Below are 71,751 nucleotides of genomic sequence, written 5' to 3'. Positions count from 1 at the left end.
CATATGGCTGTAGTTTGAGAAGCACAGAGTCGCCCACCTCGAATTCGCGCTCCGTGCGATGGCGGCCGGCTTGCTTCTTGAACCGGTGCTGCGCACGAAGGATCTGTGCTTGTAGACGAGCCGTGTGTGCACCCCAGTCCCAGTGCTCGGCATCGAGGACCGGGGTTGTCTTGTCGTCCCAGAGGGCCATGGCGCCGAGGTTGGGTTCCACACCGTAGAGCGCCTTGAAGGGGGAAGAATTGATTGACGAATGAAAGGTAGAGTTGTACCAGAACTCCGCCGTTGGAAGCCAGCGACGCCAACGGTGCGGCGCGTCATGGATCGTGCAACGGAGGTACATCTCCATGCATTGGTTGACGCGCTCACTTTGGCCATCGGTTTGGGGATGGTACGCCATGGAGTACAACAGTTTGGTGCCCGCCGTGGTGAAGAGCTCTCGCCAGAGCGCGCTGGTGAAGACGCGGTCGCGGTCGGAGACGATAGAGTTCGGGAGGCCGTGGAGCTTGACGACATTGTCCCAAAAGACGCGCGCCACCTGCGCCGCGTTGAATGGATGATGAAGAGGGATGAAGTGTGCGAATTTTGTCAGTCGGTCAACGACCACCATGATCGAGTCGTGCCCTTCAGACTTTGGCAACCCCTCGACAAAGTCCATGGTGAGGTCCTGCCATGGCGCCGTGGGAATGGGGAGAGGAGCCAACAGTCCGGCCGGTCGGCGATGCTCATGTTTAGCCTGCTGACAGATTAAGCATTGTTTCACATAGTCCTCCACCTCCCGTTTCATGCCAGTCCAGAGAAACCCCTTCTTCAAGCGCTGGTAAGTTGCTGTGTTGCCTGAATGCCCACCGATCGCGCTGTCGTGCAGCGCACTGATCAGTTTGGTGCGCAGAGTTGTGTTGCTTCCAATCCAAAGGCGATCTTGGCGTCGAATCAGCCCCTTGTGCAGCTCGAACCCTTCCTCGTCGGGACTGTGGATGGCGAGCCGCGTTAGTTTCTCCTGAGCATCAGAGTCTGTGGCATATGAATTGGCCACTTCCTGTACCCAGGTAGGCTGACACAGCGAGAGCGCGGCCACATCCAGTGCTGCGCCCACCCGTGACAAGGCATCTGCCGCTCCTTTGTCCACTCCGCGCCGGTACTGAAACTTAAACTGCAGGCCAACCAACTTGGACATTGCTTTGCGTTGCAAATCTGTCTCGAGTTGTTGATCACCCAGGTGGCACAGACTTTTGTGATCAGTGACAATGGTGAACTGGCCGCGTTGCAAATAAGCTCGCCACTTGTCCACCGCCATCATGACGGCTAAAAATTCCTTCTCGTAAGCTGAAAGCTTCTGGTTGCGCACACCCAAGGCCTTGCTGAAGTACGCCACCGGGTGTCCTTCTTGCACGAGCACGGCACCGATCCCCGTGTCACAGGCGTCAGTCTCTATGCTGAACGGTTTGGTGAAGTCTGGCAATGTGAGCACTGGGGCACTGGCCATGGCGCGTTTGAGGAGGTCGAAGGCGGCCTGCGCTTGTTCAGTCCACTGGAATCCTTTCTTCGTCAGCAAATTCGTCAATGGCTTGGCGATGATGCCATACCGGGCTACAAATTTTCTGTAGTAGCCGGTGAGGCCAAGGAACCCACGCAACTCAGTTGGTGTGGAGGGTGTCGGCCAGTTGAGCATGGCCTGAGTTTTCTCCGCATCTGTTGCCACTCCGGTGCTTGAGATGACGTGACCAAGGTAGTCGATGCTCTCCTGAGCAAACGAGCACTTGGACAATTTGGCGAAAAGTTGGTGCTCTCGAAGAAGATCAAACACCAACCGAAGATGCTCCTCGTGCTCCTGTAGTGATTCACTAAACACCAAGATGTCATCGAGAAAAATGATCACAAACTTGCGTACATACTTGGAGAAGATCTGGTTCATGAGGCACTGAAAGGTGGCTGGTGCGTTTGTCAAGCCGAACGGCATGACTTGAAAATGGAAGTGTCCATGGTGAGTCTTGAATGCCGTCTTTTCTTCGTCGCCTTCTCTCATCCGTATTTGGTGGTAGCCCGCCCGTAAATCAAGTTTGGAAAAATAACGGGCACCAGCAAGTTCATCCAGCAACTCATCTACGATGGGAAGGGGAAAACGATTCTTCACAGTGGTGTCGTTTAGGCGATGATAGTCGACGCAGAAGCGCCATGAGCCATCCTTCTTTTTTACCAAGAGAACCAGGGCTGCGTAAGGGCTCATGCTATGCGTGATCACCCCGGAGTTAAGCATTTCTCTGACTTGCCGCTCGATCTCATCTTTCTGCAATGGCGAGTATCGGTAGGGTCGTGAGTTTGCTGGTTGTGCTCCTTCCACCAATGTAATGGCATGATCATATTGACGGTGTGGTGGCAGTTTCTTTGGTTCTGCAAACACGTCGCTGTACTCATTGAGGACCGTCTGAATACCCACTGGCAACGTGCTAACGGTGTCACTAGAGGGTGGATGGCGATCAATGAGTGCCATGTACCATATGTCATTTCCTGCTTGCCATTTGTTGAACTTTTCTGGTTCAATTGGCTCCAAGGACTGAACTGCGCTCTGTCGGACACCTTGCAGAGTGATCGTGGCGCCTTCATGCTCGAATGTGAGCGTCTTGTTGAGCCAATGGCAGCTCATTGGGCTGAATTGTTCCAACCAGTCCATGCCTAACACGCCGTCGTACGCCCCGAGCGTGAGCTGGCGCATATCCGTAGTGAAGGTGTGCCCCTGCAGCCACCATTTAACTCCGGGCACCAGCTTGTCGCAGACCAGACGCTCACCGTTGGCCACGCGAACGTCCACCGGCGGCAGGGGTGTTGTTGTCGTTGCAATCCTCTCGGCGAAAGATGCCGAGATGAAACTGTGTGTACTGCCGGAGTCGACAAGGAGGAGCATCACTTGATTTCCCACTAGTGCGCGAAGACGGATTGTGCGCGGCGTCTCCGTGCCTGAGACCGCTTGCGTTGACAGGACACAACACTCCTGGTCTGCTGGGGCTGCGCCTTGGTCATCCAAGAGCTCCATGGCCTGAATTGCATCTTCAGTGAGGATCTCGCCGTGCTCACCCATGTGTATTGTCAGCAACTGCGTGGCTTGTTTGCAGCGGTGCTCTCTGGAGTAACGATCGCCGCAACGGAAGCAGAGGCCATGCGCACGACGATGATCGCGTAGTTACCGCTCTCGCGCGAAGTCATCCCCTCCAGCAGCGGCGGGGGCAGCGGCAGGTCGCGGTGCAGCCTGTGGTCGAGGAGGCAGAGCGATGGGGTGTGTTGGTGGGCGCCCCACCGGAAACACGCGTGGTCGCGGACGATGTGCATCTGCTTCTTTTTCCTGAATTCTTGCGAGCACGGAGGCGCGAGTGATGCTCGTGGGTGCTTGGAGTCGTACTGCTGCCCGTAAATCGTCGCGCAGTCCGAGCAGAAACTGGGTGATGAAGAACTTGTTACTGAGCGTGCCGTCGAGTGCAAGCAGGTGGTACATGTGACCCTCGAACGCAAGCCTGTAGTCTGCCACAGAGCCAGTCTGACGGAGTTGCAGTAATTTGTGCATCTCCATCTCGAACTCATCAGGGCCGAATTCTTCCTTGAGGGCGATGCAGAATGCCTCCCATGAGAGCGCCCGATGTGCTTGACGGTATGCTTGGAGCCAATGCGCCGTGTGGCCTTCGATGTAGAGGGAGGCCGTGATCACCCAATTATGCGGCGGCACCCTGTACAACTCGAAGTACGACTCGCAGCGATCGATCCAGAGATAAGGTGCGTTGCCGTCGAACTTGGGGAAGTCATGCTTTGGGGGCTTGACGTAGTAGTCGTCCGCGTGCAGCGCCTGAGGAAGCCCGCAAGGAGAAGCTGGTGGCGGCATCTGGCCTGCCCCGGTGATGGTGACCATGGGGCGTTGCGGGATGAGGGGCGGGCCGTCATTGACGAGACGTGCGACCGGCCCCTGAACTCCGGAGCCCCTTTGTTGTTCTTGTAGGGGCGTGGCCGAGGACACGTGTGGAGCGCCTCCCCTGGGCATGAACTGGTGCTGGTGGGAGGAGGCAGCCTCCTGCTGCTTGTCGGGGTCGGGGCGCTGCTGGCGCACCTAATCGACGTCCGCCTGCGTCAGGTCCATCTCGCGGCGGAGGTGCGTGAGGTCGCTCGAGACCTGCATCTCAAGAGCGATTCCAACAACGATTTGATCTCTCCCGAGGTTTCCGACATGGCTACGAGGATGTGGCGGGTTTGAGCAGAAGGTTTGGATGGCGGCGCCGTCGCCCTCGCTCCAAATCGGTCCAACCCCGCTGGGGATTTTGGGCAAACTCGCCGGAGTGAATTGGCACCCACAGCGGTGGATATTACGGTCCGATCGAGAGGATGTGAGCACGAACTGGCGGGAAAAAAATTGGGGGAAAAAGGGAAGTGGCTCTGATTACCAGTTTGTAACAAACCCAGGGTTGCTAGGATCGAAACAAGGGTGCATCGGGAAAATAGATCGAGTTCAGCTTGTTGCTTGAGAAAGAAGAAGGTGAGGTACAGGAGAAGGTGAGATACAGAGAAGGTTAGGTGAGATACAGAGTTCACTCAATACACACATGCCCTCTCTCTGCCTACCACGCACACTTAAGTAACCACACACACACAGCTCTGCCCGTGGGCCTACATGTCTGGCGAGTGGGTCCACTCTTTCCTTGTCCACTGCATCATCAGTGGGATGCAGGTGTGACAACCACGCACGAAAAGAAAGCAAACATTTCGCGTCAATGGCGCGCCGGCGATGGATGATCTCTTCGGGACCAGTCTCTCCCGCCGGCCGTATACTCTCTCCCAACTATCACCTGCAAATAGCAAAGAGCACAGCAAAAATAATTTGACCTCCCTCTCACGGCCCGACGATCTTCACTCGCACTTTCTTGGCGTGCATCTCGGCGAACTCGGTCTCCGATACCTCCGAGTTGGACGACGACGTGAGGTGCCGCACCGAGTGGCGGTCGTCGCCAGCGTGGCGCGACCCCCCAACGCCGCCGCACGCCGCCGAGGCGAGCACGAGCAGTGCCATGGCCGTCGACAGGGCGGCGAGCGCGGCCCACGTCGCCCGGGCGCCGCGCCGCAGCGGCGCGCACTGGTTGCCCACGATGTCCGCGAAGCCGGCCTTCACCAGCTCGCAGCTCACCAGCCGCTCCGTGCCCGGGAAGATGTCCAGCACGTTCTGGATGGAGCTCGTGTACGTCTGCACCTTGTCGTAGTCGATCGCCGACGAGAGGTCGGCCGGCGCACAGTTGGCGCCACCGCCCAACTCCGAGCACGTCAGCCTCCGCAGGATCTTCACAACAACAGCGCGAGAACAATCAGTGCCATGTCGTCAAGATCAGATTTCCGCTTCAGACGCTTTGGTTCCTGGAAGCATTTGCTGCGGCTGAGCTGCTTGTTTGTTTACCTGAGTTTACATGGCAAAAACTGCAAGAAGAATGATAAGCATGACAGACACAAGATGGCATCTGTCAAGAAAATCATCGATGGCACCGTCTCCTTTTCTTTCGTTACTTTTGGAGTACCTGGTCTATGATGTCGTGTATGCCTGCACCAACATCGTGCAGGATGACGCTGCCGGACATCTTCTCGCTGCAGGGTATGATGGCGCCCAGCATGCTGTTCTTGGGGTTCAGCTGGTACTCCTCGAGGGCCGCGCACGTGTCGCCGGCGAACTTGTCGAGGAAGTAGTACAGTCCGAAGTACATCCAGAAGAGGACTGTCAGTACCCAGCACAAGGCTATGCACCTGTTGCAAACAGATAACTGTCATCAGAATATGAACTAAAATTATTCAGCTTATTGTGGTGGATGTCTGAAGTAAATGATATTTACTCACATATAGTACAACTTCTGTAGCCTCAAAGGTCTTCCCACTACAATAAAGAAGCAACGTGTTAATTTTATTTTGAAGTAAGAGAATTTATGCCCACTGAGAAACATTTCACAATGATCACTTACCTAGCAAGACAAGGACCACGACAAGATTCAGCGTCACGGTTAAAATGATGACAAGTTCTCTGAAAATTATCAGCTGTATTAGTTCCCATGATGATTTTGAGGTTTCATAAGATTCAAGAACTACTAATGTAGTATAGTATCTACCATGCTTATCATGTAAAAAGTTCTTACAATGTGTTGATGCCTTTGCTGACCAAGCGCATGTTCTTTTCGGCCTTCGCCTGAATTTCCACAGCTTCAGAGTTCAGTGCCTTTACTGTGGAGTTCAGATGATCAAAGGATTGGCTACTAATGTTGTATAGCTTCGATATGTTCTGCATCCTCTCAATGGCTCCTGTAATGTTGTAAATCGTCGCCGTCGCTTCAAGCGCTGTTCTCCCGACGATATCTTTGATGGACTCTGCTCTAGAATGAAATCGCACAGCACCCTGAAGCGCAATTGCCGATGCAACTCTGCAAATAAAGCGTGGCAGTAGATGAGTCACAACGTTTCGACGAAGATTTTTGGTTTTGCAATGGTTGCATATCATGTGAGAATTTGATAGAACTACCGCCGAGCTGAAACTTACATGGCAAAAACTGCAAGAAGAATGATAAGCATGACAGACACAAGATGGCATCTGTCAAGAAAATCATCGATGGCACCGTCTCCTTTTCTTTCGTTACTTTTGGAGTACCTGGTCTATGATGTCGTGTATGCCTGCACCAACATCGTGCAGGATGACGCTGCCGGACATCTTCTCGCTGCAGGGTATGATGGCGCCCAGCATGCTGTTCTTGGGGTTCAGCTGGTACTCCTCGAGGGCCGTGCACGTGTCGCCGGCGAACTTGTCGAGGAAGTAGTACAGCCCGAAGTACATCCAGAAGAGGACTGTCAGTACCTAGCACAAGGCTATGCACCTGTTTGCAAACAGATAACTGTCATCAGAATATGAACTAAAATTACTGAGCTTATTGTGGTGGATGTCCGAAGTAAATTAATTTGCTCACATACCCTCCTTCCGGAAATACTTGTCATCAAAATGGATGTATCTAAAACTAAAATACATCTAGATACATCAATTTCAATGACAAGTATTTTCGGACGGAGGGAGTAGATGACATGTATGGGGCCGGCCCTAATTAGTTAGATTAGGTTAGCTTATTTGTTTACTAGTCAAATGTGTAGATGACATGTGCCCCCCTTTTAACTAAGTTAGATTTTATTTATTTGTTTAGGTTTAGTCAATGCCATGTGGGCCACACCTTCCCATTTGACCAGTCAAATTGACTTGGTCAATTCGGATTAAAAATAAATACAAAATTCCGAAATATTGTTTAAATCTTTGAAAAATCATATAAAATAATCCGTAACTCAAATGAAAATGTTTTATACATGAAAGTTGCTCCGAAAAATATGACGATCCCGAATACGCATTATGTTCATCTGTCACGTGCCCCTAGCATAGCGAACATGGAACCGTCCCCATCCGTTTCATCTGTCGGACAATGCCTAACACCGGGAATGCTTTCTCGGATGTTTTCCCCCTTCGCCAGTAGCACCTAGTACTGCGTTAGGTCACCCCTAGCACCGGGTTTTGCCATGTTATGCTTTGTGATGCTTTGTTTGCATTATATTTATTGTTTCTTCCCCCTCTTCTCTCCGGTAGACCTCGAGATAGCTGCCGGTGCCACTGTGATTAACTACGTCGACGACGACCCTTCCTTCTCAACGGAGCTTCCAGGCAAGCAAACCCCCTATTGATCATTCAATATCGCCCATTCCCTTATCTCTTATGCTTGCATTAAAACTGCTACTACTTTCTGTATGATCCTACTCTGATGCATAGCCTGTTTTTGTTACCTGTTTTCATACCTTACCTGCTTATTCTAAACTGCTTAGTATAGGCTGGTTAGAGATCCATCAGTGACCCCCACCTTGTCCCAGTTGCCCCGCTTTATGTTTGATGACTCGATCAACGTGATCGACGTCCAGGCCCCGACACGCACATCACCCCCCCCCCCCCCCGTTGTACGACTCTGCAGAGTTACTATCGAGTGCCAAGGGTGATACCTCGCCAACACTTCTGATGTTAACCCTGTAGTGTAGTTATTCGGTCGTGGTAATCGAAGGTGGTTCCTCCTTCACCACTCCCGATAACGACTCTGTCATGCAACCCCTCAAGTGTGGACCAACGAGGGTGATTCCTCCAAGTCCACCTTGATGGTTACATCGAGTGGGAATCCATCGAGGGTGATTCCTCAGGTTTCCCCCTTGCTGTTTCAGACACACGGTTACTTTGACTTACCACAGAACCATGATGACATCGGGTCGGCCCCGAGGGGTACCCGCGAGTGATGTGAAGTCGGGTTGATCTGGAGGATACCCGCAGGTTTTCCACGCGGCGCGGCCGGGCATTCTTAGCCCTTGCCGCAAGTCCGTGAGACGGGGTGACGGGGTCACATGATCGTGTCTCTGCTTGTTACCGCACAGTAACAAGACACTAACGGTTTGGATATTTGATCCGAGTAGGCCTATGGCCTTTTCACACTAACCACCACGCGGGAATAAGTATGGGCACTCTGCGCCGTATGTATCAGCCGAAAGCTCAACGGACGTCAGCGATGAAGCGGCGCGCGCCGGGTTGGACTAGAACGCCTTCTCTTGTATAACGGAGGCTAGGTCTGCTCATCGGGCCCACGCAACATGCAGGAGTGCAAAGGGCGATGGGCCCAAGACCCCTGTACGCTTAGGATGTAGATCGGCGTGCTGGCCTCTCTATTGAGCCTAGGTAGGACTGCGGCGTGTTGATCGGCCGAGGCCGGTCATGACTTGATGGTGTCCGGCCGGAGTTGATCGAGCGTGTTGGGTAAGTTGGTGCACCCCTGCATGGAAGTATTCTATCTATTTGAATAGCCGTCTACACGGTAATGGAAGCTCGGAGTTGTATCCCGATCGATACAACTAGAACTGGATGTTGAGGCATGTAATGAAAATGATGGCTCCGGAATTGTTTCCTCGCAGGGAGTCGAGGAAGTGATCTCTGGGCGCTAATGTTACAACATGTTTACTAAATATAAACTGCTATTCTATACTCTTCTGAATGCTGCAAGATGCTTGGAGCTGCTTGAAGATGCTAGTCTTCGATAGGCTAGGCTTTCCCTTTCTCTTCTGGCATTCTACAGTTCAGTCCATAGATACTACCATTTCATTGATACCGATGCATATGTAGTGTAGATCCTTGCTTGCGAGTACTTTGGATGAGTACTCACGGTTGCTTTGCTTCCCATTTTCCACCTCTTTCCATTCTTCTCGGATGCTGCAACCAGATGGTGGAGCCCAGGAGCCAGGCGCCACCTTCGACGACGACGACTACTACTACACCAAGGGTGCCTACTACTGCGTGGAGGCCGTCGACGACCAGGAGTAGTTAGGAGGCTCCCAGGCAGGAGGCCTTGCCTTTTCGATCGTTGATGTTTGTGCTAGCCTTCTTAAGGCAGAACTTGTTTAACTTATGTTTGTACTCAGATATTATTGCTTCCGCTGACTCTTGTGTATTCGAGCCCTCGAGGCCCCTGGCTTGTAATATAAAGCTCGTATTATTTTAATTTGTGTCTAGAGTTGTGTTGTGATATCTTCCCGTGAGTCATTGATCTTGATCGTACACATTTACGTGTATGATTAGTGTATGATTGAATCGAGGGCGTCACATTGGGCCTTCATCCTTTGATAGTCTTGGGGGTAGAAAGTATTGCTTGGTGATTGTGGATGATTATTCAAGATACAATTGGGTATATTTCTTCAAGAGGAAGAGTGAGACCCAACAAACCGTCATCGACTTTGCAAATGAAGCTCAACGTCAACACAATGCAAAGATCTTGACAATAAGAAGTGACAACGGCTCCGAGTTCAAGAACTATACCTTGGATGAGTTTCTTAGTGATGAGGGGATCAAGCATCAATATTCCGCACCTTACACCCCTCAACAAAATGGTGTTGCAGAGAGGAAGATCCGGACATTCATGGACGCGGCAAGGACCATGATGGCGGAGTTCAAGTCTCCGTACAACTTTTGGGTCGAAGCCATCAACGCCGCTTGTCATGCATCCAATCGGCTCTATCTCCGCAAAGACTTGAACAAGACTCCATATGAGATACTTACCGGCAACAAGCACAACCTCAAGTACTTTCGGGTGTTCGGTTGTAAGTGTTTCATTCTCAAGAAAGGTGTTCGTTTGTATAAATTTGAGGCTAGAGCTCATGAGGGCATATTTGTTGGTTATGCTACAAACTATCATGCTTAGCGTGTCCTCAACAAGTCCACCAGACTCATTGAGGAGACGTGTAACGTGGAGTTTGATGAGAATAATGGCTTCCAAGTGGAGCAAAGTGGTACTTGTGATGTAGGTGATGAAATTCCTCCCCAAGCCATAAGAAGAATGGGTGTTGGCTATATCCTACCCATTGAGGAACCCCTTGTGGCCGAAGGAGAAGGACAATGTTCCACTCAAGTGGAACCATCACCAACCCAAGACCTACACGCTTCCGAAGAACAAAGTGAAGGCCATCAACCAAATGAACAAGATCAAGGGCAAGATCAACCTCAACATGGTGGTGAACCACCAAGTGATACCCAAGGTCAAGTTCTTACCACCGAGCAAGTTCAAGATCAAGAGCAAGCTCAAGATCAAGAACAAGCTCAAGACGACGCTCAAGATGATCAAGTTACCGCTCCTCAACTCTCTCTTTAGGAGGAATTGGAGCGTCGTGCCGCCAAGATTGCATCCAAGCTCACTACCAAAGATCATCTCATGAAAAATGTGCTTGAAAGCTTAAGAAAGGGGGTAAGCACTCATAGACAATTAGCAAACTATTGTGAACATCACGCATTTATCTCTTGTGTTGAACCCCAAAAGGTCTATGAGGCGCTCGAGGATCCGGGTTGGCTTAATGCCATGCATGAAGAACTCAACAACTTTGAGCACAACAAGGTGTGGAGATTGGTGCCAAGGCCAAAGGAGAACCATAATGTCATTGGAACCAAGTGGATATTCAAGAACAAGTAAGATGCTCATGTGATTATCGTTCGCAACAAGGCTCGTTTGGTAGCACAAGGCTACTCCCAAGTCGAGGGTATCGACTACGATGAAACCTTTGCTCCTGTTGCTCGCCTTGAATCCATTCGTTTGTTGATTGCTTATGCTTCTCATCATAACTTCAAGTTGCAACAAATGGATGTGAAGAGTGTTTTTCTTAATGGTCCTATTAATGAGTTGGTGTATGTCAAACAACCCCCGGGGTTTGAGGATCCCGAGTTTCCCAATCATGTGTACCGACTCGATAAGGCACTCTATGGCCTTAAACAAGCCCCACGTGCGTGGTATGAGCACCTTACAGAGTTGTTGCAAGATCGTGGGTTTGAAATTGGGAAAATCGACCCCACTCTTTTTACTAAGAAGGTCAAAAGGGAGTTGTTTGTATGCCAACTATATGTTGATGATATTATTTTTGGTTCTCCTAACAAAGCTTTCAATGAGGAGTTTGCTGCTCTCATGGCCTCGAAGTTTAAGATGTCCATGATGGGAGAGTTGAAGCTCTTTCTCGGGTTCGAAATCAAACAAAAAAGAGAAGGAACCTTCATCAACCAAGCCAAATACACTCAAGACATGCTCAAGAGATTCAAGCTAAGTGATGTCAAGCCGGCTTCCACTCCTATGCCCGTCAAATGCCAACTTGACATAGATTCCAATGGTAAAGCGGTGGATCAAAAGGTATATCGTTCCATGATTGGCTCCTTGCTTTACCTTTGTGCATCTAGATCGGATATCATGTTGAGCGTGGGAATTTGTGCACGGTTTCAAACCGCACCTAAGTAAAGCCACTATGTGGTGGTCAAGTGAATCTTTCAATATTTAGCTCATACCCCAAACTTTGGCTTATGGTACCCAAGAGGAGCTAACTTCAATCTTGTGGGCTTTTCGGACTCGGATTGGGCGGGAGACAAAGTGGATAGGAAGTCAACTTCCGGAGGGTGCCAATTTCTCGGTTGCTCTTTGGTGAGTTGGACTTCTAAGAAGCAAAGTTGCGTGTCTCTCTCTCCACCGAAGCGGAGTATGTGGCCACCGGTAGTTGTTGTGCTCAACTTCTATGGACGAGGCAAACTTTAAAGGATTACGATGTCATTTGTGACAAAGTGCCTCTTTGGTGTGACAATGAAAGTTCCATCAAGATTTCTCTCAACCCGGTGCAACACTTCAAGACGAAGCATATTGAGATTCGGCATCACTTCATCCGGGATCACATTAGGCGAGGGGAGATCGAGCTCAACTATGTCAACACTCATGATAACCTTGCAGATATTTTCACGAAGCCCTTGGATGAAGCAAGATTTCGTGAGTTAAGGCATGAGCTAAATATCATTGATTTGAGCAATGTGGCTTGAACCTTTGCACACCCCACCATACTCATCTTGATGTCTTGTTTAGGTGTAGGCATGGACATAGGGGGAGTATTGTTCTCTCAATGAACTCTTCCTCCCCCCATTATGCATAAATTGATCACGTCTTTCACATTAGCCATTTTTATGGTACTTGTGCTTCAAAATGAGTTTTGGTCATGGGCCCAAGGTTAAAATCTTCGCGGTGCCATATCACTTGACTCAAACATAGGTGGCCTCGGCCACCGCCCTCTCTTTGAGAGTTGTGTGGTGTTTGGTTCTTGTCCTCTCATGGGCGTTTTTCTGCCTTTGTGTTTGCTCCCTCGCCTCTTCGTGTATTCTTGTTGCTTGAGCTAAGCCTTTTTCTATTGTGTCTTCGAGTTTTTGGCTGGACGGTACTACCGCTCGAGGCGCACGGTACTACTGCTGATATACATCAAGCGGTACTACCGCCCGCCCGAGCGGTACTACCGCTGCGAGGCGGGACTAGGGGGTTATGTTGGGGCGCAGGGAGTTTATTTCTCCCCCACGCCCATTCACTCGACCCTCTGGTCCTCTTCGTGCACCAGCAACGAACTCGCCGCGGGTGGGCCGCCTCCTTCGAGCCATCTTTCACCTTTTCCTCCGGTGGGATCAATCCCCACACCTTCCTCTAGACATGAATGCTGGTATTGCCCCCGATCTCTTTCTCTTTGCTTCTAGGTTTCAGATCTAGTCTTTAGGGGCAATAGGCTTTGCATTCTTCGACTTTTGGCCAAATCGAGGCTTGAGTAGGATGGTGAAGGATTCTAGACCATTTGGATTGATGTTTGGTAGGTCTATTTTTGAACTTGGCATCCCGACAATACCGGATTTGGCAGCGGCAGTAGAGGAACCGCCGTTCCCCGCCTAGAGCGGTACTACCGCTTGAGCGGCACTACCGCTGCCTGAGCATGGTACTACCGCTGGAGGCCAACTTCCATCATACCCGTACCAACTATTGATCCTTGTTGCTTTCTCTAGTGGCTTATGCTCGTTCTTTCGTGTTGTTTCTTGCGTTCGTGTGTTTGGTTCCAGGTGATGGCCCTTCAGAGCAACCTGTCCGCCGTGTCAACCCCGGGCGTTGTACTTCAAAGCGCTATCGCACTTCCGAGTCAGGGGCTGCTTCCTCAAGTGTGCCTCCTCCTTCTCAGCCCAAGAAGACTGTTGCGAACAAGCCCAAGCCTAGGGCCAAGTCTGTGACAAAGATGACTGCAAAGGAGTTCTGGGAAAGGCGCCGGCGCAACCCATATGCGGAAGATGAAGAACCCACTTTGGTCAACTGCCCGTTTCAGTGGGCAATCTATTTTGATGTGATCAAAGCGAAGAAGAATCTTTATGTTGATGTCCGCTCCATCGACATTGCCTATATGGAGAAGGATCCTGCCTACTTTGGCGAAGCGCTGCAGATGTGTACTAAGCTGAATATTCTCAGGATCATGGAGTTCAACAAGGACTTTGATGCGGATTTGGTGGCTCAATTTTATGCCACGGTTCATCTGGGCACTGATGCGGAAAGGACCTTGACTTGGATGACTAATGGCAAACTTTTGTCTGTCAAATGAAAGGCGTTCATGGAATTGTTTGGGATTGAAGATCAAGGGCTTGAGAACCCGGTTGGCTTTCGTCCTCACCAGAAGACAACTTCTATTCACAAGCAAGCTCTCTGGCCGTTCTGCACTATGAAGATTAACCCCGAGACGCAGAAGGAGACGTATGAGCTGCATGTCTACCTGGACATCATTCATCGCATCTTCAGGGAGACTCTTTTCCCACGCATTGGGAACTTGGATATGGTTACTCGTTTCTCGTGGACATGTTACTTTTCTGTCAGCATGAGAAGGAAGAAAAAAATGGCGAGTCCTTGGATATCTCTCATGTCATGTGGTCTGAGCTTCTCTCCGCTATCTCCGAGCGCAAGTGCCCCATCTATGGGCCTTTTCTCATGTTGCTTACTGAGAAGGCTTGGGAGCACACTTTTCCTGCTGTCGTGCTGGAGACTGGCGAGTTGATCCCTCATGAGATCAAGCGTCTGAGGAAGAAGGAGAACTGGGGCACTTCGGTTCCGAAGTCTGGGATTCCGTCTGGAGTTGACGAGGTCGAGGCAGAGGCCGATGCTGATGATGATGAGGATTATGAGCCCTCTGGAGCGGCGCCCTCATGGGCAAAGAAGCTCAAGCGCAAGATGAAGAAACTTTTCTGCATGGAGTCTGATGGACAGTATATGGCTCATGTGTCTGAGAAGAAGGCCAGGAGCCGTCACAAGGAGCTCATGCGTCAGTTAGGTACAACAGTTGCCAGCGAAACTGAGGGCAAGATCACCGATGAGGAGTGGGTTCAACAGCACTGCCCATGGACAGACTCAGACACCGAGCAGCCCCTTGCCGATGACGGAGGAGCGGCCGATCACGCGGGGATGTGATGACGGAGATCATCAGTTATGTTATCACCTGTGATCGTAGCAGCACTCTTTGCCTTTTTGGTGTCTCGCTGCCAAAGGGGGAGAGAGTTTAGGGATTTGTCGTTGTCATTGTCGAGTTGCGAGTGTGTCTCATTTGCCTTGTCTTTCTCTCGCGCAAACTCTTTTCTCGTCATTTGCTTTTGGTTTGGTTTGTGCTCATGAGACCTGGTACCCTATCATATGGTGTGAGACATATGCTACCCTATCCTATTATTATCTCTGTATGTCGAGTACTTTAGTAGTTTGTGAGTTCATGCTTATCTCATATGTCTACTTTGCTCACTTGCTACTCTATTGCATCCTAGCTCATATATGTCTCATCTTTGATGCAAATGTTGTTAGACTATAAAATATAGGGGGAGTGTTGATCCTAATGTGTGTACTTTGCATCCAAAGGCACTTCTATTTAAGTGCACACATTTAGGGGGAGCCCGTCTATATTTTGTAGTCTCTGGGATTCACTTATTCTCTTGTCATTCCTTTGTGCAAATCCCGTGTTGTCATCAATCCACCAAAAAAATGGGAGATTGTTAGGGCATGTCTCTCTCTAAGTAATTTTGGTGATTAATGACAATGTTTTTGCAGACTAATCGTGTGCGTTGAGTATTTCAAAGATTCATTCCTTGGCACGAGACGATTCTTTCCCCTCGGAGCTTTAAGTGAAGACGGTGTAGTCTCTTTCGTTGTTTTGGTGGACTTGAGTCGTAGGAGACACCGTACTATCAAGAGGGGGTCCGCAATGGAAAGGCTAGGGTGGAATCAACACGTACACGTCATTTTTGCACGTCCAGCTCCTTTCCTCTCCTTGGAGTTTGTTGTTTCAACGGAAGTGGAGATTGTGAGGAGATAGCGGTAGTGCCGCCGCCAGCGCGGTAGTACCGCTGTCCTACAGCGGTAGTACCGCTTGGGTGCATCGGCGGCAGTACCGTCCTGGTTCGGCACCGCTACCGCCTCGATTCGAGGAGGTCTTTTCTCGTGTCGGGTTGTGCGGCAGTAGTAGTGGCAGTAGCAGCGGTAGTACCGCCCGTGAGCGGTAGTACCGCGGCTACCACTGCTACTAGTGTCGCACATACCCTCTTTTTCTCTCCCGTTCTCCCCCTGTGTCTTCTGCTCTCAATCTCTGCGGTAGTACCGCTCTGTGCGGGCTGAAGGGGGGGTAACGGTTGGATTAGTTCCCCCACTATAAAAGAAGGTCTTCTCCAAGTTGACCTACCTCTTTTCCCCCAAGCTCCATTGTTGCTCCAAAGCTCATTTTCGCCCGATCTCTCTCCCTAGCCAATCAAACTTGTTGATTTTCTAGGGATTGGTTGAGAAGGCCCTGATCCACACTTCCACCAAGAGAAATTTGATTCCCCCCACTAATCCCTTGTGAATCTTGTTACTCTTGGGTGTTTGAGCACCCTAGACGGTTGAGGTCACCTCAGAGCCACATTCCATTGTGGCGAAGCTCCGCAGTATCGTTGGGAGCCTCCAATTAGGTTGTGAAGATAGCCCCAACCTTGTTTGTAAAGGTTCGGTCGTTGCCTTCAAGGGCACAAATAGTGGAATCACGGGATCTCGCATTGTGTGAGGGCGTGAGGAGAATACGATGGCCCTAGTGGCTTCTTGGGGAGCATTGTGCCTCCACACCACTCCAACGGAGACGTACTTCCTCTCAAAGGGAAGGAACTTCGGTAACACATCCTCGTCTCCATCGGCTCCACTCTTGGTTATCTCTTACCTTTACTTGTGCAAGGTTATATTGTGTTGTATCCCTTGCTTGCTTGTGTGCTAGTTGTTGTTGCATCATATAGGTTGCTCACCTAATTGCATATCTAGGCAACCTATTTTGATGCTAAGTTTAATTTGGTAAAGAAAAGCTAAAATTGTTAGTTGCCTATTCACCCCCCCCCCTCTAGTCAACCATATCGATCCTTTCAGCTGAGCAAAAGGCATCAACCTTTTGGCTTCGTGTTCATCGTGAGTACCATGAACGCAAGAAGTTTGCGCTGTACAAAATGGAGAGCCAGCGTGGGTGGGTGTCTCTCTTGAAGCGATGGAGGGTGATACAACAAGAGTGTAACAAGTTTTGCGCCACCCTTGAGAGCATCCGGGCACGCCCCGTGAGCGGCATCGGCATCAAAGATATGGTATACATGCGCCCCTCTTCGTATCCGTTTTCGTTATGCTTGCATGTCCATTTGCCCATATGCTTGCATGCTATTCATTTGTATTACAAGCTGTGGAGGCAACATGACGACAAGTCCTTCAACGTCTCCCATTGCTGGATGGTCATCAATGGGGAGGAGAAGTTTAAGGCTCAATATACCGCCGCCAAGGCGCGTGTGGGGGGGGGGGGAGAAGCCGTCGAGGAGCTTGGGGAGGGCGAGAAGCCACGGCCGTGGGGGAAGACCAACTCCAAGAAGGAGGACAAGCGCGATGTGGCGTCGATTGCCTTGCATGCCACTTTGGAGGGCATGATGAGCAAGAAGGACACAAGCGAGGAGAAGCACCGGCAAGACAAGGAAGAGCAAATGAACGCCTTCATGGAGATCAAAAGGAGGATGCTTGAGCTTGATGCGGAGAAGCAAGCCAAGATGCTTGAGATGGAGGCAGAGAAGCAAGCCAAGATGTTCAAGATCGTGGCCGCCAATGCCAAGACCAAGGCAAAAGAAGTGGCACTCGCTAGCATGATGACGAGGGTGGAAATCATGAAGGTGGACTTGAACACCGTGTCGCCGAGGAAGAGGCCATGGTTCGAGAAGATGCAGGCCGACATGCTCAAGTTCGACAACGGGTGATCTATGGCGGAGAACGCCATCCTTTTTTTATATGCCGGCAAGTGTGCTGGCATGACCACGACCAAGATGGCGTGGTCGAACTCCCGCCCTTTTTTGTGCTCGCATGTGTGTCGGCCGCTGGCAAGTGCGCCAACATGAACTGCGTGGTGGCTTTTTTGGAGGCTGGCATTGTATGCCGGCCGTTGGCATGGCGCTGGCATTGTATGCCGGCCGCTGGCATGGCGCCGGCATGAACTCCGGGCGATGGGATGGCCGCTGGCATAATCTACAGCCGCAGGCCTTTTAAAATTTATGGGCGGACATGAAAAGGGTCGCGCACGTAAAACGGGGCGGACGCCGAGCGGGCGGCTGACCCAAACGGACGAAAAGCGGACAAAGCGCGCGTCTGTTTGGGTCGGCGCGTTGGAGTTGCTCTTAGAAGTGCTCCTTAAGAAAGGATAAGAGAATAAGAGTCGGCATGCACCAAACTATTATCTATACATTGACTAACCAATCAGAATAGTATACTTATGAACATTTAATCTGTATGTTAAAACAAAGGCAAGTGTCCTCTTATTTGGATCATAGAAAACTCGGCATGACTACCTGAATGCTATTTACAAAATGATATCAGAACTACTCTGCAAGCACATGGTAAGAAAAAAGGGAAGTAACTGGATGCTATTTCCAAAATGATGTCAGAACTACTACCCCTGTAACCAAAATATAAAGAATCAATTACTTTATTAAACTGCAAAAACGTCTTTTATCTATTCTGTTTTATTTCTACGAATGTACATAAAGAATCAATTACTTTGGTTCTGTTAGGTACCATCTTCCTTCTTCTGTTCACACAGAAGAAAAGCCTACTGGTCAGCCTAATCATGACCACCTTCAGATTTTTATAAAAGCACACAAGATCACTAAAAATATATTTAAATTATTCGTAACAGATAAAAGTACCCAGTTCTGATTCATACTGCAAGCCAAAAAACTAACCAGTGCTTCAGATTTGTAACTATGTGAGTATGTTGTGGACCCCATGCTCATCGTATGATTAAAATAGAACCTTAGCAAACCCTGGAGTAATAATGTAGTAATAAGGAAGTCCATAGCAATCAAACGAGGAGGTGCTGACTTGCAATTTAAAAATATAGATGTTCAGTTATATTCGGAAAAGCATGATGCGTGTTCAAATGAAATGGTTACTGAAAAGGATCTCACCTTGTTCCACCAGAACATGTAGTGATCCATAAACATAGTACATGTTCTCTGAAATAATTGGATCAGGCCTCGTGGTTCCACAGGATGGTGATGCGAAAGCACGATTTTTTTGAGAATTAAGTAGCAAACCTGCAATGCACAAAAGGGATCAAATGATTAGCAAACCTGCTGTTTGTCCTGAAGCTAGTTTAGTAAGAGAGAACATTTAGCAACAAAAATAAGAAGTTTTTTTAGAAGTTTGCAGCGAATATACAATGTGTGGCACGGAATATTTCAGAAAAGCATGAAACCTGTGTTCAGATGATTACTAAAAAAGGAATCTCACATTGTTCCACTTCCAATGGAACATGTAGTGATCCATAAACATGGTATATGTTATCTGAATTCATTGGTTCAAATCTCATGGCTCAACAGGATGGTGCTGCAAAAAGCACGATTTTTTCAAGAAATTAGTACCAAACCTGCAATGCACAAAAAAGATCAAATTGTTAGCAAACCTGCCATCCGTCCTGAAGCTAGTTCAGTAAGAAAGAACATTTAGCAAAATCAGATGAAGCTTTTTTTTTTTGCGGCGTGCATGCAACGTGCAGCATTGGATAAATCATTAATTCCAAACAAAAAGAACAAAACAAGAACACAGAAAATGTCTGACACTCAAGTAACAACTGCCTGAAAATATCATGCTGAAATTTTACATTGCCCATGAATTCTCAGTTATTACCTTTTGTGCATGGTGTCCTGCTCAAAGATGTCCTACCTGGAGCAGAAGTGATACCAAACCTGAAAAATATCACTTAGATAATGCTTCCACTAATACAAATCCACTATTACTGCAGACCATGGAATCCTGGATAAGTGGACAGCGTACCAAACAGTATGCAGTACACATGACAGATGTCAGGTATAAGTACTATTAGGAATAGATATTTGATGGGCAGCTTCAGGTAAAAGTTTATGCCAATAAATTGTTGAAGAGGCGATAGAAGCTCTAGATCAAGACAACCTAGAAAATACTCCATTATAATTCTTGAAGAGTTAAAGTTATTGATATATTAACTATCAACGGAATCCGGCCAAGCATTTTAAGAGAATAGCCGAAGAGCAAGAAACCAATCCAAAAAAATACCTTCAACAAACTTAAACTGCCATCCTGTGAACCTTATGAAAGGATTTGTCAGTGCTGCTTCCCATCCTTGTCAGCGCTGGACAGGAATTCCTCCAAGATGGTGGTGGCGGTGTCGATGAAATGCTACAGCTGGAGGAAGAGCTCGCCATAATCAGATGAATGTAGATGAATTGCTAAAAGAGGAAGATGACTCGTGATATCATGTGAGAATTGTGGAAGCGTCTCTACCTCCATTGGAGGCCGCGTGATGTTTATTTATAGGTGCCGAACGTGGCAAGCGATGTACAGATTGGTATCTAGATTGATCTTGGGAGGCAAGGAGACAGGTTTAAACTAGATTACAGTTCCATCTCTAATACCTCTGGATCCTTCTAGACAGTCGCAGGTTACAGATACTGCCAAGCCTAAGTATCCTGAGATCCCGGACTTCCCAATCCATTACCGAACCATCTTGAGCTCAATTTCTGAAGCAGGTTATCCTTGATGTCGCAATACCTTTGCGCCCAATCAACCGGTTCGACTCCATCAACGCCTAAGCCGGGGGCCCGGTCAGCGGACTCAAGGTTGATTGGATCTCTCCAGTCAGCCACGTAGGCGGACACTCGTCGTTTGAACTTATGCTTGAACTCGGTCCATGCCTGGTACTTATAATGGTTCACACGTGCCTGCATGCTCCGTATACTTTTGAAACCAGCCTTCAGTGTGAAGTGGTGAATTGCATTCTCCAAAGAATGGTCCACTGCAGCAAGCAGAACCAGCGATTTGTGCCTCAGAAACCTCTTCAGACGGCATGTGTATCCTTGGATGACGCCCTCCTGTGGGTGTGATGTTTGGCCAGAGGGGCCAAAATCAAAGCACCACAGATGTACCTGCCCGACATCTGGATCAACCTGAACAATCGCCTCAAGCATTGATTTTGACGGCTTCTCAGATCGTTCCCAGTTGGGCGAAAAAACGAACTCGTCGACGTCAATAAAGGCCATCCACTTGCAAGAGCTCTGGTGCGTTGCGGCACAATGGGAGAAGCCGGCTTCCTGCATTTTGATCCACGGCCAAGGCACGGTGGAGATGCTGATTCCGGCTGACCTCAACTGGGCAACTTGATCTGCCAAGTCATCCTTACTTCCATTGTCGTACAGGATGAAGTGGTCCACCCCGACAGCGGCATGATACAGCACCCATTCGCGAAGAAACTTTGAGACGTTGTGAATCATAGTGCATGCACAAATCAAGTTCTTTTCCGGTGCCACCGGCAAGCCACTTTCACTCTGCCATGGACGATAAGTCACGAGTGTGGGGATTGGATGCTCGCCTGTGGCTGCCACGGTGACACGGAACTCTGTGTTCCTAGAGTTCAGATGGATCGGTGGAGCGGGGCACCGGGTAACCTGCTGTACGGACGTGATGGCAGGGAAGGAGGCCACCACGGCATGGGTCTCGCCACAGTAGCGATACAGGCATTGGACACCGCCAGCAACATGGTTGACGCCCTTTGCAAAGACAAGAACATCGCCACTGTCGAGAGTTGCAGAGCTGAACGCGATCCGGCCGGTCCAATTCAGCAATGCGCGGCCAGGGCAATCGGCAGAGGAAGCCGAAGTGGGGAGCAGCACGGGCGCTTGGAGCGGCTGGAGGCTCCGGGCAGGCTCGGGCATTGGGCAGATGTAGGCGTGGCGGCCCGACCCCGGCAGCCTCCCAAGCGCGCTCGCCGGGGACGACGCTCCACCCTGGAAGGCGCACGTCGCCTTGGCGCCAGGCTCAGCGTCAGTCAGGACAAGAACCTCCCAGTCCGGGAGCAAGACAGCATCCGCGTCGTCGTGCTGCGGCGGCGAGCGGTCGGCCCCCGATTCCGAGTTCGAGGGGAGGCAGGGCGGCGAGCGGTGGATGGGCAGAAGGCGCCGCGGGAGGTTGGCTTCCGGCTGCGGCGGTGAGGCGTCGGCCTCCAAGTCTGACAGGAGGTAGGGCGGCAGCGGCGAGAGGGCGAAGGGCGGCGGGGCGAAGGGGGGCGGGGCGAAGGACGGCGAGCAGTCGGCGCCGAGGCCGAGGGGCAGCAAGCCCGGCGAGAAGAGCTGGCCGTGGGCGTAGGTATGGCCGCCGGCGAGCAGGAGGAGGCCGGCCGACACACCGCCGGCGATGGTGAGGACACGGCGCAGGCAGCTGCGGCGCCGGTGATGCGCCATGGCGGCGGGGCGATTCGAGCGGAGCGGGGAGCTGGAGGTTTCTTGTTCGCGCGAAAACTCTGCGATCGATTGCGCGGAAAAGCTTTTGCCAAATTAGGGCGTCGACGACCTGTATTATACGGTGTATCGGGTCCGACTACGGTACGTATATGGTAGCGTGTTCGCTACGCATACGGTAGCGTATTTTCTACGTATAGGGTGTACAGGCTACCGACCGACCGAGGCAGCGAGGTTTGGGTTCGACGCCAGCTGTTCCTTCGGGTCTGCCCGTGGGCCGTGGTCGAGCGTCGATCTCTTTTTTTTTCTCGCACGCTATCAAGATCAGGCTGGTTCTATGTCACGTTGCTGGATTTTTTTTTCTTTCTCGATAATAAAGTCAACATTTTATTTAGTCTGGGCCCGAATACGTATACGGTAGAGTTCAGTACGTATACGGCGTTCAGCATGTTTCGACCCAATTTTCGATTAAAAACTTTTTTTTCAGGGACAAAACCGAAGAGATAGGTACAGGGATACACTCCCTCCCTCAAAAAATCCAAAGTGATTCATGCCGATATAACCAAATCCGTCCAATTGGTGATGAAATCTGATGAAGGAATTGACTGAATCACGCAGCGACTTCAATCAATACCAAAAAATCAGCAACACAAGCAGCAGGGACAGGGGCGTGACAGTACCGGCGTGACTCGATCGTTGGAGCAGGACCAGCCGGTGTGGTCGCCGGAGAAGGGCGGTGCCGTCGAGGTCGCCGGGGCCGAGTCAGGCAAGGGAGCCCGCCGGCCGGAGCAGGCGAGGACGGCCGATCAGGTACCTTCAGGTCGCCGGAGCCGATCCAGGGGAGTGGGGTGAGCAGCGGCCGTGGGGGGCAAGCAAGGGAGGTCGTGGCGCAGTGGCGGGCGAGCGGGGGAGGACGGTGGAGGTTGCGGGGGTGGGTGTAGGAGGTCCGCGGAGCCAGGGGAGGGTGGCGGAGGCAGGAGCAGCCGGCCAGCGCTGGCGACGAGGTTCCGCGCGCCGCTGTGGTTGGCTGGGGGCGACTGGAAGGACATGGTCTGGTCGGACTGGAACAGAGGTAGGGATGATGTTGACAGGGGTAGTTCCGGAATACCAAAACAACGACAAGCTATTCACATTTTGTCCAACAGAAAACGTGTAACATTTAACGGGAGTACTATTTTCAGACGGAAACGCTACGGCTCACCCGGCTGATCTGTGTCGGCCCGGCAATGCTACACGTACAAACGATTTACAGGCTTTTACGGGATGGTTAATCTTGATTGGTCAATAGGTGAGCGGGGCGGCCCACCCTCCTGAAAATCAGGGAGGAAGAGAGGTTTGTGATTGGTTGTTAGATGAAAGGAGCGTGTAAAAGCGTGTAAGTCTTTGTATGTCTAGCATTTTTGGTGCCGGCCACCTCTTTGGCCGTCGGATCTGATTTCGATCGAACGGCTCGAGAGCAACCTCTTCCGTCGTCTAAGTTTGCAACTGGGTCATTGTCGCAATCCTTTCCACCGCAATAGCTAGTCTGTTCCAAATCGACGAAGGGGAGGCAGCGGCCACCGACCTGGGCGAGGGTAGGGTGTCGAGATGGGCGGGCTGGAGTGGGTGTTCGGCGGCTACTTCAACATCTAGCCGGAGGGCAGGAAGGAGCAGAGTGAGGCGACCTCAGGGAGCGTGCCGCACGCCGTCGATTGCCGCCAGTACTCATCGGAATCGACCAACATAGCTGGCGGTGGCGAGAGCAGGGATGATTTTTTTTTGCAACAAGGGTCATGTGCGATTGCAACAAAACTTTTGTTGCGGAGCCGCAAATGCTTTTTTGCAACAAGGCTCTTGTTGCAAGATGCTTTTGTAAGGATCAAGTTGCAATTGCAACAATGATCTTGTTTGCGGTGATGAGACCACACTATGAGCAGATCGGATGGCTCACGACGCGTAGCACAACCCATTTGGGAATCCTTTTGGGACTAGAGACTTGCCTTGGGTGACTGGTGCTTTGTTGTTGTTGTTCTTCTGAGCTTGCCCCGCTCTCTTTCCTTTCGTCCTCCCTCCATCGATAGCTTCGGCGGCTCGAGATGTGGGGAGAGGGCCCGGATCTTGATAGTATGGGTATTAGATTAGGTAGCTTCTCAAATAAAGCCACTTTTGGTTAAGATCTTCCTCTTCTTATTGTGGTCATATATAGTGGCAAGAGTATTGGTAGCCAGAGTTGGCTTTCTTGTAGGATATGAACCCTTGCTTGATACCATCCCAGATCTAGAGTTCCCCTCTTTGGCCAATTTGATTCTCTCTAGCTGCAGTAGAAGCAAAGGAGAGATGGAAGAAGATGGAGGGCCCAACAAGCTGCAAAATATGTTTCCCTCCTAGAGCTCATCAACTTCATCGCGCTTGTTGAAGCCTTGGCGCTCGCCTGAGTGCCACTTCCTTCGGGGAGGATCTTGTTTGGGTAGTTGGCAGTCGGCCCCCGACGCGCAACAGTTGTATTCTCTAGTCGAATGGTGACATTATGGAGTTGCCAACTCCGGTTATTCCCTCTGGCACTGGTGAAGAAAAGCTTATAGAGGAACAATATTAGTGGTGCACCCGAAAAAGAGCCACAACACTGGTATGTGCCCAAAATACCAGTGGCGTGCGTCGAACGACCCACATCACTAATAACGTGCTACTAGTGGCATGCCACAGAACACGCGACCACTAGTATGTTGTAGGGGGACATGTTGCGTAAAACAAAACAAAAAACGCACAAGATCCAACCAAGATCATTATCGAGGTGTGGGTAACGAAGTCATACTAATGATCAACTCAACACAGCAGGAAGAAGAGGAGATGTTATTGAGGACTACTAACTCCCGCGGCTAGGTTATACCTCTCGACCACAAGAGTTTCTCCTCCAAGAAGATCTGCCCGATCTAGCGTCGAAGTGGACGATGCCTTCAAGGTATCGAGGTTGGAGTCAAAATTTGACAAGCAGTTCGTGGCTATGGGGAAGAAGAAGAGGAAGAAGAAGCGATTCAACGTGCTCTACATGGGAGAGAGGGGATTGGTCTAGGGCTTCTTGTGCCTTTGAAGTGTCCCTGCATCTATTTGTATAAAGGTGCGGGAGGAGGCTGGTCGACCAGGGGTGCCATGCCTTGGCCCCTAAGAAAGGGAAGTCACCAAGACCTGTAGGTTGGCTTGTCCCCCAAGCAAGGGGAGGGGGTGGGGATCAGCCAAGACCTGCCATGCGGGCTGGCTGGGCCCCCAAGAAAAGGGGGACAACCTTCCAGGGTCCCCTTCTAGATGGTTCTGGAATATTTTAAGAGCCTTTATAAGAAGTCTTCCTCTTAGGGTGTGTGCGTGAGCATAGATCTTCACTTTTCAAAGATGATTGGGAGGTCGATTCCCCTTCATGATTCAACTTGCATGTAGTAGTCGGTTATAAAGTAAAAGGTTGTAATGGAAAATGTAAAAGGTTGCAACGGAAAATTAGATTCATTATCTCTGTAACGATGGGTTCTGGTTGTTTCTCAAAAAGAAAAGAAAACAATGGGTTTTGGTTTGACCATGTTGTGTAGCAAACTTAGGGTGAAAATGCATTGCTTCGATTCTTTCTTTTTTGCACGACCGCCTCGGATCTCCAAGCATTGCACACCCGAGCATCTTGGATGCCATTTTTGATATATTTCTACTTTTTTGAATTAGTGATCATCGGGAGCAGATGAGCATGAACTCATATATAGATTACCGCCTTACAAAATGGATTACCATCTTACAAGTTACAAGTATAGTGCACATGTTGAACCAATCAAGGGTGAGGACAAACGTTTTAGAAGAACCGCATAAAAACGACAAGAAAAAGCGACGGAGCAACAAGGCACACATTCGCTTCTACTCCCTCCATTCCTAGATATAATCCCTTTTAGAGATTTCAATACGAACTACATACGGAGCAAAATGAGTTCTACACTCTAAAATATGTCTATATATATGTGTATGTAATATGTATTGGAATATCTAAAAAGGCTTATATTTAGCAACGGAGGGAGAAGTACATTCCATTTTTCCTGGAGTATTTGGGTGTGGTTAGATTCATTATTGAGATAATACACATTATTGGCATAATATTTGTTTAGTTGTCATTTGTTACTCACTCTCTTCGATAACTTCATTCATAAAAACAGTGGTTCCTCTTTGCAGCAGTAAGTTGAAGCTTAGGTATATTGTACCATGTGAAGTCTATTATATTTAAAATGGCGACTTCTGCGGGTGTTTGGTCACGGTTGTTTCTCTTGGCAGCAGTAAGTTGAAGCTTAGCGGTGGATTCTTGCCGACACCACTCCGATCCCGTCAATCATGGACCTGTGTTCTCCAGCTTTCATGGCTTGACGGAGTCGCCTGCCGATGCAGTTTTTGCCCCCGGCGCTCCGGTTGCTGCGCTTCCTCTAGCTACTTCGCCTCGCCGGTGTTCCGGCGGCTCCGTCTCTGACGGCTCAGAACCGCATTCCCTTCCGATTATTGACTTGTCGGCGGTATAAGTCGCTACCCATCCCTCCGTGTCGGCTCTCTACCTTGCTGCCTTCCCGACCCCGTCACCTACACGCCAAGTCGGTTCTAGAGCTCGTGTTTTCCGGTGACTGCAGCCCCACCTCCCACCTTCTGAGGGCCGGCCGATCGACACCCTGACTTCCTCATATTTTGACCCCTGATATGGTGGTTATGGGATTGCTCAGACTCAGGCTAGGAGATAATCCATGCTCACTTTGCCGATGATGGTGGCGGCGGCACTCGTGGGTGTCGTTTCCCTTCCTGGAGGCGCTGCCATGGCCTCTATCCATGCCCCTCTCCGAGCATCGGGGGAAACCCTAGGTTTGCTTCTCCGGATCGGATGGCAGTGGCATCACAACATCGTCCCCTTCTTGAAAGTGCTATCTTGCTCGCTCAGGGCGTCCCCGGTGTTGGCTTTGAAGATGTTCATCGTTGTGTTGGTTCGGCCTACCTCTCTAGTTCTAGGCTTAGTGGGTTAGTTGCATCTGAAGGAAATATGCCCTAGAGGCAATAGTAAAGTTATTATTTATTTCCTTATAATCATGATAAATGTTTATTATTCATGCTAGAATTGTATTAACCGGAAACATAATACATGTGTGAATACATAGACAAACAAAGTGTCACTAGTATGCCTCTACTTGACTAGCTCGTTAATCAAAGATGGTTATGTTTCCTAACCATGAACAATGAGTTGTTATTTGATTAACAGGATCACGTCATTAAAAGAATGATCTGATTGACATGACCCATCCCATTAGCTTAGCACCCGATCGTTTAGTATCTTGCTATTGCTTTCTTCATGACTTATACATGTTCCTATAACTATGAGATTATGCAACTCCCGTTTACCGTAGGAACACTTTGGGTACTACCAAACGTCACAACGTAACTGGGTGATTATAAAGGAGTACTACAGGTGTCTCCAAAGGTACATGTTGGGTTGGCGTATTTCGAGATTAGGTTTTGTCACTCCGATTGTCGGAGAGGTATCTCTGGGCCCTCTCGATAATGCACATCACTTAAGCCTTGCAAGCATTGCAACTAAATGAGTTAGTTGCGGGATGATGTATTACAGAACAAGTAAAGAGACTTGCCGGCAACGAGATTGAACTAAGTATTGGAATACCGCCGATCGAATCTCGGGCAAGTAACATACCGATGACAAAGGGAACGACGTATGTTGTTATGCGGTCTGACCGATAAAGATCTTCGTAGAATATGTAGGAGCCAATATGGGCATCCAGGTCCCGCTATTGGTTATTGACAGGAGACGTGTCTCGGTCATGTCTACATTGTTCTCGAACCCGTAGGGTCCGCACGCTTAAGGTTACGATGACTGTTATATTATGAGTTTATGCATTTTGATGTACCGAAGGTTGTTCGGAGTCCCGGATGTGATCACGGACATGACGAGGAGTCTCGAAATGGTCGAGACATAAAGATTGATATATTGGAAGCCTATGTTTGGATATCGGAAGTGTTCCGGGTAAAATCGGGATTTTACCGGAGTACCGGGAGGTTACCGGAACCCCCCGGAGAGCTAAATGGGCCATGATGGGCCTTAGTGGAAAAGAGAAGAGGCAGCCCTACATGGGCCACGCGCCCCTCCCCTCCCTTGGTCCTAATAGGACAAGGAGAGGGGGCCGGCCCCTCTCTCTCTTTTCCCCCCTCCGCGAATCCTATTCCAACTAGGATTGGGGGGGGGGAATCCTACTCCCAGAGGGAGTAGGACTCTCCTGGCGCGCCCTCCTTGGCCGGCCAGCCTCCCCCCTCTAGTCCTTTATATACGGAGGCAGGAGCACCCCAGAGACACACAAGTTGATCCACGTGATCTTTTCCTTAGCCGTGTGCGGCGCCCCCAGCCACCATAGTCCTCGATAATACTGTAGCGGAGTTTAGGCGAAGCCCTGCTGCTATGGTGCATCAAGATCGTCACCACGCCGTCGTGCTGATGGAACTCTTCCCCGACACTTTGCTGGATCGGAGTCCGGGGATCGTCATCGAGTTGAACGTGTGCTAGAACTCGGAGGTGCCGTAGTTTCGGTGCTTGATCGGTCGGATCGTGAAGACGTACGACTACATCAACCAAACGCTTCCGTTGTCGATCTACAAGGTATGTAGATCATACTCCCCCTCTCGTTGCTATGCATCACATGATCTTGCGTGTGCATAGGAATTTTTTTGAAATTACTACGAAACCCAACAGTGGCATCCGAGCCTAGGTTTTATATGTTGATGTTATATGCACGAGTAGAACACAAGTGAGTTGTGGGCGATATAAGTCATACTGCCTACCAGCATGTCATACTTTGGTTCGGCGGTATTGTTGGATGAAGCGGCCCAGACTGACATTACGCGTACGCTTACGCGAGACCGGTTCTCCCGACGTGCTTTGCACAGAGGTGGCTTGTGGGTGACAGTTTATCCAATTTTAGTTGAACCAAGTGTGGCTACGCCCGGTCCTTGCGAAGGTTAAAACGGAGTCAAATTGACAAACTATCGTTGTGGTTTTGATGCGTAGGTGAGATTGGTTCTTACTTAAGCCCGTAGCAGCCACGTAAAACTTGCAACAACAAAGTAGAGGATGTCTAACTTGTTTTTGCAGGGCATGTTGTGATGTGATATGGTCAAGACATGATGCTGAATTTTATTGTATGAGATGATCATGTTTTGTAACCGAGTTATCGGCAACCGGCAGGAGCCATATGGTTGTCGCTTTATTGTATGCAATGCAATCGTGATGTAATGCTTTACTTTATCATTAAACGGTAGCGATAGTCGTGGAAGCACAAGCTTGGCGAGACGACAACGATGCTACGATGGAGATCAAGGTGTCACGCCGGTGACGATGGTGATCATGACGGTGCTTCGAAGATGGAGATCACAAGCACAAGATGATGATGGCCATATCATATCACTTATATTGATTGCATGTGATGTTTATCTTTTATGCATCTTATCTTGCTTTGATTGACGGTAGCATTATAAGATGATCTCTCACTAATTATCAAGAAGTGTTCTCCCTGAGTATGCACCGTTGCGAAAGTTCTTCGTGCTGAGACACCACGTGATGATCGGGTGTGATAGGTTCTACGTTCAAATACAACGGGTGCAAAACAGTTGCACACGCGGAATACTCAGGTTATACTTGACGAGCCAAGCATATACAGATATGGCCTCGGAACACGGAGACCGAAAGGTCGAGCGTGAATCATATAGTAGATATGATCAACATAATGATGTTCACCAATGAAACTACTCCATCTCACGTGATGATCGGACATGGTTTAGTTGATTTGGATCACGTAATCACTTAGAGGATTAGAGGGATGTCTATCTAAGTGGGAGTTCTTTAAGTAAATTAACTGAACTTAAATTTATCATGAAACTTAGTACCTGATTAGTATCTTGCTTGTTTATGTTTGATTGTAGATAGATGGCTCGTGCTGTTGTTCCGTTGAATTTTAATGCGTTCCTTGAGAAAGCAAAGTTGAAAGATGATGGTAGCAATTACACGGACTGGGTCCATAACTTGAGGATTATCCTCATTGCTGCACAGAAGAATTACGTCCTGGAAGCACCGCTGGGTGCCAGGCCTGCTGCAGGAGCAACGCCGGATGTTATGAACGTCTGGCAGAGCAAAGCTGATGACTACTCGATAGTTCAGTGTGCCATGCTTTACGGCTTAGAATCGGGACTTCAACGACATTTTGAACGTCATGGAGCATATGAGATGTTCCAGGAGTTGAAGTTAATATTTGAAGCAAATGCCCGGATTGAGAGATATGAAGTCTCCAATAAGTTCTATAGCTGCAAGATGGAGGAGAACAGTTCTGTTAGTGAGCATATACTCAAAATGTCTGGGTATAATAATCACTTGATTCAATTGGGAGTTAATCTTCCAGATGATTGCGTCATTGACAGAATTCTCCAATCACTGCCACCAAGCTACAAGAGCTTCGTGATGAGCTATAATATGCAAGGGATGAATAAGACTATTCCCGAGCTCTTCGCAATGCTGAAAGCTGCGGAGGTAGAAATCAAGAAGGAGCATCAAGTGTTGATGGTCAACAAGACCACTAGTTTCAAGAAAAAGGGCAAAGGGAAGAAGAAGGGGAACTTCAAGAAGAACGACAAGCAAGTTGCTGCTCAAGAGAAGAAACCCAAGTCTGGACCTAAGCCTGAAACTGAGTGCTTCTACTGCAAGCAGACTGGTCACTGGAAGCGGAACTGCCCCAAATATTTGGCGGATAAGAAGGATGGCAAGGTGAACAAAGGTATATGTGATATACATGTTATTGATGTGTACCTTACCAATGCTCGCAGTAGCACCTGGGTATTTGATACTGGTTCTGTTGCTAATATTTGCAACTCAAAACAGGGACTACGGATTAAGCGAAGATTGGCTAAGGACGAGGTGACAATGCGCGTGGGAAACGGTTCCAAAGTCGATGTGATCGCGGTCGGCACGCTACCTCTACATCTACCTTCGGGATTAGTATTAGACCTAAATAATTGTTATTTGGTGCCAGCGTTGAGCATGAACATTATATCTGGATCTTGTTTAATGCGAGACGGTTATTCATTTAAATCAGAGAATAATGGTTGTTCTATTTATATGAGTAATATCTTTTATGGTCATGCACCCTTGAAGAGTGGTCTATTCTTGTTGAATCTCGATAGTAGTAACACACATATTCATAATGTTGAAGCCAAAAGATGCAGAGTTGATAATGAGAGTGCAACTTATTTGTGGCACTGCCGTTTAGGTCATATCGGTGTAAAGCGCATGAAGAAACTCCATACTGATGGGCTTTTGGAACCACTTGATTATGAATCGCTTGGTACTTGCGAACCGTGCCTCATGGGCAAAATGACTAAAACACCGTTCTCCGGTACTATGGAGAGAGTAATAGATTTGTTGGAAATCATACATACAGATGTATGTGGTCCGATGAATATTGAAGCTCGTGGTGGATATCGTTATTTTCTCACCTCCACAGATGATTTAAGCAGATACGGGTATATCTACTTAATGAAACATAAGTCTAAAACATTTGAAAAGTTCAAAGTATTTCAGAGTGAAGTGGAAAATCATCGTAACAAGAAAATAAAGTTTCTACGATCTGATCGTGGAGGAGAATATTTGAGTTACAAGTTTGGTGTACATTTGAAACAATGCGGAATAGTTTCGCAGCTCACGCCACCCGGAACACCACAACGTAATGGTGTGTCCGAACGTCGTAATCGTACTTTACTAGATATGGTGCGATCTATGATGTCTCTTACTGATTTACCGCTATCGTTTTGGGGATACGCTCTAGAGACGGCCGCATTCACGTTAAATAGGGCACCATCAAAATCCGTTGAGACAACGCCTTATGAACTGTGGTTTGGCAAGAAACCAAAGTTGTCGTTTCTAAAAGTTTGGGGCTGCGATGCTTATGTGAAAAAGCTTCAACCTGATAAGCTCGAACCCAAATCGGAGAAATGTGTCTTCATAGGATATCCAAAGGAAACTATTGGATACACCTTCTATCACAGATCCGAAGGCAAGACTTTTGTTGCTAAATTCGGAAACTTTCTAGAGAAGGAGTTTCTCTCGAAAGAAGTGAGTGGGAGGAAAGTAGAACTTGACGAGGTAACTGTACCTACTCCCTTATTGGAAAGTAGTACATCACAGAAAACTGTTTCTGCGACACCTACACCAGTTAGCGAGGAAACTAATGATGATGATCATGAAACTTCAGAACAAGATACTACTGAACCTCGTAGATCAACCAGAGTAAGATCCGTGCCAGAGTGGTACGGTAATCCTGTTCTGGAAGTCATGCTACTAGATCATGATGAACCTACGAACTATGAAGAAGCGATGGTGAGCCCAGATTCCGCAAAGTGGCTTGAAGCCATGAAATCTGAGATGGGATCCATGTATGAGAACAAAGTGTGGACTTTGGTTGACTTGCCCGATGATCGGCAAGCAATTGAGAATAAATGGATCTTCAAGAAGAAGACTGACGCTGACGGTAATATTACTGTCTACAAAGCTCGACTTGTCGCAAAAGGTTTTCGGCAAGTTCAAGGGATTGACTACGATGAGACCTTCTCACCCGTAGCGATGCTTAAGTCTGTCCGAATCATGTTAGCAATTGCCGCATTTTATGATTATGAAATTTGGCAGATGGATGTCAAAACTGCATTCCTGAATGGATTTCTGGAAGAAGAGTTGTATATGATGCAACCAGAAGGTTTTGTCGATCCAAAGGGAGCTAACAAAGTGTGCAAGCTCCAGCGATCCATTTATGGACTGGTGCAAGCCTCTCGGAGTTGGAATAAACGTTTTGATAGTGTGATCAAAGAATTTGGTTTTATGCAGACTTTTGGAGAAGCCTGTATTTACAAGAAAGTGAGTGGGAGCTCTGTAGCATTTCTGATATTATATGTGGATGACATATTACTAATTGGAAATGATGTAGAATTTCTGGATAGCATAAAGGGATACTTGAATAAAAGTTTTTCTATGAAAGACCTCGGTGAAGCTGCTTACATATTAGGCATTAAGATCTATAGAGATAGATCAAGATGCTTAATTGGACTTTCACAAACCACATACCTTGACAAAATTTTGAAGAAGTTCAAAATGGATCAAGCAAAGAAAGGGTTCTTGCCTGTGTGAAGTTGAGTAAGACTCAATGCCCGACCACTGCAGAAGATAGAGAGAATATGAAAGATGTTCCCTATGCATCAGCCATAGGATCTATCATGTATGCAATGCTGTGTACCAGACCTGATGTGTGCCTTGCTATAAGTCTAGCAGGGAGGTACCAAAGTAATCCAGGAGTGGATCACTGGACAGCGGTCAAGAACATCCTGAAATACCTGAAAAGGACTAAGGATATGTTTCTCATATATGGAGGTGACAAAGAACTCATCGTAAAAGGTTACGTTGATGCAAGCTTTGACACTGATCCGGACGATTCTAAATCGCAAACCGGATACGTGTTTACATTAAATGGTGGGGCTGTAAGTTGGTGAAGTTCTAAACAAAGCGTTGTAGAGGGATCTACATGTGAAGCGGAGTACATAGCTGCTTCGGAAGCAGCAAATGAAGGAGTCTGGATGAAGGAGTTCATATCCGATCTGGGTGTCATACCTAGTGCATCGGGTCCAATGAAAATCTTTTGTGACAATACTGGTGCAATTGCCTTGGCAAAGGAATCCAGATTTCACAAGAGAACCAAGCACATCAAGAGACGCTTCAATTCCATCCGGGATCTAGTCCAGGTGGGAGACATAGAGATTTGCAAGATACATACGGATCTGAATATTGCAGACCTGTTGACTAAGCCTCTTCCACGAGCAAAACATGATCAACACCAAGGCTCCATGGGTGTTAGAATCATTACTGTGTAATCTAGATTATTGACTCTAGTGCAAGTGCGAGACTGAAGGAAATATGCCCTAGAGGCAATAATAAAGTTATTATTTATTTCCTTATAATCATGATAAATGTTTATTATTCATGCTAGAATTGTATTAACCGGAAACATAATACATGTGTGAATACATAGACAAACAAAGTGTCACTAGTATGCCTCTACTTGACTAGCTCGTTAATCAAAGATGGTTATGTTTCCTAACCATGAACAATGAGTTGTTATTTGATTAACGGGATCACATCATTAAAAGAATGATCTGATTGACATTACCCATTCCATTAGCTTAGCACCCGATCGTTTAGTATGTTGCTATTGCTTTCTTCATGACTTATACATGTTCCTATAACTATGAGATTATGCAACTCCCGTTTACCGGAGGAACACTTTGGGTACTACCAAACGTCACAACGTAACTGGGTGATTATAAAGGAGTACTACAACTGTCTCCAAAGGTACATGTTGGGTTGGCGTATTTCGAGATTAGGTTTTGTCACTCCGATTGTCGGAGAGGTATCTCTGGGCCCTCTCGGTAATGCACATCACTTAAGCCTTGCAAGCATTGTAACTAAATGAGTTAGTTGTGGGATGATGTATTACAGAACGAGTAAAGAGACTTGCCGGCAACGAGATTGAACTAGGTATTGGAATACCGACGATCGAATCTCGGGCAAGTAACATACCGATGACAAAGGGAACGACGTATGTTGTTATGCGGTCTGACCGATAAAGATCTTCGTAGAATATGTAGGAGCCAATATGGGCATCCAGGTCCCGCTATTGGTTATTGACAGGAGACGTGTCTCGGTCATGTCTACATTGTTCTCGAACCCCTAGGGTCCACACGCTTAAGGTTACGATGACTGTTATATTATGAGTTTATGCATTTTGATGTACCGAAGGTTGTTCGGAGTCCCGGATGTGATCACGGACATGACGAGGAGTCTCGAAATGGTCGAGACATAAAGATTGATATATTGGAAGCCTATGTTTGGATATCGGAAGTGTTCCGGGTGAAATCGGGATTTTACCGGAGTACCGGGAGGTTACCGGACCCCCCCCCGGAGAGCTAAATGGGCCATGATGGGCCTTAGTGGAAAGAGAAGAGGCAGCCCTACATGGGTCGCGCGCCCCTCCCCTCCCTTGGTCCAAATAGGACAAGGAGAGGGGGCCGCCCCCTCTCTCTCTTTCCCCCCCTCCGCGAATCCTATTCCAACTAGGATTGGGGGGGGGGGATCCTACTCCCAGAGGGAGTAGGACTCTCCTGGCACGCCCTCCTTGGCCGGCCAGCCTCCCCCCTCTAGTCCTTTATATACGGAGGCAGGAGCACCCCAGAGACACACAAGTTGATCCACGTGATCTTTTCCTTAGCCGTGTGCGGCGCCCCCAGCCACCATAGTCCTCGATAATACTGTAGCGGAGTTTAGGCGAAGCCCTGCTGCTGTAGTGCATCAAGATCGTCACCACGCCATCGTGCTGACGGAACTCTTCCCCGACACTTTGCTGGATCGGAGTCCGGGGATCGTCATCGAGCTGAACGTGTGCTAGAACTCGGAGGTGCCGTAGTTTCGGTGCTTGATCGGTCGGATCGTGAAGACGTACGACTACATCAACCAAACGCTTCCGTTGTCGATCTACTAGGTATGTAGATCATACTCCCCCTCTCGTTGCTATGCATCACATGATCTTGCGTGTGCGTAGGAATTTTTTTGAAATTACTACGAAACCCAACAGCATCTTCCCTTACTCGGGTTGAGCATCCCTTTCTCCCTGCTCCGGGTTCCATGATTTTGTCCTTTGGCGTTCATGTCATGTATTGTACCCTCTGTTGCACTTTTTTACGCTGCAATGGCGGGCTTACGCCGGCATGAATGAATATATTAAATGAACGTGAAACTTACAACCAAGTGAAGAGGATGGTGAAAAAATAGAAAAGCTACATTCTCCTAGCTAAGAGCAACATCATTGATCTCCACTCTAGGAGAAGAGACCTCTTTAGCTCGGAGGAGCATCTATTAGACCATAACATGAGATCGTCTGCACAGGCGCGGAGCAGCTTGTACGCATCCTGTATTTCAGCTCTGAACACTTTAGCATTTCTTCGCTTCCAGATATTCCACAGGATAGCGATGATCACCGTAGATCGGACTTCGTCATTCATCAGTGAGCCCCCAGCAGGTTGTGATGGAGTTGGGCGTAGTATGGCAGAGAGAGTTGAGCTCAGCCCAAATCTGACGAGTTTGGGCGCACGTGAAAAGCAGGTGTTGATAGATTCGGAGTTGTTGCGGAAGGGGCAAGAGGCCGTAGTCGCACTGCCCCTCCTGAATCTTCAGATTTTTTCAAAACTATGACATATTTTATAGCATTTTCGGAAACTATAGCATGATTTGGATAAAAATCAAAAGTAGCACCCCGTCGGGCACGCGCTGGCCGAAATAGGAGTTTTCGGCCACCTCTAGGCTGAAGTAGGCTTTTCGGCCTTCCCTTGGCCGAAATGGTGGGGACCTTGCCGAAAAGGCTGTTTTCGGCCACCTCTTGACCGAAATACACTTTTTGGTCAACTGTAGGCCGAAATACACTTTTTGGTCAAGTGTAGGCTGAAAAGTCCTTTTTGTTCTAGTGTAGGCCGAAGTTGCATGGCTCATACATGTAACGCCCCGAGACCGATGTGCCAGGTGTCGTTCAGTTATTCGTTGTCGTTGCCGTGTCATTTGCTTGCGTGCTGCATCTTATCATGTCATCATGCGCATTTCATTTGCATACGTGTTCGTCTCACGCATCCGAGCATTTGCCCCGTTGTCCGTTTTGCAATCCGGCGCTTCGTTCTCCTCCGGTGGTCATTCTACCTTTCTTTCTTGGGTGGGGGTTAAACATTTCCGGATTGGACCGAGACTTGCCAAGCGGCCTTGGTTTATCACCGGTAGACCGCCTGTCAAGTTTCGTATCATTTGGACTTTGTTTGATACTCCAACGGTTAACCGAGGGACCGAAAAGGCCTCGTGTGTGTTGCAGCCCAACACCCCTCCAATTTGGCCCAAAACCCATCTAACTCTGCTCCATCATCTCGGTCGTTCGATCACGATCGCGTGGCCGAAAACCGCACCTCGTTTGGACTCTCCTAGCTCCTTATGCCTATAAATACGTGATCCCTTCCAAAATTTCACGGTGCAACCCTAATCCTCTCCCCTCTGCCTCGTTTTCCGCGCCCGACCACATCGCCTCCGCCACTTGGCGCCACCTGTGCGGCCAGCGCCGCCGCAGCCGCCGCCCTCCACCACCAGGAAGCCGCCACGTCGCCCCTGTCCTCCCCCAACCTCCCGCGGCCCTGCCAGGCCCGAGAGGGGCCCGCGGAGCCCATCTGCAGCGCCGTCGCAGCCCACGCGCACCCGCCTCCCCTTCGCCTTGCCGGATCTGCGCAGCGCCGCCGCCCCTTTGCCGGTCATCACCGGAGTTCCCCGCCGCCACCTCGTTCGTCGCCGGATCTTCACCACCGCGGCCAGATCCGGGCTACCCGTGCCCGGATCCGTCCATTCCCGCAGGCCCCGCCGTGCCCGCCTGCCGGATCTGCCTCGCCCGCCGCCTCAGGCCATCACCGGACTCTGCCGCCGCCACCATGGGTCGCCTCGGCCTCGGCGGGAGGTCGGGGAAGAGATCCCCCTCGCACAGCCCGCCTCCCCTTCGCCAGATCCAGCTCCCCTTCGTCCAGGCCCAACTCCCCTTCGTCCAGGCCCAGCTCCCCTACGTCCGACCCAGTGCGCCGCCCGCGCCTGGCCTGCCTCCTACGCGTCCCGGTTCGCGCCTCAAGGCCCAGCGCCTCCCAAGGCCATCTCCAGCTCCTGCCTCCTCCTCTCTGCTAACGGGCCGAGGCCCAGGGTGAGCCGCCCCAGCGCCCCCTCCTCTTGCTATTTTTTTCCCTGCTGCTGGGCTAAGCCAGATTTGGCCCGTGATGTTTTTTTCAGTGTGTGGACGATTTGTCTATTATTCCGGAGGTTGCAGTTTTACAGTTTAGACCCTCATGTTCATGCATTTAATAACTCATGAACCGTGCATCGGATTAAAATGTTTTATATATGAAACTTGCTCAGAATTTTGCGTAGATTAATAATATGTCATTTTCATCCATGTTTAAATATTTAAAATGTTGTTTGCATTAATTTGCTCCTATGCCATGCTAAAATGATTTAATTCATAACTAAATAACCGTAGCTCCGTTTTTAATAATCTTTATATGTAAATGGGGTAGAATTTTGCCTAGTATAACGTGGTGGCATCTTCTTGCATGTTTAACAACTCTAAAATTTGGTTTAGGGCCGAACAGTACCAAACCTTAAAATATGCATATGAGGATTTACCGGAATTGTTGTTCGTTGCTTCCGGCCTCATTTAAACTTGCCTAGATAGGTAGTTTTGTTGTGCTTCACCTCTTGCCATGTTAATCAACATTTAATATTGTTGGGGTACATAAACGAGAGAGAACTAAATAATTGATGTGGTGCTCCGTCAATATGCAACTCGTTGCATATTGAGCTTCCACTTAATTTGTAGTTTTGCTTGTGCACTTTGCCATGCCATGCATATTTAAATCGGACATGCATCATACTTGATTGTGCATCATGCCATGATTATGTGATGGTTGTTTACCATGATTGTTTGCTTCTTTCCGGTGTGCTTCTTCGGGTTGGTTCCGATAACGTCGTGTTGTGAGGATCCGTTCGACTTCGTCCGTTTGTCTTCTTCATGGACTCGTTCTTCTTCCTTGCGGGATTTCAGGCAAGATGATCATACCCTTGAAATCACTACTATCTTTGCTATGCTAGTTTGCTCGCTCTTTGCCATGCCAATGCTACGATGCCTACCATTTGCTTGTCAGCCTCCCAAATTGCCATGTCAAACCTCTAACCCACCATGTCCTAGCAAACCGTTGATTGGCCATGTTACCGCTTTGCTCAGCCCCTCTTATAGCGTTGCTAGTTGCAGGTGAAGATTGGAGGCCGTTCCTTGTTGGAATATTTATTTACTTGTTGGGATATCACTATATATCTGATTTAATTAATGCATCTATATACTTGGTAAAGGGTGGAAGGCTCGGCCTTATGCCTAGTGTTTTGTTCCACTCTTGCCGCCCTAGTTTCCATCATATCGGTGTTATGTTCCCGGATTTTGCGTCCCTTACGCGGTTGGGCTATAATGGGAACCCCTTGACAGTTCGCCTTAAGTAAAGCTTTGCCAGCAATGCCCAACCTTGGTTTTACCATTTGCCACCCAGCCTTTTTTTCCCTTGGGAGTCGCGCATCCCGAGGGTCATCTTATTTTTAACCCCCCTGGGCCAGTGCTTGTCTAAGTGTTGGTCCAAACTGTCAGCCGCCGGTGGCTACCAGGGGCAACTCTGGGATGGCCTACCGGAAGTTTAGACAATCCGGTGTGCCCTGAGAACGAGATATGTGCAGCTCCCATCAGGATGTCGGCACATCGGGCGGTGTTGCTAGTTTAGTTTTACCCTGTCGAAATGTCTTGTTGTACCAGGATACCGAGTCTGATCGGAACGTCTCGGGTGGAGGTCTATTCCTTCGTTGACCGTGAGAGCTTGTGATGGGCTAAGTTGGGACACCCTGCAAGGATTTGAACTTTCGAAAGCCGTGCCCGCGGTTATGGGCAGATGGGAATTTGTTAACGTCCGGTTGTAGAAAACCTGAACTTGACCTTAATTAAAATATATCAACAGCGTGTGTAACCGTGATGGTCTCTTTTCGGCGGAGTCCGGGAAGTGAACACGGTTGTTGGAGTTATGCTTGACGTAGGTAGTCCAGGATCACTTCTTGATCATACTTTTATCGACCGTGCTTTGCCTTCTCTTCTCGCTCTCATTTGCGTATGTTAGCCACCATATATGCTAGTCGCTTGCTGCAGCTCCACCTCATACCTTTACCTTACCCATAAGCTTAAATAGTCTTGATCGCGAGGGTGCGAGATTGCTGAGTCCCCGTGGCTCACAGATACTTCCAAAACCAGCTTGCAGGTGCCGATGAGTCCGTGCAGATGACGCAGCCAAGCTCAGGAGGAGCTCGATGAAGATCTTGTCATTGTGTTGTTTCGTTCTAGTTGATCAGTAGTGGAGCCCAGTTGGGGTCGATCGGGGACCTTTGTCGCATTTGGGGTTCTTCTTTTATTTTGGTTCCGTAGTCGGACCCTGTTTGTATTTGGTTGATGTAATGCTTTATTCATGTATTTGTGTGAAGTGACGATTGTAAGCCAACTATGTATCTCTTTCCCTTATATATTACATGGGCTGTGTGAAGATTACCTCACTTGCGACATATGCCTTCAATGCGATTATGCCTCTAAGTCGTGCCTCGACACGTGGGAGATATAGTCGCATCGAGGGTGTTACAATACATTAGGCCCAAATCTATTTTCCGCCACCCGTTTCCCGCCATACATTCCCGCCATACCGCAGTCATTCTTTCTCGCCATTTTCTCCTCTCTATCTATAAAACCCCCTTCAGGCGGAGGTGGATAAGCATTCCAGTGTAGTGTAGTCGAGATGTCCCATTATCCATTCGATCATAGTTTTCACCCTGAGATGAAAAAGATCTTCCGAGTCTAGCTACCGATTTCAGGATGGACAATAGGATAGTTCCATGGGACGAACTCACCGGTAGTGACACCATAATGAATAAGCTGGCTCACGAATTACGTACGTCTGGGTGGCCTGAAAGGACCTATGAGGAGGTACGTAAAGAACTTCTGAGGTTGCATGAAAGGTGGAAGAAGGTGGTGGAGCCGAAGAGTGAAACTCTCGGAAGGACTACAACAAAGAATACATTTTTATGGACTGAGGAGAGCGAGGACGAAGATGATATCTTCATGCCGCCGCTTCTGGGTTCTGCATCGTTGAAGGGCAAGAGTTCTGCATCGACCAAGGGCAAGAGTTCTGCATCGATGGAGGGCAAGAGGACCACATCGTCGAAGGGCAAGAGGGATGCATCAATGGAGGATGACGATGATGACTTCATGTAGTATGTAAGATGTATTCCAGTTGTACCGTTTCATTCAGATGTACTTGCATTATTAGTTTGTACTGTATTATTGTAGGGCATTATGTTCTATTTGAATTTCATTTGAATTTCGGTTGTAGTCTCTTTGGAAATGTAACTGGAATAAGAATGCGAATTAATAGTAATATGTCTCTCGCATACATAAAACAATATATGTCTCCTGATAAGATAAAAGCAAGTGCGATAGTAACACATACATGAAGCATGTCTCATACATAAATACTAACTCACAACTGCGAATAGTCTGAAACTAACATAGATAATGAGTCATACATAGATAGATAAGCATATCACTGCGGGGGATGACGACGAGTCTGGGTCTTCCTCGGGCGAGGACCGGAAGGCGATAAACGCTGAGGCGGTGGACGAGGATCGCGATAACCACGACCATAGTTAACCTCGTCTATCACGGTCTGTGTCTCCTGCGTCGGTGGTGGTGGTGGTGGGGTGTGAAACATTGTCTGCGAGAAACCATAAATGTTTGTAGCTTGGTCATCATCCTCGCCCTCGCCCTCAAAGTACGAAGCACCACCACTAAGCATCGGTGACTGCATTGAATGCATGAACGGTTGCGACTGGTTGCCGCCTGCGGTAAAGTAAAACATGTAAACTTGATACAAATGCATGAACGAAGCACCACCAGTAAGCATCAGGGATTGCTGAGAATGCAGGAACGATTACTACACTATTGAAAAAGAATGTAGTGAGTAATGTTACCTAGTTCCATCTGCTGATGCCAGTAAGCGCTCCTTGGCTGTGAAGGAGGTGGCTGATGCCAGGAAGAGCTCCCTGGCTGTGAAGGATGAGGTTCTGCACGGTGCACAGAGGGTCGTGGTTCTGAATGGTGCATAGAGGGTCGTGGTTCCGAATGCTGTACAGAGGGACGTGGCGGACGATGTGCTGGAGGAGGAAGTGCAACATCCGAAGACCGTCTACACGTCACAGCTGCGTAAATCCCGCATAGCTTGTCATCAAGACACCTCAACCATGAGACGCCCTCTCACGGTGGGATAGTTTCTCCCCTCTGAAAGCACTGCATTAAGGCGGAAACCTCCTCTCGCGCCTGTACTGTCAAGTCACCCTGTACACGAAGAGTTAACCAATTATATCCTTGTTGTATGATAGACACCACGAATAGATAACTAAGCGAATATGTCCAGGTTAACAAAAGAATTAACATATGAGAACCAAGGCACGTACCGCATGGTGTCTGGTTCCCACAACAGAGGCAGTTGGGTACATATCGCTGGTGAGAGGGGCTTCGATCTGATCAGGAGCAGCCGATGGAACCAAGTAGATCCTCGTTGTATGTCGGTAACGCTGCAGATACAACCCGAACATTTCCCAGTTAAAGGGTCGAACCTCACCCCAGATATTTGTCGGCGCGGTAGTCCATTCGTCAACGTAAGGGGTAATGCTGTTAAGCCAATAAGCCATGGACTTGTTTCCTCCTAGGTGACTGTCCCTGAGATTGACATACACGATACATGATTAGGTATATTATGAATGCAGAGCTCACAACTAAAATAGTATTAGTACTTACTTGTGCACGTGTTCTGGCAAATGTGGAATATCTGGAGTCTCGGGCTCTTGATATAGACCGAACTGTCTCATCACCCTATGAAGAGCCATCTCCTCAACCGTCACATCGAACACCAACTTGGCCTTGGTCATCCAATAGTGTCGATCTCTAGTGCACAATCCAGAAATCCCAACTGGGCACCTTGATGATATAGCCTGAGGCGAGTATGGCTCCTAGATAACTTGATCCTCGTGCAAACTATCAAACTGCGCCATGAAGGACGGGTAGCATCCCCTAACCTGGCTATGCGCATACTGTCTCTATGCATGACAACAATTAAGCATTAGTAATACTATTGAATGGCAAGAAATAATTGAATTAGCTGTTACTTAATATAAAAGTACCCCTCGTCGTGCCCAAACAAATCCCGTAGTAGGCAAGTCGCCGATAGCAGGCACATATGCCCTAGCTAAGTCCTCCAAACCAAAAGGTTTATCAATGTAGACATAGGGGCGTTCAATAGGGAATCTCTCTCGTATGACCAGAGCTGCAACAATAATGGACGTCCAACAAGACTAGATTTTCTAGACTTCAACAAGCAAGCTTTGCACAGGCCTCTGTACGTAGCCGCTAACACAGCAGAACCAAAACTCCTCTGCAGAATATCCCCAGGGCAATGTGCATCAGCTATCTCTCGTGCAATACCGATGAGTCGTGCATCGACAGTGGTCACGTGGTTCTCTGTAAACACCGTCTTGCCGAACAGCCAAAGAATATATGCCTCTAGGGACCTGTCAATCTGTGCCTCCGACAACTGAACATTGGGATATCCTAACGAGACAATCTACATAGAAACGTAATGATTGTCTGAACATCGGGGAACTAAAAAACATTTGTTTAAGTGGCCATGAAGGTTACCTGAAACTGGCTCAACCATCTAAAAAGAGGCCCATGAGGATCATTGTCTATGGCCCTAGCAGCCGGCACCGCAGCCAAAAAACGGGTCTGCATCGCTGCTTGCCTACCAGATTCTGCCTCTAAGGGACCTATGGCAGCACCGGCCAGAGGTAATCCCAAGAAGTAAGACACATCCTGTAAAGTAGGTGCCATCTCTCCCAGGGAAAGTGAAACGTATGTGTCTCTGGTATCCATCTATCTACTAAGCAGGTAAGGAGTGACTTGTCGTAAGAGAAACGTTTCACTTGCCTCTTGTGTAACTGCAATGGTTCACCTGCCTCATCTAAGTCCGGACTATCAACCCACTCATCCAATGTACCCTCAACCAGTCGCGCCAAGGGTAGAAGTCCAGCCCAATTTAACCTACAAAATAAAGAGATTGTTAGCGGCTATGAAAAGTATGACAAACATAGTAAGTCATTATATGGATTCCATTATATGCACACATACCTATTAACCCATGAATCGTGTATCATCCAGTTAGTCTTTGGGGTACGAGTGACCAACACGTCTAAGTTCTTGCCCGCTTCCATAAGGGCGCCCCGGTGCTTTCTATCGATGTTACCATTAAGCAACGGATACGAAGACATATCTGCAATTCAAACAACAACTCTCAGGTGCAAAGAAAACATAGTACAAACATATTACAAACTAAAACATAGTACGGCATATTACAAATTAAACATAGTCCTAACATATTACGAATTAAAACATAGTCCTAACATATTACGAATTAAAACATAGTCCTGACATATTACATATTAAAATATAGTCCTGACATATTACATATTGAAACACAGTACGACACATTATATAGCTTGTGAGTTATTTCTTCCTCGTCCGCCCCTTCGGCCTCGACTGCCACGACCACGTCCGCCTCTTGCTCCTGTTGTCGCAGCCGTCGATGTGGAAGCACTCGTCGATGTGGAAGCACCATCTTTATTCAGGTCGGGACAATATTTTATCCTATGCCCATAAGCCGCGCATAACAAACATTGTCTGGTTGCTCCACCAGCTTCAGATTGGTCCATATCTTTTCGGATGCGACGGGCCTTTCGTCTGCCCCTACTTGTTCGCCGAAGGTCTGGATGCGGGATGTATACTCTCTCACCGTCATTTACATTGTTGAAATTGCCGACAACTCTAAACCCTGTCATCTCACTTGTCCATGTGTTGAGCACTGCCTATTTTAAATAGTGGGGACACGAAGGAGATAGCATCCAACTCAATTTGGCCACAGGTAGCCAACACATGAGAGCAAGGTAGGTGCAACAACTTCGGTTTGTTGCATGTACACTCACACGTTGGATAAAGTTCTGTTCCAATTTTCACCTCGTGTGTCTTCACCTCATGTCCAGAACCAAAACCATCGGTAGGAAGCTGAACCTCATACCTCCTTTCTTGATTCCCTATGAGTCTGACAGTGTGCTTCTTTGCTTTCTCTATCTTCTTTGTCATGTATTCACCATGACACGGCTACAATAAGGTGTGTTGTGATTATCTTCAATATGCTTCTTTGCTAACTCGTTTCTTTCTCTGAAATATCTCAAAGTGCCATGGAATACAGCCTCCACAATAGCTGTGAGTGGCAATGCTCTATTCCCTCTCAGCACAAAGTTATACACCTCTGCAAGATTGGTTGTCATGTGGCCATACCTAGCTCCATGTGTGTCATGCAGCAAAGACCAATTCATTGGAGGCTCTTTCTCTATCCACTCAGAAAAATTCTTTATTGCCCTTCCCTTCTTTCTCTTAGTATTCCGAGGGTCAATTGCTGGCAAGTCACAAAGACCTACTGGCTCCTCTAGCTCCGTGATGAGTGTTGCTAATTTAACCTGATCTTCTTTCATTTTCTTCCTCGCACGGACCTGCTTCTTAGTAAACTCATCTAGTTTTGACCAAATAAATCCATATTTGCGTTGCTGGCTCTGCTTGCATAATTTTTTGAACAAGTTCATCAACCGCTTGTTCTTGAACTGTGAGAAAAAATTAGCCCCAAGATGGCGCATGCACCACCGGCTCTGCAAGTCCCTCCAAGGTGTTGGTTCGTCAACTGTTGGATTACGTAGTGTCTTCACGGCCTTCAATATACCAGCATGTCTGTCATGAATGACACACACGTTTGGTCGGTCCTTCACAATGGTAATTTTCACTTGCCGGAAGAACCATACACAGCTGGGAAAGTTCTCACCCTCCACAAATGCCATGGCAAGTGGGATAATTTGATTGTTCCCGTCCACACCAATAGCAGTCAGGATTTGCCCTCTATACTGACCGGTCAGGAATGTACCACCCACAAATATAACAGGAGGACAATGCCAGAAAGCTTCGATGCACATAGTGAAAGAGAAGAACACTCGTTTCAACACCTTGAAATCTGGTATACTCAGCAACCTCATGTGTTGTACGTTCACATAAGTGCCAGGATTCCTGTCCTTCAGTATGGCAAGGAGACGGACAACATTATCATATGAGTCGAAGAACGTCCCAAACCTTTCCTCCATAGCCTTCTGCTTAGCCCTCCAAGCCTTACCATAAGGAATGACATAATTCCATCTGACCTTCACTGTTGTCTGGATGTGTTTTGCTTCCATATCTTTCTTCTCTACTATCTCAGTATACATGAGTTGCGCAATGAGACTTGAAGTCGGGTTCGGATGCTTCACCAGCAGGTTCTTCCTCACACAATTATGTGGGACGACAATGGTGACAACCCAGTGGATGTCATTGTTGGGGAACGTAGTAATTTCAAAAATTTCCTACGCACACGCAAGATCATGGTGATGCATAGCAACGAGAGGGGAGAGTGTGTCCACGTACCCTCGTAGATCGAAAGCGGAAGCGTTAGCACAACGCGGTTGATGTAGTCGTACGTCTTCACGATCCGACCGATCAAGTACCAAACGCACGGCACCTCCGAGTTCTGCACACGTTCAACTCGATGACGTCCCTCGAACTCCGATCCAGCCGAGCTTTGAGGGAGAGTTCCGTCAGCACGACGCCGTGGTGACGATGATGATATTCTACCGACGCAGGGCTTCGCCTAAGCACCGCTACGATATGACCGAGGTGGATTATGGTGGAGGGGGGCACCGCACACGGCTAAGAGATCCAAGGGATCAATTGTTGTGTCTATGGGGTGCCCCCTGGCCACGTATATAAAGAAGTGGAGGAGGGGAGGGGCCGGTCCTCTCTATGGCGCGTCCTAGGGGAGTCCTACTCCCATCGGGAGTAGGATTTCCCCTTTCCTAGTAGAACTAGGATCCCTTCCAAGTAGTAGGAGTAGGAGAGAAGGAAAGGGAAGGGAAAAGGAGAAGGAAGGAAGGGGGCGCCCCCTCCCTAGTCCAATTCGGACCAGCCCATGGGGAGGGGTGCGGCCACCCTTTGAGGCCTTTTTCTCCTTTCCCGTATGGCCCATTAAGGCCCAATACGCAGTGGCGGTGCCAGGATCAAAACCATGTGATGCCAAGCTTCATTAATAAAAAAATTAGATCATAAACATGAATAAAATATCATACTTTATTACAAACCAACTATGGCATCAGTTTCAACATAAGTTATGAGACAATGGTACAAGAAATCATCGCCTATTCTATTGCGCAAATCAGACTTGATATATTTCATTGCGGAAAATGCTCTCTCAACTGTTGCCGTCGCCACTGGCAAGATCAATGCTAGCTTTACCAAAAGAAATACTAGAGGAAAGGTATTGTACTTCTTTGTCTCAACGAGTTTTCTGCAAAGATCACTAACCCCTTTCAAATTGGAGAGTCTTGAATCATCACGAACATTTTCAAGGAAGTTATCAAGTTGGACACTAAGATCTTCAATCTTGTTTTCACTCCCAAAATCATCTGGATACAAACGAGCCATTGATAACACTTTTTCTTTGTCAAAATTAGCAAACGAATCAGAAGGATCCAAAGAAGCCATCCCAAGAAGCAAGGTTGTGCTGCTTTCACTAAAGCGGTCATCAATCTCTACACGTAATATATCAATAACAGCATACATCACACTTTGGTAGTAATTCTTATTTGATATGCCATCAGTTTGAGCCTTACGCTTTGATTTCGATCCTCGGGGTATATGCATAGCATCCATATCAGAAAGTTCAATATCTTGCTCAATGCAAAAATCAGTAACCTTTTTAATCATACCTTCCCAACCTTGGTTTCTCATGTCCTGTAGCGTTCTTTTGGTTGTGTGAAGATATGACACGGCATTCACAATGTCCTGATCCTTCCTTTGCAAAGCAACGCTTAGATCATTAGTAATCCCAAGTATAGCCTTCATCAAGTGCATCATGAAAACAAAGTCAAATGTTTGAATAGCATCCAGAACACCTTTTGCTTTAATCCTATCGAGAGCTTTGCTGGCGTTTTGTGCATTATCATCAACAACTTCAATTACCGAGGGGAACATAACAATCATATTCAAGAGAGAGCTGAAATGAGACCCCCAACGAGTATCCCGAGCTCGTTTAAGTCCAAGTTCTTGATTCAAACCTCTACCAGTTTCAAGTTCTCCATTCTGCAGTGCCGTCCGGACTCTTTTTGCTTGTTTCTCTCTAAGCATATCTTTGTTCTTAAAAGAATTTCCCACTGTGGAGAGAAGAACACTCATCCACTCAAAAAGCCACACCACATCTTCATGGTTTTTTGCAACTCAAACTAGTGTCAGTTGAAGTTGATGAGCAAAACAATGGATGCTATGAGCAGTCCTAGAATCTTCCATTACTAAAGTTTTCAAACCATTCAAATGCCCTTGCATATTACTAGCTCCATCATAGCCTTGGCCACAAATTCGAGAAGGGCTAAGGTTATGTTTTTTAAGCACTGCATAAATAGCTTGTTGGAGAGCAAGAGAAGTTGTTTGAGTAACATGAGAAAGGCCAATAACACGCTCCACTGAAAACCCCCTTTTGTCAACATATCTTATAGCAAGAGCCATTTGTTCCTTGTGAGATACATCACGAGATTCATCAACCAATATAGCAAAGCATTCATCTCCCACATCTTCTATGATTGCGTTCACTGTTTCTATAGCACAAGCTTTCACAATATCTTTATGGATAGTAGAAGAAACCAACTTTAAATTCTGAGGAGCATTCTTCAAAGAAACAGCAGCCACATCAGGACAACGTGCAACATACCAATCATAAAAAGTTAGAAAATTTCCCTTCCTCGAAGAAGACTCGCTTTCATCATGACCTCGAAATGGCAAGCCCAAAACAAGAAGCAACCTTGCAATATCTAATGGCGCAATTAGCCGAGTTTGGTACTCTATATTGGATTTCTTTGTTTTCTTGTGAAAGACAACTCCAATGGATTGCTTCTGGTTCATTAGATCATCACATCTCTTCATGTTCTGATTATGAGTACTTGAAGGACCCCCAACATGAATATTCAATCTCTTTATATTATTCCAACTTTTCCACCCCTTTGTTGAAAATACGTCTCCACCACCATGGCCTAGACTTTCATTCTGAAACAAATAGCAACAAAGACAAAATGCTGCATTTTCCTTTGTACTGTACTCCAACCAAGACTTGTGATCCTTGAACCACTCTTCATTAAAATGACGTTTGAAATCTGTTTGAAGGAAAGCATGTCCTGTTGGTTGGAACGGGCCTCTCAGGAGGTATGCTCTTCGCACATCATCACGTACTTTGGCACTGTACTGGAAAATTGGTATGCGATTCGCAGGATCTGGCGGAATATTAGATGTATCAATTTCCTCTTTTTCTTTAGCTGGGCGCGGCCTTGCATTGCTATTAATTAACACATGTTCCAAAGCAGCTCGAGCATCAATGGGAGTCTGTTCTTGCTCATTCGCAGGTGATTGCTGCTGTGTGGTATTTGCAACATTTGAGTTGGACTGCCACTTCTTCACAAATTTATCCATTTATCAAACCAATGACCTGACAAAATAAATCTACTGCTTAGAAATGGACAATATGCAATTCTTATTCTTAATAAAAGTAATCTCCTACATCCTAAATCTTAAAATTGCTAGTGCCTAGTGAGAGAAAAACTGGAAAATAATGAACTGTAGAAGTAGAAAAGTGGAGGGCCTTGCCTTGTGTAGTTGTGTTGGATCAGATACAGACTAGTACAGTAGTATTGATCGATTGATTCAGAGTTTCAGACCGACAAATCTTGTGCAGCCGCGGGTGCGCCGCTCGCGGCTCGCCGGACGGCCCAACGTGGTCGTTCCTCACGTCTCACGTCTACAGTCCAGCCAAAGATCACCGACGCACTGCCGACGCCGGTCGCCGGAACAGCAAGTCTGAAGGCGATGTGCTGCGGCGGCCGTCCACGGTCATTGGAGAGGCATGCGTGAAGGAGCCAACGAGATCACGTAATTTGAGGATCAACTAGTGCGATCAGTTAAGGGATTTTGGCCCAGTAGTGGCCCAACTAATTGTTACACAAGCAGAAAAATAAAAGAATAGATGGGCCTGTGTAGTTAAATATTGCTGGTTGCCTGGTTCAACGACGTAGTATACAGATGTGGGGGTCGATGTCGTATGAGAAACCTGTGTAGTCAAGCGACTACACAGTTATAGCGTGGCTTCGCCACTGCCAATACGAATTTCCGTAACTCCCTGGTACTTCTAAAAATATCCGAATCACTCGAAACCTTTCCGATGTCTAAATATAGTCGTCTAATATATCAATCTTTACGTCTCGATCATTTCGAGACTCCTCATCATGTCCCGATCTCATCCGGAACTCCGAACTCCTTCGGTACATCAAAACACATAAACTCATAATATAACCGTCATCGAACTTTAAGCGTCCAGGCCCTACGGGTTCGAGAACTATGTAGACATGATCGAGACACGTCTCCGGTCAATAACCAATAGCGGAACCTGGATGCTCATATTGGCTCCTACATATTCTACGAAGATCTTTATCGGTCAAACGCATAACAACATACGTTGTTCCCTTTGTCATCGGTATGTTACTTGCCCGAGATTCGATCGTCGGTATCTCAATACCTAGTTCAATCTCGTTACCGGCAAGTCTCTTTACTCGTTCCGTAATACATCATCCCACAACTAACTCATTAGTTGCAATGCTTGCAAGGCTTATAGTGATGTGCATTATCGAGTGGGCCCAGAGATACCTCTCCGACAATCGGAGTGACAAATCCTAATCTCTAAATATGCCAACCCAACAAGTACCTTCGGAGACACCTGTAGAGCACCTTTATAATCACCCAGTTACGTTGTGACGTTTGGTAGCACACAAAGTGTTCCTCCGGTAAACGGGAGTTGCATAATCTCATAGTCATAGGAACATGTATAAGTCATGAAGAAAGCAATAGCAACAAACTAAACGATCAAGTGCTAAGCTAACGGAATGGGTCAAGTCAATCACATCATTCTCCTAATGATGCGATCTCGTTAATCAAATGACAACTCATGTCGATGGTTAGGAAACATAACCATCTTTGATCAACGAGCTAGTCAAGTAGAGGCATACTAGTGACACTCAGTTTGTCTATGTATTCACACATGTATTGCGTTTCCGGTTAATACAATTCTAGCATGAATAATAAACATTTATCATGATATAAGGAAATAAATAATAACTTTATTATTGCCTCTAGGGCATATTTCCTTCAGTCATACTTCGGCACGTGCCCGTGCACCTTCCCAGGACAACCTGTTTCAACACACTTCACGGTATAGTTTGTTGGACTTGATATGTGTGTCCAGAAAACCCTCTGCGCAGACATAGCCCACTTTATCACCGCATACTTCAATTTTTTTCTTTGTATCAAACATAGCCCCTATCTGTACTTGGTTCAGATTATACTTCCATGAAGCCTCATGGCCATCTTGACCGTAAGGCCGGTGGATATGTCCTGCTCCCATGCAGAAGGAATCAGTACCTCCACTTCATCCTCAGAATTTTCAGAATCCAGTTCCTACACTAATCCATCCTCGTCCTCTTCCTCCATCACCCTCTGCATTTCATCCCCTTCCTCATCCCCATCAGCAAAACCAGAACCAGCTAATATTATCGACTGGCTACTCTGCCCAGTATCAGGACCACAAACATTGTGTGGCACGTTGGCCGACTCTTTCTCGGGTTGGCTAGCATCCACATCTTGTGGTTGTGACCCGGATAAAACAATCTCGTTAGCCACTTCACTGCCTTGGCCGGGTTCATGCCCCATGTGGAGTTGTACGGTATTCTCCTCCTTCGGCATAGGTTGCACAAGTGCATATGGGTGGATCCTTCGGTCTCGGCAGCGTCTTAACAGGGACAATCAATGCTGGCTCCTATCTATCGGCATCAACTCCCACTTGACATTTTTACAAGATTTGGTCCACAATGCATGAATACTGACGGAACATACTTCAGGATCCAGCCCGAAACTAGTTGTCAACCAATACTTCAACTGTCTAATGTCCAGTCTGTCCGGGTCTACTAGTGTCGTGACGCCATTTTTAAACTCGCTAAGATCAACCCCCAACTCATTATATCGAACATTATCAGCGCCGTAGTAAACATTCAGATTTACTGATTCAGACATTTTCACCTACCAGACATTGTCATCTTCTCATTAATCACAACGAACACTAATATTACCCGTTACACTAACTATGCACTAAAATGCCTCCACAAATATATTAACACTACATTTCGCAATATGACCTATCTAAACTAATTAAAATATACAATTCAGAGAAAATTTGTGACGGCATGGTTATACCTTCGAAGCGTGTGTCCCTAGCTCCTTGCTCCTCTCTTTCACTCAGTGGCACCGGCCACCTCGCGGAGTACTTGCACCACCGGACAACGGCAGCGCCGCCCCCTCGACGACCGGAGGCTCAACTCTGGTCACCCCCAAGCCGCACCTCCTCCTCCACAGCTGCTGCTCCTCCTCACCACCACCTCCTTCCCAACCGCACCTCCTCCACCCCACCATGGCTCCTCCCTTCCAAACACAGAAAAAACTATCCCATACCAAAAAATACACCATAGGCCGTTGGAGAATGCTATGATCTATCTATTCAGTGTCTTGGATGTGAAAATGGGTGCAAACTGGAGGAGATCGGTGCGGGCTTGTGAGGTTACAGAGAAGAGAGAGAGAGAGAGAGAGAGAGAGGAGGAAACAGAGTGCGAGCAGTCCAGAGGAAGGAGACGACCGCATGAGCCTTATCCCGACCTCTTCGGTCAACCCCTGGCTGAAAAGCACTTCGGCCGCTCGCTGGCCGAAAAGAGCCCACTTCGGTCACGCGTGGGCCGAAGCTATGATTTTCGGCCGGCCCACCACCGAACGCCACCTCTTCGGCCCAGGTGAGCCCTACTTCGGTCAACACCTGGATGAAAAGTCCTTTTCGGCCAAACCCGGGCCGAAAACACCCTCTTCGGCCAACGCGAGGCCGACGGGGTCATAGTTTTGATTATTTTTGCGTTAATTGCTATAGTTTCCGAATTTGATTTTTTTCATTGGTGTAGAGCCTGTCTTTGTGCGCTAGCCATAGGAACAACCGACACTTGTTTGGGGCATAGTTATTCCAGATTGCAGGCGCCATCGGATCCACCGGTGGGTCCATCCATATTGCCCCGTATGCGAAGGACGTGGTCAGAGGTTTACCTTCGAGCCTGCTGATTCTCCGGTCAGGTACCTGTTCATTCAAGGAAAACATGGCGAGGATAGAGCGGATAGATTCGAGGTCTCTCTCTGCAGCATGCAAGAGTCGTGGGGCGAGGTAGGTGTTTAGTTGTGGGTGGGCTAGAACAGCTGCAACGGAAGCGTTCGGTTTAAGAGTGGGAAAAAATGGCCGGGAACTAAACCGCTAGAGTGGTGGTGTGGTTAGGGATCCATAAGTCTAGCCAGAATGTCGTGGAGCGACCATCGCCAGGGATTACCCTGGTGATAGCACGGAGCAGAGGAAGACCCTTTGCCATGTCGCACCGGATAACAGTGTTAAGACGCGTTGGGTCGCCAAGGTCACGGTGGTGGCTCCATCCGTAGGTGGAGGCCAGGTGGTTTGGCTCGGAGGTTATGCAGTGTGAGTGAATTTTGAGCAGTTGTTTGAGGAGAAGACACCGGTTGAATTGATGCAACGACAGAAACCCAAGACCCCACGAGAGAAGGGAGCACAGACCGCATCCCACGCAACTTTACACTGACCCCCAGAGATCGTATCCTGTCCTGCCCAAAAGAAAGCCCGACAGCGACTATCGATGGCCTGGATTGTACCTAAAGGAAGCAGAAGAGCAGACATCGCATAGAGTGGGAGGGCACGAAGGACCGCCCGCACTAGCAAGGCCCTGCCGGCTAAGGATAGGAGCAGGCCCCGCCAACCAGCGAGTCTCGGATCCACTTTCTGTTGCACTCATTCTCTTTTATTCTATCAATGAAAGATAGGCAAGTTTTGCGATTGGACAAAAAGAAGTCTCTTTTAAGATAATAAATCAGGCTCTGATTAAAATATCTATATACAAACAGCATCATTTTTGCCGGTCAAATACAGGATTACACCAATTTCTTCTTTTTCCTCTCCTATACCAAGACTGCATGTGTATGGCTGGATTCTCCAGACCACGCACGAAAAGAAACCAAACATTTCGCGTCAATGGCGCGCCGGCGATGGATGATCTCTCCGGGATCAGTCTCTCCCGCCGGCCGTATACCCTCTCTCAAACTATCACCTGCAAACAGCAAAGAGCACAGCAAAAAGAATTTGATCTCCCTCTCACGGCCCGACGATCTTCACTCGCACCTTCTTGGCGTGCATCTCGGCGAACTCGGTCTCCGATACCTCCGAGTTGGACGACGACGTGAGGTGCCTCACCGAGTGGCGGTCGTCGCCGGCGTGGCGCGACCCTGCGACGCCGCCGCACGCCGCCGAGGCGAGCACGAGCAGTGCCATGGCCGTCGACAGGGCGGCGAGCGCGGCCCACGTCGCCCGCGCGCCGCGCCGCAGCGGCGCGCACTGGTTGCCCACGATGTCCGCGAAGCCGGCCTTCACCAGCTCGCAGCTCACCAGCCGCTCCGTGCCCGGGAAGATGTCCAGCACGTTCTGGATGGAGCTCGTGTACGTCTGTACCTTGTCGTAGTCGATCGCCGACGAGAGCTCGGCCGGCGCGCAGTTGGCGCCACCGCCCAACTCCGAGCACGTCAGCCTCCTCAGGATCTTCACAACAACAACGTTCAAGATTAGATTTCCTCTCCAGATGCTTTGGTTCTTGGAAGCATTTGCTGCCGCGGAGCTGCTCGTTTGTTTACCTGAGGGATGTCACCAATGGTGGCTGCGCCGGAAGGGCAGTTCTCCGGCCGGTACCGGTACGCCGGCGGCCCGGCGAACGGGTTGCAGATGTAGTCCAGCTGCTTCACGGTGTACTCCGACTTGATGGCGTAAATGTTCGAATTCACCTGTCGAAACCAAGATTGATTCATAAACAATCTGGATGCATCATGCTAACTCTGTCTGCTCTGCTTCTGAACGCAGCTTCAGAGTTTCAAAATGTTACCTGGTCTATGATGTCATGTATGCCTGCACCAACATCGTGCAGGATGACGCTGCCGGACATCTTCTCGCTGCAGGGTATGATGGCGCCCAGCGTGCTGTTCTTGGGGTTCAGCTGGTACTCCTCGAGGGCCGCGCACGTGTCGCCGGCGAACTTGTCGAGGAAGTAGTACAGCCCGAAGTACATCCAGAAGAGGACTGTCAGTACCCAGCACAAGGCTATGCACCTGTTGCAAACAGATAACTGTCATCAGAATATGAACTAGAATTCTTCAGCTTATTATGGTGGATGTCTGAAGTGAATGATATTTACTCACATGTAGTACAACTTCTGTAGCCTCAGAGGTCTTCCCACTACAATAAAAAAGCAATGTGTTAATTTTATTTTCAGGTAATATGTAATAGTAGAATTTATGCTCACTGAGAAACATTTCACCATGATCACTTACCTAGCAAGACAAGGACCACGACAAGATTCAGCGTCACGGTTAAAATGATGACAAGTTCTCTGAAAATTATCACCTGTATTAGTTCCCATGATAATTCTGAGGTTTCATGAGATTCAACAACTACTAATGTAGCAGTATCTATCATGCTTATCATGTAAAAATGTTCTTACAATGTGTTGATGCCTTTGCTGACCAAGCGCATGTTCTTTTTGGCCTTCGCCTGAATTTCCACGGCTTCAGAGTTCAGTGCCTTTACTGTGGAGTTCAGATGATCAAAGGATTGGCTACTAATGTTGTATAGCTTAGATATATTCTGCATCCTCTCAATGGCTCCTGTGATGTTGTAAATCGTCGCCGTTGCTTCAAGCGCTGTTCTCCCCACGATATCTTTGATGGACTCTGCTCTAGAATGAAATCGTACAGCGCCCTGAAGCGCGATTGCCGATGCAACTCTGCAAATAAAGCGTGGCAGTAGATGAGTCACAACGTTTCTACGAAGATTTTTGGTTTTGCAATGGTTGCATATCATGTGAGAATTTGATAGAACTACCGCCGAGCTGAAACTTACATGGCAAAAACTGCAAGAAGAATGATAAGCATGACAGACACAAGATGGCATCTGTCAAGAAAATCATCGATGGCACCGTCTCTTTCTCTTTCGTTACTTTTGGCGAAGAAAATCTTCCAGGCAAGAAGGAAGCCCGCAAAAATGATGCCACCAATAAGCCATAATGCACCAATGATGTATCCAGATCTACCTGTAAATACGGTCGACTGAAAAAGTAAACACAAGGACAATCAGTTTTAATCCCGGATGGATGCATATGCTTTCCGCCTCTCATTTTATTCAGTTAATTTCATCTAACATAACATATATCAATGTGTAAGGTCATTTTTGCACATTAAAAAAGGCTAAATAGGTGTCTTGTATGCATTTATACCCTGATCATGAACATGGTATAGTGTAATATAAAAATGAATGAACATGATACTGCAAAAGCAGTCATTTCTACTCCCTCCGTTCCAAATTTACTCGTCGTGGTTGAACTAAAACCACGACGAGTAATTTGGAACGGAGGGAGTATTATTCAGAAAGTAGTTCTTTTGTCAGCAAGTGTATGGCTCTTCAGATTGTATTCAGACAAAGAAGAAGAGAACTTACACTCCAGTAATGCTTGTCTGTGATGTTGAACCCTCCCTCATACTTCCTCAAGCCATCAAGAGGATCGATTCTTCTCGTTCTTCTCGAAAGGTCGCTATGCGACCGATTCGCCGTCTCCGACAACACCCTGCCCACTGATCAACACAGGCAACACGATCAATTACCTCACAGGAAAACATTTTTTTTCAACACATCAGAGGCACACTTAATTTGCATCTTCCTGGGAAGGTAAAACATTTTGAAGCTTTTTCATGAGGTGGTAGATGAGGATTATTCACTCACCTGCTCCATTGTGGGGTGAGCCTTCGGATTGTTGTCGTAGAGTGGGTTGGGCCTGAGCTCCCGCGTGCAGACTGCATGTGATGGCCGCACAGCAGCAGAGCAGAAACACTAACCGCTCCAGCCTCCTCGGTTCCATGTCAGCAAGCTGCCATGGGAAAAGCTCCAAGCGTTACCCTCCAATCTCAACCCGGACGTGTGAAGGTAGAAGAAGAAGAAGAAACCAAAAAGCATTCGATCAGAAGAAGAGACCAAAAGCAATGGATCCCAAGAAGATAGAACCCGACTAGATTTCTGCATGTGATTTGACAATCCGCAGATCAAACCTGGCAGTGAGTGCTTTCCATGTCATGTGAGAGGTCTCTAGTTTCTAGTCTGGCTAGGCATGTCAGCTTCTTCTCCCTCCACTGCCTAATTTCTGGTCCAGTCACGAGAATGTGCAGCACAGATATCTCATCTTCGGCCTGTACGCGTCAGTTTCTTGCTTTTGCCTAATTCTGGAGAAAATTGATTTCCTCGCCACATTTTCAACGCCCGTGTGTGTGTGCCTATTAATTACCGTTTCTGAGTCAGACGAAATTGTGTAGGCTTTGGACATGCCATTAATTCGAGTACGATTACTGCACCGTTCTTCTAGATAACGATGGATCCTGGTCTCGGAGATATGGCAATTTACATGCGAATATTGCAAATCAGAAATATCATCACGGTGTGTGATTACGAATTTACGATGCCAATCACAGTGCTGATTAAATTTTACACTATACTCAATTACCTAGTGAAAGTGAGAAAAAAAAACTAGCGAGAGAAAAGTGCATTGTGCAAGAAACGCACCGGCGTCCTTGAATTTCTTCAGAGAAGCCAAAAATAAGCAAAGCAAAGGGATGATCACAAGTATTAATTCAGAGTCTTTTATCGTTTTCAAGTGGAACTCTTCATCCTCGATCGTGCTGCGATTCTTGATCATACATAGTAATCCTATGCTATGTAAACCCCTCTTGAATTTTCACACGAAACTGACCCAGGAAAGAACAGAGTAACTCCCACTTCAAGTAGGAAATACGGAATAGTAGTAGTAATATCAGAGAAGAAATTCGACTCACCGCCCAAGAACTCAAGAACAAGAGAGGAACTCAACTGGAATCCAATGGGAAATCAACGAGGAGAACAGAATAAAGATAATCATATCGTATATAAATACTTACCCCGACCGGAAACTTATCTTCCAGACGCGGCCTCCCTTACAAGCATATCCTCCTGCTCGTCTTCTCACCACACCGAGAACTCGTGGAAGCCGAGAGACAAACAGAGACGGCAGCACTTGCTCCAAACTAACACCTGCCCTGGGTCTCTCTCGCCATTAATGTCTTCCTCGCAGGACGTGGCCTCCCTCTCCCATCCGTCGCCCGATCCAAACCCCTCTCTCTCGGTGTCTCCCCGTCTCTGTCTCAGACAAGGCCGGCTCTGCGTGTGATGTCGGCCCTTTCCATGGCGGCAACGCGCACGGAGGAAGGCAAGTATTTTATACGGGATCAATCAATCAGAAAGGGTTTAAAGGTGGGACTCGCCATACTTTCCTTGGGCATAGAGGAAGGAGGTGATGGGTATGGCAGGCGCCGGAGCCAAGGAAGGAAGGAATTTCTGTGGGGCAGGGGCGAGAGGAAGATAGGTCGGTCGGTCGGCGAGGGGGAAGGGAGCAGAAGAGCTAGCGGCAACGTATAAAAGGGGTTTGAATTCGGGTCCGCGTAACAACTTTGGCCGGGTACTTGTTTTCCGTTTCCTTGTTTCTCTCCTTCCTTTCTGCTTCCTCCCTTCCTTCCTCCCAAGCCGTCTCCGTGTGTGTGTGTGTGAAAGCTGACGGGCGCCGGAGACGGGACAGAGGTTGTAGCTCTGCCAGGGTGGGGAGGTTTTGCGCGATTGACCTCGCCCTACCCGATATTGGAGCGAGGGACCCTTCCAAATGTGCTAGTGCAAAGCAAAAGGATTTTACTGCAAATCTGACGTCGTATTTTTAAGCATGGCAAATCTGCGTCCCGGGATGACAAATGATATTGTCACGAGGATGACAGTTTTCCTCAGCAGAAAATTGCCATGCTCGCGACAATCTCGAACGTCAGATTTGTTATGCTTAATGTAGACGGGAAAGTTTGTAATATAATAATCGTTGTATTGATGGGATGTTGGTGCACGTATATATAATACAAGGGAAGATCTCTATTTTAATTATACAAGACTAGGAGGTGGGCCACAACTCCAATACACGTGCAATACAAAAACTCAACACCCCCCCCACCCCCCCCACCCCCCCACCCCCCCGCAGTCGAAGCGTCGCCGGAGACACAGAGACTGGACCGAAACTCCTCGAAGACGGGAGTAGGCAATCCCTTAGTCATCACATCAGCAAACTGTTGCGTCGTCGGCACGTGGAGAACCCAAACACGGCCAAGGGCAACCTGTTCGCGCACGAAGTGAATATCGAACTCAATATGCTTCGTCCGTCGATGGTGCACCGGGTTGGCGGAGAGGTAGACCGCGCTAACGTTATCGCAGTAGACAAGAGTGGCCTTGTGAACATCACAAAGCAACTCCTGGAGCAGCTGACGTATCCAAGAGCACTCGGCCACGGCGTTGGCCATGACACGATACTCTGCCTCGGCGCTGGAGCGGGAGACCGTGGGCTGCCGCTTCGATGACCAAGAGATCAACGAGGGCCTAAGGTAGACGCAGTAGCCTGACGTAGAGTGTCGCGTGTCGGGGCAGCCAGCCCAGTCAGCATCCGAGTAGGCCACGAGGTCGGTGGAGGCGGAGGCCGTCAGGGTGAGTCCCAAGGACATGGTGCCGCGTATGTAACGGAGAATACGCTTCACCAGAGTCCAGTGAGAGTCACGCGGGGCGTGCATATGGAGGCACGCCTGCTGAACAGCGTACTGCAGGTCGGGGCGAGTCAGCATCAAGTACTGTAAAGCACCGACAATAGAGCGATAAAATGCTCCATCGGACGCGAGAGACCCCTCCAGAGCAGAGACATTCGCCTTCGTGTCGACGGGGGTGGGCAACGGCTTGCAGTTAAGAATACCGGCACGCTCAAGGAGCTCGTGGGCGTACTTCTGCTGATGCAGAAAGAAACCGTCAGCCCGGCGGATCACCACGATGCCAAGAAAGTAGTGCAGGGGCCCCAGGTCCTTGAGGGCGAACTCATCACGAAGACGAGCAGTCAGCCACTGAAGGAGATCAGGGGTGGACGCCGTGAGGATGATGTCGTCGACGTAGAGCAACGGATATGCAGTGTCAGCTCCCTGATGATACACAAAGAGTGAGGCATCGGAGCGAGTGGACCAAAAGCCCAGAGACTGCAGGAAGGCTGCGATACGCTGGTACCAAGCCCGAGGCGCCTGCTTCAACCCGTACAGGAAGCGGGAGAGCAAGCACACGAAGTCGGGGTGCTCGGCGTCGACGAAACCAGTAGGCTGCTCACAGAACACCTGCTCGGCGAGATGACCGTGCAAGAAGGTGTTGGAAACGTCCAACTGATGCACAGGCCAGGCGCGTGAGACGACCAGCTGAAGGACGACACGGATCGTGCCCGGTTTTACAACCGGGGCGAAAGTGTCGGTGAAGTCCATGCTCGCGCGCTGCTGAAAACCACGAACCACCCATCGAGCCTTGTAGCGCTCGAGAGAACCGTTTGGGCGAGTCTTGTGGCGAAACACCCACTTGTCAGAGATGATGTTGGCACGAGGGGGGCGCGGAACAAGCTGCCACGTGTGGTTGCGCTGTAAGGCGTCGAACTCCTCCTGCATCGCAGCTAGCCAATGGGGATCCCGAAGGGCAGCACGAGCGGAGGTGGGGATGGGTGATGGCGTCGACGTCGAGGCGGTGCACACATACTCGTCGGCGGAGTAGCGCGTACTGGGCCGACGCACTCTTGCTCGGGCACGGGTAGTCACGCCAAGTGACGGGGCAGCAGGGCCGGTGGGTGTCGTGGCGGCAGGGGCACCCGGTGCGGCGGCAGGGGCAGCGGCGGAGGCCACGACGGGGGCCGCGACGGCAGCAGCGTCGGCCGATCCGGCGGTGGAAGAGGCGACGGGCGAGGTTGACGTCGAGCCCGTCGCAGGCGTGGCGGGCGGGGTGCCGGGCTCAACCTCGTATGAGAGAGACGGGGACCCGGGGGCCCGCACGGACTCGACCTCGGGGAAGGGAGTCATGAAGCCAGGTGGTGGCGGCATAGGGCGCCGTGACAGGGGCGCCGCCAGGGGCTGCCGCTGCGCATCGCTCCACGAAGGGGGCGCGGGGGTCGGCGCCGAAGGGGCCGAAGCCGTAGGAACCTGAAAAAAGGGGAACACCGTCTCAACAAAGTACACATGCCTCGAGGTGTACACACGATGAGTGACAGAATCATAGCACCGATAACCTTTTGGTATTAGGAGGGTAGCCAAGGAAGACGCATGGGACGGATCATGGTGCGAGCTTGTGTGGCGCGGTGGACGCGGTGCTAGGATAACAGAGACACCCGAAGATGCGGAGACCGTCATAGGACGGTGGTGTGCCGAAGAGAAGGTGGTGAGGGGCGTAGTTCCACCGAGGGCGACACGGACGAATGTTAACTAAGAGAGTGGCGGCAGCGAGGGCATCGGGCCAAAACCGAGCGGGCACGTTAGAGTGAAAGAGTAACGTGCGGACACAGTCACTAAGAGTGCGGAGAATGCGCTCGACGCGGCCGTTCTGCTGAGAAGTGTAGGGGCAAGTCAGATAAAAGATGGTGCCGTGAGAGGCGAGAAGTGTGCGAAGAGCGATGTTGTCAAACTCTTTTCCGTTATCAGTTTGGAGTGCGAGTATGGGGCGGCCGAACTGGGTGGTGACATAGAAATAAAAGGCGGTGAGTGTGGCTAAAGCATCGGATTTACGACTAAGGGGGAAAGTCCACACATAATGAGAGTAATCATCTAAAATCACCAAGTAGTATAGATTGCCCGTGTTACTCGCAACGGGAGATGTCCAAACATCACTATGAAGTAATTGAAACGGAAAAGTGGAAACTGAAGAAGACACAATAAGGGGAAGACGAACGTGCTTGCCTAAGTGACAAGCCTCACAAAAGTGCTCGTCGAGCTTATCACATGAGAAGGAGAAACTCCTAAGGATTTGACGTAAGACCGTGTGGTTGGGGTGACCCAAGCGAGCGTGCCAAAGGTCAACGCCGGCGGGAAGAGCAACAGGTGTGGAGGTGGAGGCGCCAGCGTGCACGAGGTAGAGCTCATCGGGACTGTCACATCGGTGAAGGACCATCCGGGTACGGGCGTCTTTCACAGAAAAGCCGACGCCGTAAAATTCAACAGTAAATGGGTTCTCACGAGTAAGACGACGAACGGAAACTAGGTTTGTGACTAAATCAGGTGAAAAAAGAACATTAGACATAGTGATGGGTGTGGAAGTGGAGGGAAAGCTAGTGCTACCGATATGAGTAATAGGCAAGGAGGAGTCGTTGCCGACGGTGATACGAGTGGGTGTGTGAACGGGAGTGGAGGAGCTTATGTTACCGGGATGAGCTGTCATGTGCGCAGTAGCACCCGAGTCCATGTACCAGTCGCCTCCACCGACAGAGCTACTCGGTGACGGTGCGGAGTTCTGGGCGGCGAGGAAGGTGGGGTCCCATGGCACATGTATCGGTAGCGATGGAAGGCCCCCGTAGGGCGGCGCCGGGACGGGCGGGCCATAACCACCGAGGGGCGGCAGCGCGGGGAGGGCGCCGTAGCCGGCGCCAGTCGGCTGGAAGGGCGCCGATGAACGCTTGGTGGCCAGCGGGGAGAGCCTGCTGATAGTGCGGCGCCCCCTGGTGTCCTGGGCCTGCGGCTGCTGCAGGCGGCGGCGACCGCCGCCACGTCGGTTGCGTCGGCCCCCACTCCCTTGCGGGTGTTGCGGGGAAGGACGCGACTCGATTGGCGTGACTGGGAAGCGGTTTCACCGCAGATGGTGAAGTAGCTTGGAGAGTTCATGGAAGGCGTCAGAGACGGCGGGAAGAGGAAGGAGGCGACGGTGGCACGCGGGAGCGCGCGGCGACGGCGCGTCGGGTTAGGGTTGCGGCGCGACGGGGCGGCGGCAGCGCGACAGGGGACGCACGGCGGCGGCAGTAAGTCAGCGCAACGAGCGGGAGCGGAAGCGGCGCGGCGGCACAGGACGGCGGCGACGTCAGAGGAGGACGCGGCGGCGGCGGCACGCGCGGGGAGGTGCTGCGCGGCGGCGGCGACGGTGGGGAGCGGCGGCGGCGTGCGCGGGGAGACGTGGCGCGGCGGTGGCGGTGGGGAGCGAGGAAGCGCTGCGCAGCGGCGACGGCGGAGAGCGGTGGCGCGCGCGGGGAGGCGCTACGCGGCAACGGCAGCGGCGGTGGGGAGCGGTGACGGCGGCGGCACGCGCAAGGAGGTGCGGCGCGGCGGCGGCTTGCCTAGGTTAGGACCTTCAAGATGATACCATGTAGACGGGAAAGTTTGCAATATAATAATCGTTGTATTGATGGGGTGTTGGTGCACGTATATATAATATAAGGGAAGGCCTCTACCTCAACTATACAAGACTAGGAAATGGGTCACAACTTCAACACGTGCAATACAAAACACATATTCAACACTTAAAAACAATATCTGATGTTAGATTTTTAACATTTTTGAAACAAAAATGGTTTGAACATCAAATTGTTTGTACAATTCATCAAGCCAATACTCTCAATCGTGGGCATGGACCCTTTTGTCACAACCTTTTGTTCCAACACGATGTGCTCTCAAGTCTCAAGCAGGATCGTTATACTACTTGCAAAACCATGAGGCATGCGTACACAATTTCTGAAACATCCGAGGGCGTGCATTTGAAACTGAGCTGCAGCATAAAGATCGCAAGTAGACGATTCTGCCGTGTTTCTTTCGGCTCAACTTTTCCACTTTTTCTGCTGCGTTTACAACGACTGTGGAGCCTAAATCTAGGAGCTACAACTCTGGAGCCTAAATACATTTTTTTAGGCAATGGAGCCTAAATACATACAGTATACTACTACTCCTACTCTGCTAGCATTTGTGGAAATGTTGATTACGCTAACCGAACTGGGCAAGAGCTAAAGTGTCCTCTTTGGAGCAGACTAAATACGAGGAACAGAGGAAAGTATCTTTTTTTTCTTGCGGGGTAGAGGAAAGTATCTGCGTGGCGTGGGGTCGTCAAAAGGTCAACTGGATTTCTTGCGGTGCAGGCATACCTGAACCACTAAACAAGTCTGCAGTTTTCACAAAGCAAGACGAAAATTCTTTGAAAAGATGGGGTCTGCATGATATTTAAACTAATCAATCCATTTAGTCTATAACCGCTTGGCATGAGCGGTTTGCTATCTCAAAAAACAATCAGCAATCCATTTAGTCTATAATAAAGTGATGTCGTGCACCAACACATGTAATCCAACTCTGATCAAATAGATCGTAGAATAAGTTCTTTGGAATGACCATTTCCATTGATTTTCCGCGATGTGAGAATGAAAGGTAATTTGTCAGAGTAGAATATATGGTCCTTACTAGCAACAGTGAAAGATAACGGGCAATGCACGTTTTTAGCATATAATGCCCACTAAAAGGAGTGATATATATCTTAGGAAATACGTGCTCACATATGCAACCGAGAGAAGGGTTCTGAAGAACCATGTGGATTAATGGAGTTTTTTTGCAAATCGTGAATTAACGTTGTGAATTAAGAAAATATAATGCGATGGTATTAAAACATCATGGAGATGTAAATGAAATCATTTTGTTCCCTACAAAAAAGGAAATCATTTTGTAAAATGTTTATAAGAGCAATTGTGCAATTAAGAAGGTAATTAGTGTGTCATTATCTATAAGGTGCAACATAGGTTCTAACTTTTTCTCATCCAGTTGGTCTATTTTTCGCATGGTTTAGATTGTTCCAGTCTAACACAACCCGTGTTTGTTTTCCTATACTATCTGCGTGGCTTTGTGGATTAAGCTGAATCGTCATGCCTTGTACAATTTATCCTCTAATAATATAGTTAAGGAAGCATTTGAAATACCAAGCGGCAAGCCTGGTAAGCTATCAATAAAAAAAGGAAGCATTTGGAAGGAAGGGCGATATCTTTTAGACAAAGTTGTGTGGGACGGCCATATATAGTTGTGGTTTCGTCTCAGTAGGTGTATTATTCTATATATTTTTTCAAAATGAAAATCCATTCATCTCTTTTTTCCCCATCGACCAGTACAACTAAAACAATGATGATAATATACGATGGATGCCATATTGAAGTTCCAAAGGAAGCCCACAGACTCCCTATCAGATCTACTCAAACTATAATGCGATCTAGAGGACTCCAAAAAAGAAAATCTTGTAGCACTTGTTGTATGTTGGCCATAACTCGTTAACCCGGTTACCATAGGAAACATAATCTTTTCTAAAAATCTATTAGAAAAAGGTACTTGTTTTTCCCTTGTCTGGGCATGAGGAGGTTTCCGTTGAGGGGCAGGGGAGAAGGACGAGGAGATAGGTTCAGTCAGGCCTTGTCGATTCGTCTGGGCATGAGGAGGTTTGCGTTGAGGGGCAGGGGAGAAGGATGAGAAGATAGGTTCAATCAAGCTGTCCACTATGCAATGTCATTTTAAACGTATTTTCCATTAAAAAAGTTCTGAGTTTAGTTCACTAAACTTATCAGAAATGCCTAGGACATAGTTCATTCACTTGCCCAACAGCCTTACTACTACTCATAGTTGATCGGAATTTCCAGCAACATAAAATCAATCAATTAAAGCGATAAAATACAGTGGAATATCTTGGAGACAGCACTCTAGGAGGAAGGGCTTTTGCGGAATACCATTGTGATTCTTCCATTTATCCTTTCAATGAATGACTTTCAACGAATAAGCCACTTATGTTCTAAATAACAGCTTACCGGGCACGGGTAGGTACCGTGTTAAATTTACTAGTATATCTCTTATTACCAATTACGGGGAATTTCAAAACCTATATGTGTTTGCATTACGTGCAGGTTATTCATGCATGTACGCGATGGCTCCGTATTTGGTCTATCATGTAGAAGCCAGAGGACAGAGACATTTTTATGATGATGTCTACACGACTGGAGCATACGGCCAGAAAGGTTTTCTCCCTCCATGGATGGCGGTGTAATCTCCGTATAGGATCTGCCCCACCCTAGACTGGATTGATTTGTTCTTGCTGCAAAACAATGTTGGTTGTGTGCATCATGTTATTCAAAGGCCGGACATTCTTTAGATGCGGCCGTATCACCTTGATAAATCAATCAATGAAATGTCCTGAAAAACGAGCAGAGCAAAATGTCATATTTGAATATCTCCTAGATATAAGAAAAAAAGAAAATTGGCGGCACCACATACTTCAGCAGCTACAAATTGATTAAAAGCCGGAATAAAAGTGCCCCTTTTTTTGTTCTATGGCTTTCATCACGTCCTCTCGAAAGTGTGTAGATGAAGAGTGAATTGGCAGCCCCTTCCGCACCGTTCCATCCATCTACGGCCCCATAGCCAACTTGTGTTTTGGATGCCCCCTGCAACAAGATCGATCGCAACATAATTGTTAGTTTTTTCGGATCATGTGGGATTTTCTTCAGCAGAACGCTGTGGAAAAGAAGAACAACTGCGCCACCAACAAACGGGAGCGATTGCCGGCGACTGGCGTGATACTGATCTCCTTCCTCCCCACCTCTTCTTCTCCCTCCTCTCCTCGCCCCATCCTTGCTCCCTAGCCGATCCTCCCTGTCTCTGCTCGCCTCATCCACTCAATCCTCTCTTTGCTGCCTTCTTTCTCTGTCTCTTCCCTCTCAGATCCCGTTCCCATCTTCTCGATCCAGCCTGATCTAATCTGACGGAGGCCCTCCTGGCCAGATCCGGTTACTCCTCGCCGCCCCCGCCTCGCCCCCCCTTCCCCTCCCCCCCCACACAACCCACTTTCGTTACTCCCAGCCCTGTATTCCTTCTAGTTCGAGTCAAGCTGCAGTAGAATATCAGGATGACTTTAGCTCCTCTTGCCAACGAGATAGAGTGGATCTTAGGAGTGGTCAGGGGGGAGGAGATGGAATTTGATGCTGTAGTACATGGGAACATGACCGACTCTTTTTCTTGGGCAGCGGCGCATGGCCCTAACACGTCTCGGGCGCCATGAAAGCCATAGCTTGGAATTGCCGAGGTATGGGCCGAGACCTCGGCAATGAACGTATGCTATTTCTGGCCAATCTGATTCGTTCTACTAAAGCTCAGGTAACCTTTGTTTCCAAAATCAAATCTTCCAAGGTTCGGTCGGTTGATCTTGTTAATAGGTTTGATGTTGCTAATAGTTTTGTTGTTCCTTCTAGAGGAGCCTCTGGAGGGCTCTGGCTTATGTGGAATGATGAACTCAATGTTCTGTTCATAGTGCCTCCTTTCATTATATTTTAGCTAATGTAGTTCATCTAGCCTCGGGTGTTCACTTTTGTTTGATTTGTATATATGGTGACCCCTACCATAGGCAGACTAGTGCTATTTGGAGTCAAGTTTCTGCTTTTGTGTATGATAACTTGGGTAAGCCCATGATGTGTATTGGAGACCTTAATGACATCTTGTATGATACAAATGGTTGTAATGGTAGTGTTAATTATTATCGCATGTCTGCTTTTCGTTCCCTTGTTAAAAATTGTGGTTTTTTTGATATTGGTTTTAGTGGTCCTGCGTACACTTGGCGTAACAAACAGCATACTGTTAATCCTATTTACAGACGTCTAGACCGATGCCTTGTCAACTCTGACTGGTGTGCGCATTATCCTAATTCTAAAGTGCTCAACTTACCTATTATTCTCAGTGATCATGCGCCCATTCTCGTTTCTACAGACGGTAATTTTCTTAAGCCGAGGCAAACTTTTAAATTTGAAAACTGGTGGTTGCTTGAAAAAGACTTTACTAGCTTTGCAAAATCTGCTTGGAATAATTGCACTTTTACCTCTTTTGCAGCAAAGTCTTCTTCTTTGGCAGGTTCTTTGAAGAAGTGGTGTAAGAAGAAAAAGCCCTTCCAGCAAGAGCTTTTGGAAATTGAGTCCAGTATTAATCAGATTCAGCAGCTTCCAATTCAGTAGCAAAATCACACTTTGGAAAGCTCTCTCACTCTTAGGTATGAACAAACTCTCTCTAAGCTCAATCAATTTTATAAACAGAGAAGTAAGAAGGGTTGGGCCACTGCTGGTGATCGTAATACTAAGTTTTTTCATTAGGCTGTGATCAAAAGAAGAAAAAGAAATACTATTTGTTCCATTAAGGATGAGAATGATGTGCTTCATTTTAAACCTAGTGCTATCACTAATACTTTTGTCAATTATTTTAGATACACCTTCTCTTCGCCAAACAATAACACTGCAAGGCCTTTTCTTAATACTCGTTTGCCTGACAACTCTTTGGATCCTACTTACTTTCTTCCAGATAAACATGAGATTTTGCAGATTCTCAAAGATATGAAGTTGAATGCTTCTCCGGGTCCGGATGGATTTAATGTTGAATTTTATCTGGCAACATGGGATTGGATTGGCGAGGAAGTTACTCAACTTGTGACTACCTTTTATAAAACTGGTATTTTACCTCCTCATATCAATGACACTAATATTGCTCTCATTCCAAAAAAGTTAGTTCCTCAAGTTCCTATGGATTATCGTCCCATTAGCCTTTGTAATGTTGTCTACAAAATCATTGCGAAATCATTGGCTAATAGGATTAAGCCTCATCTTCCGGACTATATTGATCCGGCACAACAAGCCTTTATTGAGGGTAGAAGAATTAGCGATAACATCATTATTGCTCAAGAGATTACTCACTCCTTCGCTCTAAAATCGTGGAATCATCATGCTTTCATGCTCAAGATAGATCTTGCTAAAGCTTTTGATCGTCTTGAATGGAGTTTCATTGTGTCTGCTCTTGCACGTAAAGGTCTGCATGATCATTTCATTAATTTGATTCATGCTTGCATTTCTTCTCCTACTTTCTCTGTGCTTATTAATGGGCAGCCTTCTCATAAATTTAAAAGTTTCAGAGGTATTCGTCAAGGCTGTCCCATGTCGCCTTATTTGTTTGTTATTGCTATCAATGAATTATCTGTTGCTCTTAATGAAGCTCTAGCTGCTCATCATCTCCAGGGTATTTCACTTGGTCCAGATTGCCCTTCTATTCATTCTCTGTTGTTTGCAGATGATCTGTTGGTTTGTGGTCAAGCCACTATGCAGGAAGCAAATTCTATGGCTCAACTCATCCATCACTTTTGTTATATTTCAGGTCAAACACCAAATTGGGCCAAATCTGCTATTCTTTTTAGTACTCATGTTAGTCAAAACACTATTCAAGAGATTAAGCAAGTTTTTCCTGTTTCTATCATGGATAACAATTTCACCCACCTTGGTCCGCTTATTCTTCCTGCTAAAAATAGAACTGCTGCTTACAACTTTGTTATTGATAAATTTCTGAATAAATTGCCTGCTTACAAAGCTAATATGCTCTCTCATGCTGCTAGGCTTGAGCTCATTAGGTCTGTGTTCTCTGTTATTCCTGTGTACTACATGTCTAATATTTTGTTTACCAAGAAGTTTATAGCCAAACTCACTGCTATTATAAGGAACTTTTGGTGGACAGGAATCAGAGAGAATAATTCTAACAAGAGCCTTTGTCTTAGGGCTTGGAAGGACATTTGCAATTCCAAACAGGAAGGTGGTCTTGGCATTAGGAACTTGCAAGCAATTAATGAGGGCTTACTTCTTGCAGCTGCTTGGAGGCTTGCTAAAGACCCTTCCTCCCACCTTCATCTTGTGCTCAAATCTAAATACTTCCATGATGCCTCTATTTGGACTGCTATTTCTACTACTCCAAAATCTGCTTTCTGGTCATCCATTTTAAAAATGTTGCCTAAACTGAAAGATCACTCTTTTTACCAACTCACGCAAGGGAATATCTCTCTTTGGAGTACCCCTTGGTGTTCCCTTTGGGCTTCTGTTCATGACAATCTTATTATTCAGCCTTCAGGATACATATATCCTTCTCTTGTTAAGGACCTTTGGATACCGGGTCAAAAAGTCTGGAACAATGACCTCATTAACTCTCTCTTTCAACAGCCTTTAGCCTCTGTTATCGTTCAAACTGACATTATTCACCAAGATTGCCCGGATATATTATGTTGGGATCTAACTCCTAATGGTACTTGTTCTTCCAAGTCCACTTATAAATTGTGTTTGCAGGATATTCATGCCAATCCAAGAAATACTCCTTCCCAAGTTTCTTTGCAGATGAAAAATCTTCTCAAGTTGATTTGGAAGCAAAAGTTGATGATCCCTAGAGTTCAAACTTTCGCTTGGAGACTCCTTCGGAAAGCTCTTCCCACAGGTTTGAGGGTTGGGCGCTTTTCCGTACATATTTCTTAATATTGTTGCAGATGTGGTCAGCAAGAGGATGAGGTTCACATATTTTTTCTTTGTGACTTCGCTAGAGCTGCTTGGTTTTCTCATCCTTGGTTCATCAGAACAGATGCTTTAGTTCAGATCTATACCAATATCCATAGTATTATTCTTGCTTTACTTAATATGAACCATCCGCATGCTTCTGTTGTCAACATTCTAAATTTTATGTGGTGTCTTTGGAAAGCGAGGAATTATTATCTTTTTAATAGAAAGAAAGCTATCCCTCACCAAGTTAATATTGCTGCTACTTCTCTATCTAATGATTTCTATGATCTGCTTAACAGTTCTTCACACCATCAGCCTCAAAACTCCAGTTGTATTTTAACCCATACTAATCAACTTCCCTTGCAAGGACAAACGCTTAAATCAGATCTTCTTATCACGGGACCGAAAGTATATACTGATGCATCTTTTAAGTGCAAAAAAATTCCAGGTTTATTGCAGGGAACAGCAGCCACTGGAGTTGGTATCTACATTTCTTTGCCGCACGATCAGAAGGAAGTCAGCGTGCAGATTCAAGCTTCCACCTCAATTACAAGTACTCCTCTGCAGGCTGAAGTGTTTGCTCTTCTCTTGGCTGCAAAAGTAGCTAAATGTCTCAACATCAGCCAGCCGACCTTCCTCACAGACTGTCTCTCTTTGGCTTCATTTGCTGCTAGTAGAAAGATTACTGAAACTGCTACCCCTTAGACTATCAGGAAAGTTTTAGCTGATTTCTTCTGCTACTCTTCAGACCTTCAACCTAGAGTGTTCCATATTTCTAAGGAAATTAATGGAATTGCTCACAACGTCGCTCATCAGGTTCTTACATCAAATGTAGAACCTGACATATGTTGTTTTGCTTCGGCTCACAGTAACATGGCTTGCCCTGTAGTTTCTCTCCTCTCTAATTTCGAGTTTGAGGGCTTTGTAATTCATGCTGTACGTTGCTATTGAGCTGAGCTGAATGAAAAGTTTGGCGCTTCGTGCGCCTTTTGTTGTTAAAAAAAAACCAAGATCGATCGCATCCCCAGTGCCATCGACCGCGGCTCTTTTTGCTTTTTGTCCCGACGGCGGCGGCCGCGGCATGGCAGCGATAGACTTTGACCGGTGCTCCTGCCTTTATTGTGGCCGTGATAAGGCGGGCAGACCGGCGGGATAAGAAGGCGACGTCGCCTTCCGACTTCTCGTTAGATTTTCGGACAGACGGACGGACAGACGGACGACGCTGGTGATCACGCGGGAATTCCACGAGAGGGACGTC

The 71,751-nt window shown here is 48.0% G+C and overlaps 2 protein-coding genes across 3 annotated transcripts; both read right to left on the bottom strand.

Moving 5' to 3' along the window:
* Positions 1-18,899: 18,899 nt before the first annotated feature.
* LOC125550700 (glycosyltransferase family 92 protein Os08g0121900-like) lies at positions 18,900-22,824 on the bottom strand. 2 transcript variants are annotated; one of them, XM_048713768.1, is made up of 5 exons: positions 20,205-22,824; positions 19,977-20,105; positions 19,719-19,853; positions 19,572-19,630; positions 19,274-19,311 (listed from the first exon to the last, which is right to left on the bottom strand). In XM_048713768.1, the coding sequence occupies exon 1, from the start codon at positions 22,154-22,156 to the stop codon at positions 20,381-20,383; it is 1,776 nt and encodes a 591-aa protein (XP_048569725.1). In that variant the 5' UTR covers positions 22,157-22,824; the 3' UTR covers positions 19,274-19,311; positions 19,572-19,630; positions 19,719-19,853; positions 19,977-20,105; positions 20,205-20,380. The 2 variants fall into 2 exon arrangements, with proteins under 2 accessions (XP_048569724.1, XP_048569725.1); XM_048713767.1 differs by lacking the exons at positions 19,274-19,311; positions 19,719-19,853 and adding an exon at positions 18,900-18,979.
* Positions 22,825-54,100: 31,276 nt separating this feature from the next.
* On the bottom strand, positions 54,101-58,878 carry LOC125550699. Its single transcript, XM_048713765.1, has 10 exons — positions 58,243-58,878; positions 57,041-57,185; positions 56,759-56,892; positions 56,165-56,370; positions 55,767-56,048; positions 55,597-55,655; positions 55,465-55,501; positions 55,152-55,374; positions 54,907-55,053; positions 54,101-54,814 (listed from the first exon to the last, which is right to left on the bottom strand). The coding sequence occupies exons 2-10, from the start codon at positions 57,174-57,176 to the stop codon at positions 54,374-54,376; spliced, it is 1,665 nt and encodes a 554-aa protein (XP_048569722.1). The 5' UTR covers positions 57,177-57,185; positions 58,243-58,878; the 3' UTR covers positions 54,101-54,373.
* Positions 58,879-71,751: the final 12,873 nt, after the last annotated feature.

The sequence above is a fragment of the Triticum urartu genome, chromosome 4, assembly GCF_003073215.2.
Source record: "Triticum urartu cultivar G1812 chromosome 4, Tu2.1, whole genome shotgun sequence".
Lineage (NCBI taxonomy): Eukaryota > Viridiplantae > Streptophyta > Magnoliopsida > Poales > Poaceae > Triticum > Triticum urartu.
Note: the sequence above shows the minus strand (reverse complement) of the source record. Positions and strands in the feature narration are given on the sequence as shown.

What these genes read in the sequence shown, in the direction of transcription:
- LOC125550700 (XM_048713767.1), bottom strand. Translation starts at nt 22,156, where the DNA reads ATGGCGCATCACCGGCGCCGCAGCTGCCTGCGCCGTGTCCTCACCATC.
- LOC125550699 (XM_048713765.1), bottom strand. Translation starts at nt 57,176, where the DNA reads ATGGAACCGAGGAGGCTGGAGCGGTTAGTGTTTCTGCTCTGCTGCTGT. An exon ending in CTTCTTGCAGTTTTTGCCAT is followed by an intron (nt 56,049 to 56,164) that starts GTAAGTTTCAGC and finishes CTTTATTTGCAG; the next exon opens with AGTTGCATCGGCAATCGCGC. An exon ending in TACATGACATCATAGACCAG is followed by an intron (nt 55,054 to 55,151) that starts GTAACATTTTGA and finishes TGGTTTCGACAG; the next exon opens with GTGAATTCGAACATTTACGC.